Source organism: Triticum urartu, chromosome 3A (genome assembly GCF_056163025.1).
Source record: "Triticum urartu cultivar PI428250 chromosome 3A, HENAU_Tu73, whole genome shotgun sequence".
Classification (NCBI taxonomy): Eukaryota; Viridiplantae; Streptophyta; class Magnoliopsida; order Poales; family Poaceae; genus Triticum; species Triticum urartu.
Window position 1 is genome coordinate 680,921,252 of NC_141875.1, and position 72,089 is coordinate 680,993,340.

Consider the following 72,089-nt stretch of genomic DNA (forward strand, 5'->3'; position numbering starts at 1 on the left):
TACACACCATGCAGGCGATGAAGACCGGAGATATTACCGTGTGCGATATTTTCTTTGGATGCTTTCTTCCATTGGCATCCGTTGGGTTCAACACACACATGCAAGCATCCAGTGATGAATACAGCTAGCTCCAGTAGTTGACGGTACAGGGGCGGCCTCGAAGTTCTCGTAATTGACTTCGGCATGTATATCCGCGGCCGCCATAGCAGACAGGAAAATTCCAAACCATGTTTTTGCCAGCACCATGGATCATCTACTTATTATGTTTTTTACGTTCATGTCACATAGGGCAAAAATTGCAAAGAACCACGCATAAGCATAGCTACTAGTTGTGATTATCCTACAGTCAAGTAACCATGCATTCATAAAGAACTGATTGGCTGGACGATGGATGATCAAGTGGGCTTGGATAAGCGTTGATTTTACCATGAACATGCAGCTTGCTTGATCGGTCGACCGATCCCCTTGGGCCGGGTTAACAAGTTGTCGCCATTGTCTGCCCGATGGCAAGCAAGAGCTGGAATCAAAGTAAACGACGACTCCACCGATGTAATCGAATCGACTTGAGCGCTTACGTGCCGCTGCATGCAGTAGCCATCCATTGATTATAAGAAGCTTTGACAGTGTGCCATCAGCTCCGCTATTGGTTTGGAAAGAGCTATTGGTTAGCAAAGTCTGAGTGGAGGCATAAAATAATTAGCTCCTTAGTTAGTGCTTGTTGACTTGGATACATCACGTAGGTAATAAATACTGAAGAGATTAATCTGTGAGCTTTTTTTGGATGCTCTATTGGCAATCTTTAGTCCCCATCCATCCAAGGTATTCAAATGCTTGATGTGGCTAGCTTGCATTCTGTGTTATGTCTACTAGGGCTTCAAAAGCTGATAGGAAGTCTATATATCTTGATCGATGGAATAGAACCTTGACTTGTGTAGCTGAAAGATGATTACAAGATGCAACCTCTGATAAGCTCATATAAGCTCGATATATGCCATTTTTTGTTACTTTGTGCTAATCAATGATACAGTGGAATATTGATGTATCTTAATCAATCAAAATGATAAGAATGATTGGCCAAATGAAAGTATTGATATATTTATTTATTTACATATTTACAATTTGGAAGATGCTTTTGAGCCATCCGTTTAACTCTAGAACAAAATAGATTCAATCCTCGTTCGCATATGTGGTGAGCAATCTAAAGAAAAATACAATGGGCAAAAAAGGGACAAATCTTTTGCTAGAGAAGCTCAGCACGCAGTGAGTCGGATGAGACAGTTGAGTAGTTGATATTGGGGGGCGACCTCGAAGTTCTCACCATTGACCTTGACATTTATGCATGAGCACGCGGCTACTTCGCAGAAATGACAACCCATGGAAAAGGAACCAAGGAGACTTGTTAGAATCACATTTGCATGCGGATAAGCGAGACAACTAACACAAGATGAAATTCATATTAGTTGTGCCCAGCTTGCTTGCTTCAGCGTTACCCTTGGTTAAGTAAATGACGAATCACTGAGTCGATTATACTCCCAAGTGAAGTGAACGAGGACCCATAACTCTCAGATGCTTGTTAATACATTCAAACATGCATGCATCAACTGATCCATGGAATACTACTCCTTCGGACCCAAAATATAATACCATTATTGACACTATATATAGGGAGTACTTCAGAAGTTGACATTCACGGGAGTGGATGATGACGATGTTCTTGCGATTTACTTTCACAGTATGTATGCATGTCGTCAAGTTGGACGCTTATCAACATAAAGAAAATAGACATGCTTATGGATCCCAGGGATGCATGTGAGGATAGGGATAATTGGGTTAGACACACGGTTAGCAATGCAGTGCCATGACTAATTAGCATCTCCAATGGATGATGAAAAAATTGATGCCCAAAACCCGATTATAGGGTAGGAGAAAGAAGATCTTTGGGCACCGCAGCTGTTGAACATTAAAACACGATTATAAGGTAGGAGAGAAGATTTTGGACACCGCAGTTGTTGAACATTAAAACCCCGATTATAGGGAAGGAGAAAGAAGATTTTTGGGCACCTGGTGCCATAAAAATGGTCACTTGAACATGATTCATAGCACATTCTGAAATTTCTAACTCTAGTTGAACATGAAACATTTCAACATAATTATATAATATTAGGAAAGACCAGCACTACTATGGACATACTACTAGAGTAGATCATCACAGACCATGATGCCTACGGTACTCGTACAACTCGAAGTCGTCCTCGTTGTCATCGTCGTCATCGAGGTTGCTCGCCTCTGGTGGTCGTCGGAGGGGCCTGCCTCGTGCTCATTGCCAGTAGACAATTTCACGTCCTCCTTACCTCGTAGAAGCCCTCCCTCTTGAGCTCATCAAACATCTCATCGACCTCGTCGACAATTTTTTTTATCCATCTCTCCTTCTTCATGCGCTCCTTGTCCCTCTCGGCAAAGAATGCAAGCTCCGGTTTCATGAGGTCTAGATGCATGATTTTCTTTGGATGCTCTGTACATTGACATCCATTCAACACACACATGCAAGCATCCAATGATGAACACAGCTAGCTCCAGTAGCTGACGGTACAGAGACGACCTCGAAGTTCCCGTAATTGACTTCGGCATGTATATCCGCGGGTGCCATAGCAGATGGAAAAATTCCAAACCACGTTTTTGCCAGCACCATGGATCGTCTACTTGTTCATGTCAGACATGGCAAAAATCCAAGAAAGGGTGCATAAGCGTAGCTACTGGTTGTGCTTATCCTATGGTCAAGTAACCATGCATGCATGAAGAACTGATTAGTTCGATGATGGACGATCAAGTGGGCTTGGATAAGCGCTGATTTTATCATGAGCAGGCAACTTGCTCGATTGGTCGACCGATCCCCTTGGGCCGGCTTAACAAGTGGTCGCTATTGTCTGCCCGATGGCAAGCAAGAGCTGGAATCGAAGTAAACGATAACTCCGCCGATGTAATTGAATGAACTTACTTGAGCGCTTACTTGTCGCTGCATGCAGTAGGCATCCATTGATTATAATTAAGAATCTTTGACAATATGCCATCAGCTCCGCTATTGGTTTGGAAAGAGCTTCCGACCAGGAATATATTGGTGGTATGGACTTGTTAGCGAAGTCGGAGTGGGGCCATAAATTAATTAGCGCCTTAATTAGTGCTTGTGGACTTGGATACATCACGTAGGTAATGAAGAGATACATCACGTAGCCATTACTACCTGTTTCACCATTTGTTTAGGGCGGACTCAATGTATCTGAAGTTGTATGTTCTATAATATTGCATCAATACACCATATAATATATATATATATATATATATATATATATATATATATTATTTGTATATTAAGATATAGTATATCTCTCATTCTTGTTAATTAAGCTTTATATGTGCATTTTTGCTAGGTGACACATCTCCAATATAGTGGACACCATTAATTGCACCGGGGTAACCTTTATGTCGGGGGTGCAACATATGCTCTCTCGTTTTCTTGCAAGGTCGCCTTAACTAGCCTCACCTCCATCTTTCATATCATTGCCTTTATTTTCCATGCGCGTCCCAGCAAGTGACTCCTTCATCACTGGGTAACAATGAATGAAGATATTTAGTATGAGAATTCAGAAGCCCACATTCAGATTTCTTTAAATAGCAAACCTTCTCTTTTCTCCTCCACAAGAAAAGATCTCACGCTTTCCTCATCCTCCCGTCGGCGCCGCCACCGGTCGACCCGATCTCCGATGGCCTTTGGGCCATGGAGGTGCGGAGGACCTCAGCCCCTCGCCGTCGGGAGGGACCCTGTTCTCATTCTTGTTTGGTTCAACTTCTTCGTTGGGGCTGTGTAGCGGTGGCTGATAACCCACAAGTATAGGGGATCAATTGTAGCCTCTTTCGATAAGTAAGAGTGTCGAACCCAACGAGGAGCTAAAGATAGAACAAATATTCCCTCAAGTTCTATCGACCACCGATACAACTCTACGCACGCTTAGCGTTCGCCTTACCTAGAACAACTATGAAATTAGAAGTACTTTGTATGAAACGAGAAAGTTATTTGTCCCTAGACAATCGATAACTAGACCGGTAATCATTATTGCAATTTTATCTGAGGGAGAGGCATAAGCTAACATACTTTCTCTTCTTGGATGAAATGCAGTTATGATTGGAACTCTAGCAAGCATCCACAACTACTAAAGATCATTAAGGTAAAACCCAATCATAGCATTATAAGGCATCAAGTCCTCTTTACTCCCATACGCAAACAACCTACTTACTCGGGCATGTGCTTCTGTTAATCACGCCACCCACCATAAGCAAATCATGAACATATTGCAAACCCTACAGCAGGGATCCCTCACGCTTGCGCGACACGGAGAGCACCATAGGACAGCACCAAAAATAAAACATGCAACTCAAACCAATCACGATCATCAATTAACCCATAGGACAAAACGGACCTACTCAAACATCATAGGATAGCCATACATCATTGGGAAATAATATATAGCATTGAGCATCATATTCAAGTAGAGATTACAACGGGTAAAAGAGGGGTTACACCGCTGCATAGAGGGGGGAAGAGTTGGTGATGACGGCGGTGATAATGATAGTTTGAATACTGTGAATACCAAAAGATGTAAGGTTGATAATGATAGTCCCACATACTTGTGGCACTGCCACCTTGGTCACATAGGTGTCAAACGCATGAAGAAGCTCCATGCAGATGGACTTTTAGAGTCTCTTGATTACAAATCATTTGACACATACGAACCATGCCTCATGGGTAAAATGACCAAGACTCCGTTCTCGGGAACAATGGAGCGAGAAACCAACATATTGGAAATCATACATACTGATGTGTGCGGTCCAATGAGTGTTGAGGCTCGCGGTGGCTATCGTTATGTTCTCACCCTCACTGATGACTTGAGTAGATATGGGTATGTCTACTTAATGAAACACAAGTCTGAGACCTTTGAAAAGTTCAAGGAATTTCAGAGTGAGGTTGAGAATCAACGTGACAGGAAAATCAAGTTCTTGTGATCAGATCGTGGGGGAGAATACTTGAGTCACGAATTTGGCACACACTTAAGAAAATGTGGAATAGTTTCACAACTAACGCCGCCTGGAACACCTCAGCGTAATGGTGTGTCTGAACGTCGTAATCGCATTATTAGATATGGTGCGATCTATGATGTCTCTTACCGATTTACCGCTATCATTTTGGGGCTATGCTTTAGAGACTGCCGCATTCACTTTAAATAGGGCTCCGTCGAAATCTGTTGAGACGACACCGTATGAATTATGGTTTGGGAAGAAACCTAAGCTGTCGTTTCTAAAAGTTTGGGGATGCGATGCTTATGTCAAGAAACTTCAACCTGAAAAACTCGAACCCAAGTCGGAAAAATGCATCTTCATAGGATACCCTAAAGAAACTGTTGGGTATACCTTCTAACTCAGATCCGAAGGCAAGATCTTTGTTGCCAAGAATAGGTCCTTTCTAGAGAAAGAGTTTCTCTGAAGTATTACCTCTTGAACCGGCAAGTGGCGCAGCTCAAGAAAATGTTCCTGAGGTGCCTGCACCGACTAGAGAGGAAGGTGATGATGATGATCATGAAACTTCAGATCAAGTTGCTACTGAGGACACGTTCTGCACCAGAGTGGTACGGCAACCCTGTCTTGGAAATCACGTTGTTAAACAACGGTGAACCTTCGAACTATGAAGAAGTGATGGCGGGCTCGGATTCCGACAAATGGCTGGAAGCCATGAAATCCGAGATAGGATCCATGTATGAAAACGAAGTATGGACTTTGACTGACTTGCCCGTTGATCGGCGAGCCATAGAAAATAAATGGATCTTTAAGAAGAAGACAGACGTGGATGGTAATGTGACCATCTATAAAGCTCGGCTTGTTGCTAAGGGTTATCGACAAGTTCAAGGGGTTGACTACGATGAGACTTTCTCACCCGTAGCGAAGCTGAAGTCCGTCCGAATCATGTTAGCAATTGCCGCATTCTATGATTATGAGATATGGCAAATGGACGTCAAAACGGCATTCCTTAATGGTTTCCTTAAGGAAGAATTGTATATGATTCAGCCGGAAGGTTTTGTCGATCCTAAGAATGCTGACAAGGTGTGCAAGCTCCAACGCTCGATTTATGGGCTGGTGCAAGCATCTCAGAGTTGGAACATTCGCTTTGATGAGATGATCAAAGCGTTTGGGTTTATGCAGACTTATGGAGAAGCCTGCATTTACAAGAAAGTGAGTGGGAGCTCTGTAGCATTTCTCATATTGTATGTGGATGACATACTGTTGATGGGAAATGATATAGAATTCTTGGAAAGCATAAAGGCCTACTTGAACAAGTGTTTTTCAATGAAGGACCTTGGAGAAGCTGCTTATATATTAGGCATCAAGATCTATAGAGATAGATCGAGACGCCTCATTGGTCTTTCACAGAGTACGTACCTTGACAAGATATTGAAGAAGTTCAAAATGGATCAGTCAAAGAAGGGGTTCTTGCCTGTATTGCAAGGTACGAGATTGAGCACGGCTCAATGCCCGACCACGGCAGAAGATAGAGAAAAGATGAGTGTCGTCCCCTATGCCTCGGCCATAGGGTCTATCATGTATGCTATGCTGTGTACCAGACCTGATGTAAACCTTGCCATAAGTTTGGTAGGAAGGTACCAAAGTAATCCCGGCATGGAACACTAGACAGCGGTCAAGAATATCCTGAAGTACCTGAAAAGGACTAAGGAAATGTTTCTCGTTTATGGAGGTGACGAAGAGCTCGTCGTAAAGGGTTACGTCGATGCTAGCTTTGACACAGATCTGGATGACTCTAAGTCACAAACCGGATACCTGTATATTTTGAATGGTGGGGCAGTAAGCTGTGCAGTTGCAAGCAAAGCATTGTGGCGGGATCTACATGTGAAGCGGAGTACATGGCAGCCTCGGAGGCAGCACAAGAAGCAGTCTGGGTGAAGGAGTTCATTACCGACCTAGGAGTCATACCCAATGCGTCGGGCCCGATGACTCTCTTCTGTGACAACACTGGAGCTATTGCCCTTGCCAAGGAGCCCAGGTTTCACAGGAAGACCAGGCATATCAAGCGTCGCTTCAACTCCATTCGTGAAAGTGTTCAAAATGGAGACATAGAGATTTGCAAAGTACATACGGACCTGAATGTAGCAGATCCGTTGACTAAACCTCTCCCTAGAGCAAAACATGATCAACACCAGAACTGCGTGGGTGTTCGATTCATCACAATGAACTAGAATATTGACTCTAGTGCAAGTGGGAGACTGTTGGAAATATGCCCTAGAGGCAATAATAAAATGGTTATTGTTATATTTCTTTGTTCATGATAATTGTCTATTGTTCATGCTATAATTGTGTTATCCGGAAATCGTAATACATGTGTGAATACATAGACCACAACAAGTCCCTAGTGAGCCTCTAGTTGACTAGCTCGTTGATCAAAGGATAGTCATGGTTTCCTGACTATGGACATTAGATGTCATTGATAACGGGATCACATCATTAGGAGAATGATGTGATGGACAAGACCCAATCCTAAGCTTAGCTCAAAGATCGTGTAGTTCGTTTGCTGTAGCTTTTCTGAATGTCAAGTATCATTTCCTTAGACCATGAGATTGTGCAACTCCCGGATACCGTAGGAGTGCCTTGGGTGTGCCAAACGTCACAACGTAACTGGGTGACTATAAAGGTACATTACAGGTATCTCCAAAAGTGTCTGTTGGGTTGGCACGAATCGAGACTAGGATTTGTCACTCCGTATGACGGAGAGGTATCTCTGGCCCACTCGGTAATGCATCATCATAATGAGCTCAAAGTGATCAAGTGATTGATCACGGGATCATGCATTACGGTACGAGTAAAGTGACTTGCCGGTAACGAGACTGAACAAGGTACTGGGATACCGACGATCGAGTCTCGGGCAAGTAACGTACCGATTAACAAAGGGAATTGTATACGGATTGATTGAATCCTCGACATCGTGGTTCATCCGATGAGATCACCGTGGAGCTTGTGGGAGCCAACATGGGTATCCATATCCCGCTGTTGGTTATTGACCGGAGAGGCTTCTCGGTCATGTCTGCATGTCTCCCGAACCCGTAGCGTCTACACACTTAAGGTTCGATGACGCTAGGGTTGTAGAGATATTAGCACACGGTAACCCGAAAGTTGTTCGGAGTCCCGGATGAGATCCCGGACGTCACGAGGAGTTCCGGAATGGTTTGAAGGTAAAGATTTATATATAGGAAGTCTAGTTTCGGCCATCGGGAAGGTTTCGGGGTCACCGGCATTGTACCGGGACCACCGGAAGGGTCCTGGGGGTCCACCGGGTGGGGCCACTTATCCCGGAGGGCCCCATGGGCTGAAGTGGGAGGGGAATCAGCCCCTAGTGGGCTGGTGCGCCCCCCTTGGGCCTCCCCTGCGCCTAGGGTTAGAAACCCTAGGGGTGGGGGCGCCACCCTTGCCTTGGGGGGCAAGGCACCCCCTTGGCCGCCGCCCCCTAGGAGATTGGATCTCCTAGGGCCGGCGCCCCCCCTAGGCACCCTATATATAGTGGGGGGGAGGGAGGGCTGCACACCCAAGCCCCTGGCCTCTCCCTCTCCCTCCCGTGACACTCCTCCGTCTCCCAGCGCTTGGCGAAGCCCTGCCGAGATCACCGTTGCTTCCACCACCACGCCGTCGTGCTGCTAGATCTTCATCAACCTCTCCTTCCCCCTTGCTGGATCAAGAAGGAGGAGACGTCTCCCAATCGTACGTGTGTTGAACGCGGAGGTGCCGTCCGTTCGGCAGTAGGTCATCGGTGATTTGAATCACGTCGAGTACGACTCCATCAACCCCGTTCTCTTGAACGCTTCCGCTCGTGATCTACAAGGGTATGTAGATGCACTCCTCTCTCCCTCGCTGCTAGATGACTCCATAGATTGATCTTGGTGATGCGTAGAAAATTTTAAAATTCTACTACGTTCCCCAACAGTGACATCATGAGCTAGGTCTATGCGTAGTTACTATGCATGAGAAGAACACAAAGTAGTTGTGGGCGTCGATATTGTCAATTTGCTTGCCGTTACTAGTCTTATCTTGATTCGGCGGCATCGTGGGATGAAGTGGCCCGGACCAACCTTACATGTACGCTTACGTGAGACCGGTTCCACCGACTGACATGCACTAGTTGCATAAGGTGGCTGGCGGGTGTCTCTCTCTCCCACTTTAGTCGGATTGGATTCGATGAACAGGGTCCTTATGAAGAGTAAATAGAAATTGGCAATTCACGTTGTGGTTTTGGTGTAGGTAAGAAACGTTCTTGCTAGAAACCTATAGCAGCCACGTAAAAACTTGCAACAACAATTAGAGGACGTCTAACTTGTTTTTGCAGCAAGTTTTTTGTGATGTGATATGGCCAAAGGTCGTGATGAATGATGAATGATATATGTGATGTATGAGATTGATCATGTTCTTGTAATAGGAATCACGACTTGCATGTCGATGAGTATGACAACCGGCAGGAGCCATAGGAGTTGTCTTTATTTATTTATGACCTGTGTGTCAACATAAACGTCATGTAGTTACTTTACTTTATTGCTAAAGCGTTAGCCATAGTAGTAGAAGTAATAGATGACGAGACAACTTCAAGAAGACACGATGATGGAGATCATGATGATGGAGATCATGGTGTCATGCCGGTGACAACGATGATCATGGAGCCCCGAAGATGGAGATGAAAGGAGCAAATGATATTGGCCATATCATGTCACTATTTGATTGCATGTGATGTTTATCATGTTTTACATCTTATTTTCTTGGAACGACGGTAGCTTAAATAAGATGATCCCTCGTAATAATTTCAGGAAAGTGTTCCCCCTAACTGTGCACCGTTGCGAAGGTTCGTTGTTTCGAAGAACCACGTGATGATCGGGTGTGATAGATTCTAACGTTCGAATACAATGGGTGTAAGACAGATTTACACACGCAATACACTTAGGTTGACTTGACGAGCCTAGCATGTACAGACATGGCCTCGGAACACAGAAGACCGAAAGGTCGAGCATGAGTCGTATAGAAGATACGATCAACATGAAGATGTTCACCGATGTTGACTAGTCCGTCTCACGTGATGATCGGACACGGCCTAGTTAACTCGGATCATGTTATACTTAGATGACTGGAGGGATGTCTATCTGAGTGGGAGTTCATTTAATAATTTGATTAGATGAATTTAATTATCATGAACTTAGTCTAAAATCTTTACAATATGTCTTGTAGATCAAATGGCCCACATTGTCCTCAACTTCAACGCGTTCCTAGAGAAAACCAAGCTGAAAGACGATGGCAGCAACTATACGGACTGGGTCGGGAACGTGAGGATCATCCTCATAGCTGCCAAGAAAAGATTATGTCCTAGAAGCACCGCTAGGTAACGCACCCGTCCCACAGAACCAAGACGTTATGAACGCTTGGCAGACACGTGCTGATGATTACTCCCTCGTTCAGTGCGGCATGCTTTACAGCTTAGAACCGGGGCTCCAAAAGCGTTTCGAGAGACACGGAGAATATGAGATGTTCAAAGAGCTGAAAATGGTTTTTCAAGCTCATGCCCGGGTCGAGAGATATGAAGTCTCCGACAAGTTCTTCAGCTGTAAGATGGAGGAAAATAGTTCTGTCAGCGAGCACATACTCAAAATGTCTGGGTTGCATAACCGCTTGACTCAGATGGGAGTTAATCTCCCGGATGACGCGGTCATTGACAGAATCCTTCAGTCGCTTCCACCGAGCTACAAGAGCTTTGTGATGAACTTCAATATGCAGGGGATGGAAAAGACCATTCCTCAAGTATTTGCAATGCTGAAATCAGTAGAGGTAGAAGTCAAAAAGGAACATCAAGTGTTGATGGTGAATAAAACCACTAAGTTCAAGAAAGGCAAGGGTAAGAAGAACTTCAAGAAGGACGGCGAGGGAGTTGCCGCGCCCGGTAAGCAAGCTGCCGGGAAGAAGCCAAAGAATGGACCGAAGCCCGAGACTGAGTATTTTTATTGCAAGGGAAGTGGTCACTGGAAGCGGAACTGCCCCAAATACTTAGCGGACAAAAAGGCCGGCATCACGAAAGGTATATGTGATATACATGTAATTGATGTGTACCTTACCAGTACTCGTAGTAGCTCCTGGGTATTTGATACCGGTGCGGTTGCTCACATTTGTAACTCAAAGCAGGAGCTGCAGAATAAGCGGAGACTGGCGAAGGACGAGGTGACGACGCGCGTTGGGAATGGTTCCAAGGTCGATGTGATCGCCGTCGGCACGCTACCTCTACATTTACCTACGGGATTAGTTTTAAACCTCAATAATTGTTATTTAGTGCCAGCTTTGAGCATGAACATTGTATCAGGATCTCATTTAATTCGAGATGGCTACTCATTTAAATCCGAGAATAATGGTTGTTCTATTTATATGAGAGATATGTTTTATGGTCATGCTCCGATGGTGAATGGTTTATTCTTAATGAATCTCGAGCGTAATGCTACACATATTCATAGTGTGAATACCAAAAGATGTAAGGTTGATAATGATAGTCCCACATACTTGTGGCACTGCCGCCTTGGTCACATAGGTGTCAAACGCATGAAGAAGCTCCATGCAGATAGACTTTTAGAGTCTCTTGATTACAAATCATTTGACACATACGAACCATGCCTCATGGGTAAAATGTCCAAGACTCCGTTCTCGGGAACAATGGAGCGAGAAACCAACTTAGTGGAAATCATACATACTGATGTGTGCGGTCCAATGAGTGTTGAGGCTCGCGGTGGCTATCGTTATGTTCTCACCCTCACTGATGACTTGAGTAGATATGGGTATATCTACTTAATGAAACACAAGTCTGAGACCTTTGAAAAGTTCAAGGAATTTCAGAGTGAGGTTGAGAATCAACGTGATAGGAAAATCAAGTTCTTGCGATCAGATCGTGGGGGAGAATACTTGAGTCACGAATCTGGCACACACTTAAGAAAATGTGGAATAGTTTCACAACTAACGCTGCCTGGAACACCTCAGCGTAATGGTGTGTCTGAACGTCGTAATCGCACTATTAGATATGGTGCGATCTATGATGTCTCTTACCGATTTACCGCTATCATTTTGGGGCTATGCTTTAGAGACTGCCGCATTCACTTTAAATAGGGCTTCGTCGAAATCCGTTGAGACGACACCGTATGAATTATGGTTTGGGAAGAAACCTAAGCTGTCGTTTCTAAAAGTTTGGGGATGCGATGCTTATGTCAAGAAACTTCAACCTGAAAAGCTCGAACCCAAGTCGGAAAAATGCGTCTTCATAGGATACCCTAAAGAAACTGTTGGGTATACCTTCTACCTCAGATCCGAAGGCAAGATCTTTGTTGCCAAGAATAGGTCCTTTCTAGAGAAAGAGTTTCTCTCGAATGAAATAACTGGGAGGAAGGTAGAACTTGATGAAGTATTACCTCTTGAACCGGCAAGTGGCGCAGCTCAAAAAAATGTTCCTGAGGTGCCTGCACCGACTAGAGAGGAAGGTGATGATGATGATCATCAAACTTCAGATCAAGTTGCTACTGAACTTTGTAGGTCCACAAGGACATGTTCCGCACCAGAGTGGTACGGCAACCCTGTCTTGGAAATCACGTTGTTAAACAACGGTGAACCTTCGAACTATGAAGAAGCGATGGCGGGCTCGGATTCCGACAAATGGCTGAAAGCCATGAAATCCGAGATAGGATCCATGTATGAAAACGAAGTATGGACTTTGACTGACTTGCCCGTTGATCAGCGAGCCATAGAAAATAAATGGATCTTTAAGAAGAAGACAGACGTGGATGGTAATGTGACCATCTATAAAGCTCGGCTTGTTGCTAAGGGTTATCGACAAGTTCAAGGGGTTGACTACGATGAGACTTTCTCACCCGTAGCGAAGCTGAAGTCCGTCCGAATCATGTTAGCAATTGCCGCATTCTATGATTATGAGATATGGCAAATGGACGTCAAAACGGCATTCCTTAATGGTTTCCTTAAGGAAGAATTGTATATGATGCAGCCGGAAGGTTTTGTCGATCCTAAGAATGCTGACAAGGTGTGCAAGCTCCAACGCTCGATTTATGGGCTGGTGCAAGCATCTCAGAGTTGGAACATTCGCTTTGATGAGATGATCAAAGCGTTTGGGTTTATGCAGACTTATGGAGAAGCCTGCATTTACAAGAAAGTGAGTGGGATCTCTGTAGCATTTCTCATATTGTATGTGGATGACATACTGTTGATGGGAAATGATATAGAATTCTTGGAAAGCATAAAGGCCTACTTGAACAAGTGTTTTTCAATGAAGGACCTTGGAGAAGCTGCTTATATATTAGGCATCAAGATCTATAGAGATAGATCGAGACGCCTCATTGGTCTTTCACAGAGTACGTACCTTGACAAGATATTGAAGAAGTTCAAAATGGATCAGTCAAAGAAGGGGTTCTTGCCTGTATTGCAAGGTACGAGATTGAGCACGGCTCAATGCCCGACCACGGCAGAAGATAGAGAAAAGATGAGTGTCGTCCCCTATGCCTCGGCCATAGGGTCTATCATGTATGCTATGCTGTGTACCAGACCTGATGTAAACCTTGCCATAAGTTTGGTAGGAAGGTACCAAAGTAATCCTGGCATGGAACACTAGACAGCGGTCAAGAATATCCTGAAGTACCTGAAAAGGACTAAGGAAATGTTTCTCGTTTATGGAGGTGACGAAGAGCTCGTCGTAAAGGGTTACGTCGATGCTAGCTTTGACACAGATCTGGATGACTCTAAGTCACAAACCGGATACCTGTATATTTTGAATGGTGGGGCAGTAAGCTGTGCAGTTGCAAGCAAAGCGTTGTGGCGGGATCTACATGTGAAGCGGAGTACATGGCAGCCTCGGAGGCAGCACAAGAAGCAGTCTGGGTGAAGGAGTTCATTACCGACCTAGGAGTCATACCCAATGCGTCGGGCCCGATGACTCTCTTCTGTGACAACACTGGAGCTATTGCCCTTGCCAAGGAGCCCAGGTTTCATAGGAAGACCAGGCATATCAAGCGTCGCTTTAACTCCATTCGTGAAAGTGTTCAAAATGGAGACATAGAGATTTGCAAAGTACATACGGACCTGAATGTAGCAGATCCGTTGACTAAACCTCTCCCTAGAGCAAAACATGATCAACACCAGAACTGCGTGGGTGTTCGATTCATCACAATGAACTAGAATATTGACTCTAGTGCAAGTGGGAGACTGTTGGAAATATGCCCTAGAGGCAATAATAAAATGGTTATTGTTATATTTCTTTGTTCATGATAATTGTCTATTGTTCATGCTATAATTGTGTTATCCGGAAATCGTAATACATGTGTGAATACATAGACCACAACAAGTCCCTAGTGAGCCTCTAGTTGACTAGCTCGTTGATCAAAGGATAGTCATGGTTTCCTGACTATGGACATTAGATGTCATTGATAACGGGATCACATCATTAGGAGAATGATGTGATGGACAAGACCCAATCCTAAGCTTAGCTCAAAGATCGTGTAGTTCGTTTGCTGTAGCTTTTCTGAATGTCAAGTATCATTTCCTTAGACCATGAGATTGTGCAACTCCCGGATACCGTAGGAGTGCCTTGGGTGTGCCAAACGTCACAACGTAACTGGGTGACTATAAAGGTACATTACAGGTATCTCCAAAAGTGTTTGTTGGGTTGGCACGAATCGAGACTGGGATTTGTCACTCCGTATGACGGAGAGGTATCTCTGGCCCACTCGGTAATGCATCATCATAATGAGCTCAAAGTGATCAAGTGATTGATCACGGGATCATGCATTACGGTACGAGTAAAGTGACTTGCCGGTAACGAGACTAAACAAGATATTGGGATACCGACGATCGAGTCTCGGGCAAGTAACGTACCGATTCACAAAGGGAATTGTATACAGATTGATTGAATCCTCGACATCGTGGTTCATCTGATGAGATCATCGTGGAGCTTGTGGGAGCCAACATGGGTATCCATATCCCGCTGTTGGTTATTGACCGGAGAGGCTTCTCGGTCATGTCTGCATGTCTCCCGAACCCGTAGCGTCTACACACTTAAGGTTCGATGACGCTAGGGTTGTAGAGATATTAGCACATGGTAACCCGAAAGTTGTTCGGAGTCCCGGATGAGATCCCGGACGTCACGAGGAGCTCCAGAATGGTTTGAAGGTAAAGATTTATATATAGGAAGTCCAGTTTCGGCCATCGGGAAGGTTTCGGGGTCACCGGTATTGTATCGGGACCACCAGAAGGGTCCTGGGGGTCCACCGGGTGGGGCCACCTATCCCGGAGGGCCCCATGGGCTGAAGTGGGAGGGGAATCAGCCCCTAGTGGGCTGGTACGCCCCCCTTGGGCCTCCCCTGCGCCTAGGGTTAGAAACCCTAGGGGTGGGGGCGCCACCCTTGCCTTGGGGGGCAAGGCACCCCCTTGGCCGCCGCCCCCCTAGGAGATTGGATCTCCTAGGGCCGGCGCCCCCCCTAGGCACCCTATATATAGTGGGTGGGAGGGAGGGCTGCACACCCAAGCCCCTGGCCTCTCCCTCTCCCTCCCGTGACACTCCTCCGTCTCCCAGCGCTTGGCGAAGCCCTGCCGAGATCACCGTTGCTTCCACCACAACGCCGTCGTGCTGCTAGATCTTCATCAACCTCTCCTTCCCCCTTGTTGGATCAAGAAGGAGGAGACGTCTCCCAACCGTACGTGTGTTGAACGCGGAGGTGCCGTCCGTTCGGCAGTAGGTCATCGGTGATTTGAATCACGTCGAGTACGACTCCATCAACCCCGTTCTCTTGAACGCTTCCGCTCGTGATCTACAAGGGTATGTAGATGCACTCCCCTCTCCCTCGTTGCTAGATGACTCCATAGATTGATCTTGGTGATGCGTAGAAAATTTTAAAATTCTGCTACGTTCCCCAACAGGGCGCGCCAAGGGGGGAGTCCTACTTGGACTCCCGGTCCAAGTAGGATTTGGCCCCCTCCTTTCCTTTCCGAAGAAGGGGGGAAAGGGAAAGAGATGGAGGAGAAGAAGGAAAGCCCCCCCCCCAACCCTAGTCCAATTCGGTTTGGGCTTGGGGGGGGGGGGCTCCACCTGGCCGCTGCCTCCTCTCTCCACTAGGGCCCATGAAGGCCCATTAACCCCCCGGGGGTTCCGGTAACCTCCCGGTACTCCGGAAAATGTCCGAACTTTTCCGAAACCATTCCGGTGTCCAAACATAACCTTTCAATATATCAATCTTTACGTCTCGACCATTTCGAGACTCCTCGTTGTTGGAAATATGCCCTAGAGGCAATAATAAAGTGGTTATTATTATATTTCCTTGTTCGTGATAATTGTCTATTGTTCATGCTATAATTGTATTAACCGGAAATCATAATACATGTGTGAATACATAGACCACAACATGTCCCTAGTGAGCCTCTAGTTGACTAGCTCCTTGATCAATAGATGGTTGTGGTTTCCTAACCATGGACATTGGATGTCGTTGATAATGGGATCACATCATTAGGAGAATGATGTGATGGACAAGACCCAATCCTAAGCATAGCACAAGATCGTGTAGTTCATTTGCTAGAGCTTTTCTAATGTCAAGTATCGTTTCCTTAGACCACGAGATTGTGCAACTCCTGGATACCGTAGGAGTGCTTTGGGTGTATCAAACGTCACAACGTAACTGGGTGACTATAAAGGTGCACTACAGGTATCTCCGAAAGTGTCTGTTGGGTTGGCACGAATCAAGACTTGGATTTGTCACTCCGCATGACGAAGAGGTATCTCTGGGCCCACTCGGTAATGCATCATCATAACGAGCTCAATGTGACTAAGGAGTTGGCCATGGGATCATGCGTTACGGAACGAGTAAAGAGACTTGCTGGTAACAAGATTGAACGAGGTATGAGGATACCGACAATTGAATCTTGGGTAAGTAACATACCGCTCACATACCGATGTGACCGGTAGTTGGCTTGACGAGACTCCTAGCTTCTTGGTGTCCATCCTTCTTGGTGTGCAGAACCATGTGCTACTTTAGTGTTTGTGCCTAAGATCTAGTGTTCACGAACCCCAACCTCCGATTTGCCGAACCCTGATCTCTGATTTGCCGAACCCGACCTTCGATTCGCCGAGCCCCAATCTCTGATTTGAGATCTGCCGAACCTGACCTTTGATTCGCCAAACCCCGATCTCTGATTTGCCAAACGCGACCTTTGATTTGCCGAACCCCAATCTCTGGTTTGCCGAACCCATTCTCTGATTCGTGAATCAGAGATGTACAACGCCTATTGAACCCGATACGGGCTGAGGTAGCGAATCGTGAAGCCGAATAGCAAATCGCAAATGAGGTAACAATACGCTAATGCATTTGGCTTAATTTTAAAGCATACCATTTCCTTCTGTCGTCTGGATGATTAAAAGTTGCCCCCCGCCCCCCTTTTTTTTAGAACAAAGCACTGTTCTGTTGGCAAGGCGCGCAGATGCGCAGCCAGTCCAACCACATTCGAGTCTCGGCTCGCACGCATGGTGCTTAAGGTTGCCTCTTCTATTAAAAAATGCTTCCAAGGACTAGTCCTGGCTGGTCCCTTTTTCTTTAAAGCTGCCCCTTTTCATAACAAACTCGGCTTTGCATTCTTGACCAGATTGACCTTGCATCACAGTTTGCATATTTCATACGGAAATAATTTGTGGCATTAATTGTGCTAAAACTTGCTGCCAATACAATTGGAAGAAATGTACTAAGATATGTTAACAGACCCTTGCCAAATAAAACAAAAAAACCTTATCTTGTTCAGTGCTTCCAAATTTTGAGCTATAAAACTGGTCAAGCTTTTATTCTAAAGCAAAGCAATCCATATTCATGTGCTTATGCAGGAGAGCTAGAGGAAACCATGGCGGAGCTTGAGGAAAGTCGACGGAAGTTGGTTATTCTCCAGTTGCAGAGGCATGGAAGTTCGCTAATGAACATGTCTGGTCCAAACGCTGTGAATGGTGTTGTTTCGGCTGATAAATCTTCAGATGAAAACATAGGCTGGGGAGATCTTAAAGATGCTGTTGAAGAAGCTAAGGTATTTTTAACCAGACCGAATTCCATTGCATATATGCTTTTTATATGCCTTATCTGCTCAGCATTCATCTTATAGTATAATTTGTCCAATGGAGGGCAGACCCTTGCAGGAAACCGCCTGCTTGAACTCCATGAGACTCAAGAGGATAATCTACTACTGTCTAACCAGTTAGAAGATCTGCAGGTTGGCACCTTCTTTGTAATGGATGGCTGACATATTTGTTGTACTTTCAAGTTGTATCCTGGGTCTTCTTATTCCTATAATTTGCATTCTGGTGCTATGTGTGCAGGCTCAATTAAAAGATGATAACTACATTTTCACATCAAAACCATATATGATTCTTAGCGATCAGTTACATCATCTGAATGCTGAGATAGAACGATACAAGGGTTTGGTTGAAGTATTACAGGTAATATGATTTTCCTCTGTTGTGCTGTTGTTTTGCAAGGTATTTTGTCTTGACCAGCTTTTCCTTTCTTCGACTTTAGAATGATAAGAACCAGTTCTTGCAAAGGGAGAAAGAAATGTGTGCAAAAGGAGAATCTGGCGACAATATTAAACAATCCATTACCGCTTATGAGGCCAAAATCGAAGAACTGGAACATCAGATTCTGAAATCCATTGCTGAGAAGAATGATCTTGAGATCAAAGTTGAGGAATCATTGCAAGATTCAGGTATTGAGGCCTGACTTAGTGGCTTGCTAAATCGAGATCTGGGTTTACCGTTTACCTCCTTCTGCAGTGTAATATATACTTTGTTCTCAATTCCACCACTGTCTAGGTAAAAAAGACTTCAAGGATGAGATTCATGTCATGGCTGCAGCACTCTCTAAAGAGATGGAAATGATGGAGAATCAATTGAATAGATCAAAGGATGCGGCTTCTGAAGCACTTGCATTACGTGAAGAAGCTGAATCGTTGAGAACCTTGTTAGCTAAGAAGGTATGTCATTGATCTGGATCTATTGATGTTTCCAAACTGGATCTCAGTTTGCATCTGTTGCCATGTCTGTGAATGTCACTGAAACTTAACATGTTTGTACTTGGAAGTGAGATTGCCACACAGTGTGTAATGAAAAATAGATCATTTATGTTTCCTCATCGTGATTCCTGTACACATTTACTCACTTTGCATTGATTTTATCTGATAGGATATTTTCTGCATTCATATATCTGACATACAGATTAAGTACAAAGAGCAAGCACCACATACCTGAACTAGTCCATTCTTACCGTGTCATGAACTGAGTTGAACAAGGGGTTGGGAATAAGATGGATTAAGGTAGAATGACATTAGATTGAAGGGGTTACCAGTTGGGGTAGTAACACTAGAATAGCTGGTCAAGGGAAGTTTGTTTACTGATCGCCTTCTACAAAGAAGCAAAGTCATCACTTAAATAGTCGACTGCTAGCACATAACCAACTCAATTTAAACCAACCAAATCTAAAATATAGGATGTTCTAACAGATGAACATATGTGACTTTTTTGAGAAGTTTTCCAGATGCACAAGTATCTAAAACCTAGCTCAAGCCCACCTCTGTATGTACGTTACTTTTCCCAATATAGTATGCAGAAGTGTTTATGTTTGTCATTCAAAATATATTTGTCATAAAATTTATTCTATGCCATTTTTCTGAATGTTTTATCTCTAAAGTATACGAAAAGTCATAGTTAATTAGGTGTATCAGAGACCGTGTCTGATCTCCAAAATGAGAAGTGAAGAGAAAGGTTATATTATCTTCAGGCTATCTCTGCTTTATTAAAGCTGGGTGATTATCTACAAAAAACAGGATCAACTCAATACTAGGGTATACTCATGTGTACTTTGATGTTGTTATATGCTTGCATTGTTACATGTTTTTAGGATCATTGTTAGATCTTCAAACAATATTATTCACAAACTATTTCCGTAGAGTTTTATCTTCAGAACTATACCTGAAAATTGTGAATAGACCTCTAGCATAATCGAAACATCTGACGGAAGTATCTCCAATTTTCAGATCAGTGAGCAGAAGGAAATATCTGATAGATACAACGCACAAGTCTCTGAGATCAAGTCCCTCAAAGAATTGGTAAATTGGTATGGTATCATGAAAAGATCTCGTCTTCTAATTGTGCTGACAGCCTGAGATATATTTGCGTTATCTGAAAATGGTTGCTTTTCCCTCCACCATGGTTCTCTCAGCTCGGAGAAATTTTCGAGTTATTACACAAGCAATTATATCTGATTTGTTATTACTTATTAGCGTAGACTCACCCCATAGATGGCCAAAGGAGCAACTTGGAGAGCAAGTAGCTTGGGCCTTAAGCCAATTATATATAAAGAAATATAAAATTAGTTACGTTAGGGTGAGATATGATCAAATAAGGTTAGATCTGTCAAGATTAGTCTATATGCCCGTTAGGCTACATGCTACTTGTGAAGATTTAGTCCTTGCTCTATAACAAAGCCATTCTTTAAAAAGAGACAGCATGCACCATTAGGTTATCTCTACTTGTCATTAAATAAGGTCAGATCTGTCAAGATTAGACCTTGCTGGATACTCCCTCCGTTCCAAATTACTCGTCGTGGTTTTAGTTCAAATTTGAACTAAAATCACGACGAGTAATTTGGAACGGAGGGAGTACCTGGTTTCTGAAAATATATTATGAATTAAGAGTTAGTTCTTAGTCTTTCAAGCATTGGTGTATATTCAGCTTTTGCAACTAGGTACCTGAAATTGTTGTTATTTTCCAACTGTGGGCAAATAAACATCTGGTAGTGAATATGCAACTAACAGTATGTGCCCTTAAATTTTAAACATTTGTGGGCAAACAAACATCTGGTAGTGAATATGCAACTAAGAGAGGTTACATATACGAGCATAAATACAAAAATCTTCCATTTTCTTAAGAAAAATAAGGAAGTATTGCCCTTCAATGGTCCGAAGCCAAGCTATTGGAATTTTGCACTGTGTCTCGATTGCCATTCATGTTTTCTGAATGAAATTTCAACAGATTGAGACGTTGGAAAAGGAAAATCAGGAGTTGGAATTAATTGTGGATATGTATGGGAAAGAATGTTCTGAGTCGAGGTATGACTTGATTGTTATCGTTATCACTTATCAGTTGTGTTGATTTTTTGTGACTGACTTATGCTGTTCTCTTAGATGATCACGTAGTCGACCAGATTCTTGAAAGTCTCTGTTAGAAAATGTTTCTACTTACTTGGCATTTGCAGTTTACCACACCTTGGGAACAAGAGATAAAGTTGACACATCCCTTTATGATTCTTAAAGTTCTACTATCATTCAATGCATTTTTTTCTTCTGAATAAACATGTTCTACTGTATGCCTAAAAGAAGTCCATCTTTACTCTAATCCTCAATTTCAGCTATATACTTTACATATGAAAATTTGCGTTCAGGTTAAATCTATCAAGTTGTTAAAACATGTGATTGTTAAGCTTCATACACTAGCCAACGCAACCAGAAGTCTAAACTGATGGAAAGGGCTAAGCAATCCACATATACACTTCAACAGTGATGAGAGTGTTAATTTTTTTTTTTGAGAAAACGCAAAGTGATTTTTGTGTTTCATTGCATTTAAAAGGTGAGAGAGTACATGTCTCCTAGGAGGTTATATTTACAGAGTCCTAGCGCCTCCGATCAGTGGACATCCCAGGAGGCGGGCAAGACTACTCGCAGCCCCTGTGCCCCAGCTTGTGCCCAACATTTGGCCTCGTCTTTAATCCTATCAACTAGCGCATCTATCGATGGTCTTGCATTGTCGAAGATGCATTCGTCCCTCTGTTTCCAGATCATCCAGGCGACGAGCAGTGTGATCGATTGCAGAGCTTTGCGTAGTGTAGGAGGGGTTTGCGCCTTCGCCTGCAGCCACCAGTCCATCAAGGTGGTTTCATTGGCAGGCGTTTGGGCCGGGATGTACGCCCAGTCCTAAAAGAAGTCCATTTCCTAACAGAGACTTTGGATGCAATCTGCTAACACTAGCTGACATAGGTGTTATGTGACATTTGTAAATGCCGAAAGAAAAATATACTAGTTTAGATCGCTGAAAATAAAATATCAAAACGGCAAGGAATAAAGATCATAGTTCATATAGGCTAAGAACTCAAAAAAAAGTTGGTTACCTCTACGCTTTCCTCCATTACCAAATGCCCATTGATTTCCCCTGTGAAAACAATCCATAGAATGATTGTCAATTCACAGCTTTCATCAATTTTGCATACTAATATATTTTTGCTTCATTTGTTAGATTCTTATTTTACTCTGTGAATCTAGGACAATTACAGAGATCAAGGAATCAGAAAATCGAGCTCGCAAGCAGGCTGAATATTTGAGAACTAGTCTAGAGGAGCACAGTCTTGAGCTTCGTGTAAAAGCTGCAAATGAAACCGAAACTGCATGCCAGCGAAGGCTTTGCATTGCTGAAGCAGAACTGGAAGAGTTAAGGACCAATGTAGATGCATCTGAAAGGTCAGTTATCTTCTCCTAATGCCAATTCGATATGTGTTCTCCAGTTTACTGGCACTGAAATAGTTCTCCAGTTTACTTGGATTGCTATTTCAAACGAGTTTTCCATTGAGGGGATCAGGATCTTAATTATTGCAGTTGTTTCATCCTGGTTGCTGCTATTAATGACGTGAAAAATGTTGAGTGTGTTAAATACATACTTTCTCCGTCCGGAATTAGTTGATGTTGTTCAAATGGATGTATCTAGCATGGAAATACGTCTAGATACACCCGTTTGAGCGTCAATTAATAACATATGGAGTAGTATTTAATAACGGTTAACATAGTCCTTTATAGGTTTCAAAACCGCCCATTTTGCCGCTCAATGGCCAATAAACTCCCCCAACCCCCCCCCCCCCCCCCCCCCCTTCTTGATCACAACTTCCATTGGAAATCCGAGCATATACACCTTGTTCCTAAATTCTTAATAAACTCATAGGCTCAAAATGCACAAACAAACTGGACTTTTTTTTTTTGCAGCCGTTAACCAGCCCAGGTGAAATCAGAACTGGCTAGGTTCCAGTTTAACTCCTCCAACTGGTTCCTGCACCAGCTAGTAATACATATATTTTGTGCCTTACTGTCCTGTTTGGCCAACTAGGTTAAAACCTAATTCGAACTCAATAATCCTAAAAAGATCTATATTTAGGAACAGAGGGAGTATTATCCAACTAATTCTAGTGATCAGTAGTTTAAACGAGCTTTTATATTTTCCTACAGCTGGGACTATATGTTATGTTTGTGAACCAGTAGATATTTTATTGTTCAATGAGGACTTGGTATTCTGTATCATCTCCGCAGCTTCATCCCTTGTGTGATCTGTTGTGCAGAGGTGTTCTGGAACTCAAGGAGGCAATAAGAATTAAAGAAGCGGAAGGAGATGCTTATATCTCTGAAATTGAGGTTAGCTCATTTTTAGTTTTCTTATCAGCAGTGTTGTTTTTGTTTGTGTGTGAGAGTGTGTTTGAAAGCAAATGATGCTGTCACTGCAGACAATTGGTCAAGCATATGAAGACATGCAGACACAAAACCAGCATCTTCTTCAACAGGTTGCCGACAGAGATGATTTTAACATAAAGGTGCGTATCTGATACCATGGTAGCTCTTTGCTGCCAGCTTGCTGTACTTTCTGTGATGGAATCCATGCTTTTGCCTCGCCGGTGTTTCCCCTATGCCGGCGGCATAGCACACTCCCCTCAGTATAGCAACACACCACTAGGATCCTGTTACATGCTCCATGTGTACAAGCATGGTGGCAACTGCGGCTGTTGGGCTAGGTGGCCTGGTGTATTTCTCTTTTCCATTTTCCATCTCTATCTGTTGCTGCTACTTGTTGATTCATATAGTGTGGCCTTGCAGCATGTCTCTGGCTAGCACCTAGATGCTGGGGCAGTAGTCCAGTGCATTACCTTGCCTTACCATGCACTTCAACCTCACATCATTTATACTCTCTTGCATTGCCAGAAGATATGTTGTTTGCTTTTCTTACTTGCTTCTCATCTAACAGCTAGTATCAGATAGCGTGAAGACAAAGCAAGCCTCTGCTTCCCTTCTCTCTGAAAAGCATTTGTTACAGAAGCAACTCCATCAGGTTAACAATTCACTGGAGTCATCTAAACAAAAACTCGCCCGTGGTGAAGAGCAGGTAATCTCTGACTCATGCCCTATGTGTTCTTCAATAGTTCAATTTGCTTCTGCCAACAGTATTTGAAGATCACGTCAAAGCGAATATTGTATTAAAATAATATATTTTGTGTGTGTCTGTGTTTACCACTGAGCTGGTTTTGAAGTGTCTTTATTTGAATAAACCTTACAGATGAAAGCCTATGTCGCACAAGCTATAAAAACTTCTTCAGAGAACAGGCATCATGCAATTACCATTGAAAAGACTCTGCTGGAGGTATCTGAAGCAGAGAAGGAGCTCAAGTGGCTTCGGTCCGCCGTTGGATCTTCTGCGAAAGAATATGAGCAAATCCAGAAAAAAATAGCTGAGCTCAGAACGGAGTTGGAGCGTGAGAGGTTAGGCTTGCTGGTGTGGTGTTAATTTTTGATTCCAAGTTGGTCTTGCTGTTCTGCTACCAGGGCTTGTTACATTCTTTTGCTATCTTATAGAGGCGAGAAGAGAAAGCTCGAGGAAGAATACGAGTTGGTGAAGAATGAAGTCATGGAGCTGACCTCCGAGAACGAAGAGGCTACTATCCAGAAGCTCCAGGACGAGATAAAAGACTGCAAGGCTATTCTCAAGTTTGGCGTGTGCTTTGACCGGCCCAAAGAGGTAACTACTGTCGATTGAATCACACAGCTTATGTTTGACTGGTCCGGATTTGTGCCCGACTTGAGACTTTAGCAGCTGAGATCCACATTCATTTGTGTTCACATGTCACCGAAGTTTCAGTTTCTCCGTGGTAAGATCTTAAAAGTTGTGAGCGCCTGCTGCTGATGTTCCTTTGTTGGTTGTTGGCAGGTTGTGATCACCAAATGCTTCCATCTGTTCTGCTCGACATGTATCCAGAGGAACCTCGAGCTACGGCACCGGAAGTGCCCGGGCTGCGGCACCCCTTTCGGGCAAAATGATGTGCGAGAGGTGAAGATCTGAAGTCTCAGCGAGGCTGGCTTGGATGACCTGGTAGTAGTTGGTACCCTTGGACAGCAGATAGCACCAACCTGCTCTGCGTGCTTGTCTCTTGTAGATATGTAATAGTTTCCGGTTTTCTCATGGGGGCGCTTAGATCCAGCAAAGAAGTAAAAATATAACCCTTTTAGATAGCGCGCGAACATGCTCCAGCGGATTGGATGTGCGCAATGGCCGCCCAACCGTTGATCCACCGCGAAAAACCAGCTGCCTGCTATGGAGATGTTGTCTCTGCTGATATCACTGCAACTTGGTGATGTGCGCCCGTGTCGTATCGATGTTGAAAAATACTGAAGTCTAGAAGAAGTTTATTGTAACTTTATTGCTTGTGTGATTTTTGTTTGTCCGATGATCTCTTCCCAGCGAGTCCGAGTGGGTTAGATTCGCCACTCTTGACCTGCCTCTAGTCAAGGCCATTGCAATGATGGTTCGAAGTGAGTTAGGAGTAAATAAGAAATGAATAGAAGGTGAAGATTATTTCTGCCTTCAAAAAGGTTCGCCCGCTAGGATATGATGAACAGGGGATAAGCAACACTTGTTTCTGCAAAGCTGCTCTTGCTGAAGTTGAGAGGCTCATGTCCTGCTGCAGAACAAATATACATGAAGATGACCCAGCTTGACCGGCAATTCCTTCATAATTATTTGGCCAGCTAATACAGTCAAATCAGGCATAATCAAACTATGTATTACCCTGAGTAGTGATCAGAGTACAAAACTGGGCACGTAGTTCCCTTCGGTAGGCTTTCTTTGCAATTTGTATTAAGCTTTGGAAAACTATAAGCAGGAGGCAACCAACCACCTCTATCCAGATGTTGCTTCTTGTTGTTGGCTCCTTCCAGTATTTGTGTTTTACTTTCATGTCTTTTCTTTTCAGTTTATATCTGGAATATCCATTTCTGAGCCCGGGCTCATCTGCACCCAGTGAACAGTAAATCCAAAAAAAAAAACTGATTCTTTTTTGCGTGGAAGATGTTTCAGTGCGTGAAGTCCATGCCAATTTTCAATTCGTTCAGACATCTAGGTAGCTCTAAAAAAACAGTCCGAAAAGTATATGAACAGTAAATTGTTTGACGGACCCCAAATTTGTCTTATTTGCTGAGAGTTACTAAGATATCCAAACGTGCTGAAAATTGGCACGAATCTCATGCACTGAAACATCTTCCATGAAAATTCAGTTTTCTGTACCATGCATTGTCTCCATCCGTGAGTTTTTTCCCTGTTTGATAAATGTAGATACTGGCAAATTTTGTCTGTTTCTGCGTGGTTACAGTTTACATTGTCTGTGGAATATACAAGTTTAACACCCAGATTATTATATTACCATATTTCTATGTTCTGGAACGGGCAAAAAGTATCTTGATCCCAAACTGTGTTATCTGCTCTCTGTTGCTATGTTTCAGTTTTTCTACTTGAGATGACTGACTGATTGCACACGGCCAATTTATGAGTAACCATGAAGAAAACTAGCATGTCCATGTAAGGACATCAGCCAGCTTTTGATCTGACCGTGAGCAACTTGCTCAATCGTTCATCTTGAGTTAATTAACAACAGGATCATCAGCGCTGGAGTTAACTAATACTCCAGTTTGCATGCCCAGTAACCTGTACAGAGTGGAGTAGCTGGCTGGCTCCTAATGGTCTCATCGAGACCATCGCCTGCATCTTGTAAATTGTCATTTTCTTTCTTCTATAAACATTAAGTACGCCTGCCATTCTGTGAGCTGGTAGTTTTGTACCTGGCATTCTGCGAGTTTAAGATGAGATGAGCTCCTGGTAAGTGCTTACAGGTATTTATAGTGCCAGAGGCCATGCACTCTTCTTATCTTGATAGCATGTAGGTAGAGTTGCCAAGTGAATACTGAAAAATAAAGACAGATTTGTGCACGCTTCACTAATTATGTCCCTTTATGTTACAGGAATAGGAAATATACAAATTTCATTCTATTGTGGGCATATACAAATTTCTTTTTTTCAAGGATGCAAGTGAAATAGTGAAAAAGCAATGTTATAAATTCAATCAATTTAGAATGGAGGGGAAGTAGTAACAAAAATTAATGGTCAGAATTGGCCATCTGTTTGATAAGAGTAAACGGTGACCCTGATTAATCATTGGGTCCACATTCAGTCAACAGGTGAGCACACACGCAAATATCCACTGATGAGCACATCTAGCTCCAGCAGATGACATTAGAGAGGTGATCTCAAAGTTTTCATAGTTGACTTTGAGATATATATCCTCGTGTGATGTATCAGATGGTAAAATCCAAACCAGGTTCGTGCCAGCACCACCGATATGATCATCTTGTCGAAGCAAAGCTCAGCGTAATCCTATACCACCATTGATGCCTGTACTAATGGAGTAAATCAACCTGTTGTACCCTTGATTTGCATGATCTACTACTTTATCATCATGTGCAGGTGCATGCTTACTCGAGTGGATGATCGATCAAGAGGTGCATTCTTCCACGAGTGAAGTAAACGACATCCTAGTTAAATTAACTCCCGAGTGAAGTAAACGAAGGCCTAGCTAAACTAACTCTTACCATGATGAAGGTATGATTACTGAAGAAATGATATGCTGGAATGAGAGTACGTATTCATTAGTTAGGTACTCAAATGTGTCCTGACTACACAGAGAATAATGCTAGTGTACTTCTTTTTGTGTATCTTTCTTGTTATGTCATTTTTGTAAGCATTAAGTTTACGTCTTAATATTAAAACGCCATATATACATTCGATGCATTGCTCTAGACATTTAAACAAATGGTGGTAGTGCGTGCATATCTAGGAGTATGCAGTACTCTAGACATTTAAACAAGTATCCACTGATCGATTGAGAGAACGTCCCTTTAGAAGTTGACATTTGCAGGAGCGGACGACCTCGAAGTTCTCGTGATTGATTTTCATGTTTATGCATGGCATGTTGGATGTGCTTATCCATGTAGACGTGCTTAAGAATCCCAGGGATGCATGTGAGAATCAGGATAATACGGTTGGACGCGGTGACCGGCGAGCAATGCAACAATGTGACTAATTAATTAAAGCATCTGGTTTATGATAGTAGGAATACACTAGACTTTGATTACTAGTAACATTTCAGGGCAAAGAAGCCATGTGTTTGTAGCACTGCAGGCACTTGCTTTACCGGCATACTAAATTTATTTTGCTAATTTACAGCAACGTCTCGGTACCGACGTAGGAGAGCAACACATACTTTGGAATAATTAGATAACCACAATTAAAAGACGTTTCTACTTAAAAAATTGAAGTCCAAAGTTCTAAAACTAACTCTCCAGTCTAACAAGTGGATATCATGCAAAAATGACAATGTAATAAAAATAAAATTTGTTTGCACAAATTTTTAAAAAATCCTCTGATTATTATATTACAGTACTTCTAAGATCTGAAACTGGCGAAAAGTATCTTGATCTCAAACTGTATTATCTGTTTTTTGTTGCAGGGTGTCTTCGACCTGAGATGAATGACTGATTGCACACGGCCAATGACATGTGCATGTAAGAAGGATACCAGCCAGCTTTTAATTTGACCCTGAACATCAATCAATCGCCTTAAGTTAATGGTAACTACAAGTTTTCACAGTAAAATGTACATGCATGCTTCAGTTTAATTTATTTATCTATGATATGACAGAATAAAAATAGATAGGATGTGCATGTGTCAATTATGTCGCTTTTCCGAGAGAGAGGGGGGGGGGGGGGGGGAGGGGGGGGGGGGGGGTATACGGAAAACTATGTCAAGAGTGCAAGTCAAAAGGTGAGCAGCTAAATGATTTTGGGGCATACCCTTTGCATACTCATGGTAGTATAACATACCTCTTGAATGAATTTATTATACCTCTTTTTTTATTCTCAATACATTTCACTAATTAATTATTCTAAGATGCCCCAATATGAGTATAATGTAAAACATCACGTCTCTCCTAGTTTTTTCTAATGTACTCTTTGTACATGCAAAAATAGTACTTCCTCCGTAAAATTCACTTTGGATATCATGTAAGAATCCCTAATGAAGTACATTAAAAATGATAACTAAGATATATAACCGATTCATCGAGGTGAGAAGTGGAAATACATGTTAGGGTGAGTATAGGATCATTTTCAATAATGGATGCCCTGCAAAAAAAATCTTTCACTATTGGCTATTCGGATAGGACACAAGAAATAATAAATTAGAAAATACTCAATAGCTAGTAATAAGTATTAATGATCGGATTGGCCATCCGTTCGGTAAGAGTAAATGATGACCCTGGTTAATCACATATATGTTTGGTCAACAGTTCAACACACATGCAAGCATCCACTGATGAAAGCAGCTCAAGCAATTGACAACACAGAGGCGACCTGTTATGACCGGGGTAACTTATATCCGGAGGAGGCCCACTGGGCGCGTTTAGTTAGGGGCTTAACCCAAAAGTTATCTTATTTTTATTAGCATCGTGATTATATAAACAGATGTAAAGACTCTTTTGGAAAATCAAGCAATAAGATCACAATTCTATTGCCCGGCTCCCTGAGGAGCCCGAACCCCAAACCCTAGCCGCCTCCTACCAACGCCACCGCCTCCTCCCTCACGCACGATGGCGCCCAGCCGCCGGCGGCCGCGTGTTCGTCCATGTCCAGCTCCCTCCTTCCCCTACAACCTCAGGCCTAGACCCGGTAGAACCCTAGTTCCTACCACTTTGGTATTAGCTAGCTCGGTTGCGACCATGTCTTCGCCGCCGCCCACCCCATCCCTCCCGCTGCCCACCCCATCCCTCTCGCTGCCCACCGCCACCACCGCCCCGCTGTCCATAACGGCCAGCGCGCCTCCCCCGCCGGTGCCCGTCACCACCGCTGCGCCGGTCACCGCCATCTTCTCTCCGGAAGAGGTCACCGCAGCAATCCACGATCTCGCCACCACGGTTTAGGGCATCCGCCTATACCTGGCGTGCCACCGCTGGCTGCGCCAACCGACACCGCCACCGGGCCCCTTCTCCTGCCCTAGCAGCCGTCGCTCCCGGGTGCCTCAGCGACGCTGGTCGGGCCGCTGCAGCCACCCCCGCCACCATCCCGCTATGGCCGGTGTGGCCGTCCCCAGCCACCGCGGTTTCCGCCATATCCGGCTCCCCCACGTAGCCGCAGCTGCAGCTGCAGGCGCCACCGCCGCCCAGCACCGGGCCGGCTACGATTGCGCCGGCGGGCGTTCCGATCCAGCAGGTTCGGTTCCCGCCCTCGCCGTCCCAGCTTCCGGCCTGTTTGGTCGAGTCATCACCGCCGCCGGTCTATACTATGGCCGGGGAACTGCCGGCGCTTACCCTGCCGTACGCCTACCCTGCCATACGCCGGGCCACCGTTTCACGAGGGACCCCATGTGCACAATGGGCCGGCGCCATCTTCTTCGCTGCACCGTACCGCCGAGCTGTACGGTCACGGCGGTCATGCTGAGACACCGCCACGCTTCGCCAAGCTCGACTTCGCCACCTACGATGGCACCGAGGACCCCCTCAACTAGCTCAACTAGTGTGAGCAATTCTTCTAGGGGCAACGCGCGCTCGCGTCGGACCGCACCTGGATCGCATCTTACCACCTCCGGGGCGCCGCACAGATGTGGTACTCCGCCCTCGAGCAGGACGATGGTGGCATGCCCCCATGAGAGTGCTTTCGCGAGCTATGCCTCCTTCGCTTTGGTTCGCCGATACGCGGGAGCTGGCTGGCGGAACTCGGCCGCCTCCCCTTCACCTCCACGGTGCAGGACTTCGCTGACCGTTTCCAGGCCTTGGTGTGCCACACACCGGGCGTGAGGGCGCAGCAGCACGCCGAGCTCTTAGTCGAGAGTCTGCCGGATCACATCCGCGTGGACGTGGAGATTCGGGGACCCCAGGACCTCCAGACGGCCATGTACTACGCCCGCGCCTTCGAGCGTCGTACGCAGGCGTTGCAGCAGGCGGCAACGGCTCGAGGTGGCCGACAGGCCGCCAGGCTGCCCCCAACACCACCTGTGCTGGGCCGGCCGCCCCCGACACCACCTGTGTCGGGCCGGCCCCCCCGGCCGCTCCAGGGACTACCACACCGGCCACGAGGCGGCCCTTCCGCCAGCTCTCTCCGGCCTAGTAGCTCGCGCGACGTCGCTAGGGGCTTTGCTATAACTGCGATGAGCCCTACGTGCCGGGCCACATCTGTCCACGCCTCTTCTACTTGAAGGCGGCTGACTATGTCGAGGTGGACACACTCGCCGACGGGCTCAGCGAGTTGCCGCCACCAGCTGTTGCGGAGGCCGCCCCCGCGCCCGCTCCGGCGACGGCGCTCCTGGTCTCGCTCCATGCGCTTGCCGGCATCCGCGATGAGCAGACTATGCTCTTGCCGGTGATGATTCACGGCGAGCCCTGGTGGCCCTCCTGGATACGGGCTCCATGCATAACTCCCTGCCCGAGGCTACCATGCGGCGCTTAGCGCTTCAGCCGACGGGCAGGGAGCAACTTCGGGTCACGGTGGCTAACGACGACCGCCTCCGGTGCCACGGGCTGGTGCGGAACGTGCCCATCATCATCGGCGACGAGTACTTCACTATCATGTGCACCGGCATCGACTTGGGCTGCTTTGACTTCATCCTCTACGTCGACTTCTTGCGGACCCTCGGTCCCATCCTCTTGGACTTCGACGCCCTGACGATGATCTTCTGGCGCCTGGGCGCCGCATCCGGTGGGAGGGCGTGGTTGGCGCCTCACCAGTGACGCCGCAGCTGCAGCTGGCCGCGATCGTCGCCGAACCCGAGCACCCACTGTTGGATCACCTCCTACAGCAGCACCACGACCTCTTCGACGAGCTCAGGGCCTTCCGCCAGCTTGGGTGTATGATCACCGCATTCATCTCCTGCCGGGCACGGCGCCGGTTGCAATGTGCCCCTACCGCTATCCTCAGTTGCAGAAGGACAAGCTAGAGCAGCAGTGTGTGATCATGCTCGCCTTGGGCATCATCCGGATATCCACATCGCCGTTTCTGGCGCCGTTCCTCCTTGTCTGCAAGTCGGATGGCACGTGGCGCTTCTGCATCGACTACCGCGCCCTTAATGCCCTGACACTCAAGGACAAGTTTCCTATCCCGGTGGTCGACGAGCTACATGGGGCGCGCTTCTTCACCAAGCTCGACCTCCGATCAGGCTACCACCAGATGCAGATGCACCTGGACGATGTTGCCAAGACGGCGTTTTAGACTCATCACGGCCACTTCGAGTTCTTGGTGATGCCTCTTGGCCTCTCCAACGCCCCGGCGGCCTTCCAGGCTTTGATGAACGACGTCCTCCGCCCCTACTTGCATCGGTTTGTGCTCGTTTTCTTTGCTGACATTCTTATCTATAGCGCCTCGTGGGCGGAACACCTTCAGCACGTCGCCATCGTCTTCAACGAGCTTCGAGCACACCATCTTCATCTTAAGCGCTTGAAGTGCTCGTTCGGGACACCTCCAGCTCACCACGTCATCTCGGTCGAGGGGGTTGCTATGGACGCCGACAAGGTGGCGGGCGTCGCGGCCTGGCTGACACCGCACTCACTGCGAGCTCTTCGCGGCTTGCTGGGCCTCGCGGGGTATTACCGGAAATTTATTTGGGAGTTCGACCTCATCGCATCCTCGCTCACGTGCTTGCTGCGTCGTGGCGCCTTTGCCTGGGATGCGGAGGCGACATCGGAATTCAAGGCTCTCAAGGAGGCCCTCATGACGGGCCCAGTTCTTCAGATGCCTGACTTTGACCGCTCGTTCCTCGTGGACTGCGACGCCTTCGGTGTGGGCTTTGGTGCCGTCCTTCATTAGGGCAATGGACCGCACGCATTCTTCAGCAGACCCTTCGCCGCGCGCCATCTTAAGCTCATGGCCTATGAGAGGGAGCTCATTGGCTTGGTGCAGGTCGTGCGCCATTGGCGGCCCTATCTTTGGGGCCAGTCGTTCCGGATTCGCACGGATCACTACAGCCTCAAGTTCTTATTGGACCAGAGGCTGTCTACCGTGCCGGAGCACCAGTGGATCAACAAGCTCTTTGGCTTCGACTTCACCATCGAGTATCGTCCGGACCGCCTTAACACTGTGGCCGACGCCTTGTCCCGCCGCCACACCTACCACGACGCAGCCGTCGACGACTCCGATGGGGCGGCGCTCTGCATCCGCTCCGGGCCCTCCTTTGCCCTCTTTGTTGACATCCGCAGGGCCACCGCGGTCGCGCCGGATGCTCAGCTCCTTCGTCAACGCCTGGATGACGGAGACCTGGAGGAGCCATGGCGCCTAATGGATGGCTTGCTCCTGCATGGGCGCCGTCTGTTCGTCCCGGACCACGGTGACCTCCGTCACTAGGTTCTGCTGCTGGCACACTCGGCCGACCACGAGGATGTGTAGAAGACCCTCCACTGTCTCCGCGCCGACTTCTACATCCCCGGTGATCGGGCCCTGGTCCGGGACTGGGTGCGGTCTTGTGTGACGTGCCAGCGCAACAAGACGGAGACAATGCGGCCGGCTGGTCTGCTACAGCCCTTGGAGGTGCCCTCTCAGGTCTGGGCTAATATCTCCATGGACTGCATCGAGGGCCTCCCCAAGGTGGGCGGCAATTTCGTCATCTTCATGGTGGTCGACCACTTCTCCAAGTGCGCGCACTTCATCGTGCTCGGGCATCCCTACACTGCCACATCCGTGGCCCGTGCCTTCTTCGACAGCATTGTCCGCCTCCACGGGTTTCCCTCTTTGATTGTCAGCAACCGGGACCCTGTGTTCACGGGGCATGTCTGGCGCGGTCTCTTCCGGATGGCGGGTGTGAAGCTTCACCTGAGCACGGCCTTCCATCCTCAGACGGACGGCCAATCCGAGGTGGTCAACAAGGTGATTGCCATGTATTTGCGTTGTGTCACAGGTGACCGTCCTCGCGCTTGGGTGGACTAGCTTGCATGGGCGGAGTACTGCTACAACACCTCTTATCACTCTGCCCTGAGTGCCACACCATTCGAGGTGGTCTACGGCCGATCGCCCCCGCCCATCCTGCCGGTTGACCCGGAGACGGCTCGAGCGGAGGCGGTGGGCAACCTTCTTCGCAGCCGCGATGAGATGCTTGCAGAGGTGCGGCAATGCCTCATTCAGGCCCAGCAGCTGGCCAAGCACTACTACGACGGCCACTACCGCGAGGCGGAGTTCGCGGTGGGCGACTGGGTGTGGCTGTGCCTTCTTCACTGTTCTACGCAGTCCCTTGACCCGCGCGCGAAGCGCAAGCTGGTCCCCCGCTACGTCGGGCCATTTTTCGTGCCGGAGCGCATTGCGAAGGTGGCCTACCGCCTTTAGCTTCCGGCCGATGCTCACATCCATGACATCATCCATGTGGGACTGCTGAAGCCCTTCCGTGGGGAGCCACCGGCAGCCACGCCCGCGCTACCTCCTACCCCCGACGGGCGCCTCCTTCCCGGACCAGCGAAGGTGTTGCAGGCCCCGCTACGTCGCGGGGTGTAGCACTTGTTGATCCAGTGGGACGGCCTTCCGGAGGAGGAGGCCACTTGGGAGCAATGCGACGAGTTCCGCCAACACTACCCAGACTTCCAGCTCGGGGACGAGCTGTTTGCGCAGGCGGGGAGAGATGTTATGACCGGGATAACTTATACCCGGAGGAGGCCCATTGGGCGCGTTTAGTTAGGGGCTTAGCCCAAAATTTATCTTATTTTTATTAGCATCGTGATTATATAAACAGCTGTAAAGACTCTTTTGGAAAATCAAGCAATAAGACAATTCTATTGCCCGGCTCCTTGAGGAGCCGGAACCCTAAACCCTAGCCGCTTCCTGCCAACGCCGCCGCCTCCTCACTCGCGCATGACGGCGCCCAGCCGCCGGCAGCCGCGTGTTCATCCACGTCCAGCTCCCTCCTTCCCCTACAACCTCAGGCCTAGACCCGATAGAACCCTAGTTCCTACCACGACCTCTGAAGTTTTTGTAATTAATATTGACTTATATATACCCATGGATGTATCTTAACTTATTTTATCTAACAAAGGGAACATCAATTTAACATGTGTTTGTGAGAGAAATAAAAGTAAAATTGCATCAATTTAATATATCCAGAGTAAGATACATTATATGTCTCTTTTAATGCCAATTAAGCTTCACATTTCAAATTGCCAACGAAACAACCTTCACTAAAAATTACGATGAGCTTTCAGATATTTTCAAAAGATTGGAGGTTGGCGAACCCACTTCATCTTTAAATAAAAATGAATTTGAAAAAGTCTAAGCATACCCACAACTATCAAAGGTCTAATAAACTTTCAAAAAAATAAAATCCCACAAGTAATGGCTTTTACCCCACAAAAGGAACTTCCAGAAATCTGAGCCCATTAATGACAATAAAAAATCTGTCAAACTGCCATAAAAAATCTAAAAAAAACTTTGTAGTAGCAATTTCTACCATAATGATACATGAAAATGAACCTTCAAAGTTCTAAAGCAAACTTTCTAATCTAACAACTGGAGCCTACAACAAATGGAAAAGCAATAAAACGAATAACTATGATAATAACATCGTGGACCTCCCTGCCATTCATGGCTAGTGGTTGCGAAGGACACCCTCGACAGTTTCCATGAATTAATGGAATTTCAGGGCACCAAGTCATGATGGTGGCAGCCTCTTAGCGCTTGCAAGGACCAAGGCCCCACTGAGGGAATGTATGAGAGTGTCTGCGAGCGTGGATGTGATGGATATGGTGGTGTGGTTTTGAGATAGTGCTTCAGAGCCTTGAAACTCCTTAAAGGTAGACAACATATGAGGCTATGATTTTTTTTCTCTTTTCATTAATTGAGAGGAGGAACTTCAGGTGAGAGAAAGAAGAGGTATGCAAAACAGAAGTGGTCGATGTGGTTATGTGCTGGGTGAACCTCCCCCATCTTGTGACATGGCATGGATAACTAAATTGATGTTTGTTAGTAGTTAACCATAAAAGAGCACCTTATGTTACTAACCCATATGGCACACACAGTTCTCATTTCAAGTCAGTTGGCACAAACGCTGATTACTTGATACATATGTACATAGTGATACATTGACATGTTACATTCTCGGTATATATCACAAACACTACACCATTGTTTACCATAACAATGAAACCCTTATTTGATAATATGCAAGACCATAACAAATAAATGGAAAAGTTTGAAGACATCTATTTGACACACCAGATTGGGCTCCATACTTTTAGATTCCTCACGTAACGCAAACTACGGGTAGGCATCGCCATACCCAGATCCAGCACCTCCGCCTCCACCACTTCCACCATTTGTTCCACCGCCATTGCCAACACCGTTTCCACCAGCATATGCATTTGTACTACCTTGTCCATACCAATTGTTATTAGCAGTAGCTGAGCCAGAACCAGTGCCACTACCAGCCCCATATGCACTAGATCCATGGTAACCACTAGCTTGCCCTCCACCGCCGCCGCCACCGGTACCACCGGCACTAGTATATCCACCATAGCTACCACCATAAGGATAGGAAGATCCTTGACTATATTGACTAGAACCCGAGCCCGAGCCACTGCCGCTACCAGATCCAGCTCCACCATATTGGCTACCACCGCCACCTCCGCCTCCTCCTCCACCGCTTGCATGTGCACCACTACTAGAGCTCACGCCTGACCCAGTTCCACTCCCAGAACCGAAGCCAGCACCACCCTGAGACCCCTCACCCTCTCCTCCTCCCGTTCCTACTCCAGAGGCACTGGAGTACCTAGCCACCCTTGCAGCATTGGCCAATCCAATGCTCAACAGGACAACAAAACCAAGAGCTAATAATTTTGTGCCTACCATTGTGTGTGTGCCTTCTATCGCAGTGTACTCCTGCAAGATGATGGGTTCTAAGTGACAGATTGTATGCGTATTTATAGTGCTTGCGACCATATTGGTGGGGTGGGACTTGTTGACAATGTCAAGTGGATGCTTAAATATTTAGCGCATTAATTGGTGCTGCAAGACTTGGATACACACCATGCAGGCAATGAAGACCGGAGATATTACCGTGTGCGATATTTTCTTTGGATGCTTTCTTCCATTGGCATCCGTTGGGTTCAACACACACATGCAAGCATCCAGTGATGAATACAGCTAGCTCCAGTAGTTGACGGTACAGGGGCGGCCTCGAAGTTCTCGTAATTGACTTCGGCATGTATATCCGCGGCCGCCATAGCAGACAGGAAAATTCCAAACCATGTTTTTGCCAGCACCATGGATCATCTACTTATTATGTTTTTTACGTTCATGTCACATAGGGCAAAAATTGCAAAGAACCACGCATAAGCATAGCTACTAGTTGTGATTATCCTACAGTCAAGTAACCATGCATTCATAAAGAACTGATTGGCTGGACGATGGATGATCAAGTGGGCTTGGATAAGCGTTGATTTTACCATGAACATGCAACTTGCTTGATCGGTCGACCGATCCCCTTGGGCCGGGTTAACAAGTTGTCGCCATTGTCTGCCCGATGGCAAGCAAGAGCTGGAATCAAAGTAAACGACGACTCCACCGATGTAATCGAATCGACTTGAGCGCTTACGTGCCGCTGCATGCAGTAGCCATCCATTGATTATAAGAAGCTTTGACAGTGTGCCATCAGCTCCGCTATTGGTTTGGAAAGAGCTATTGGTTAGCAAAGTCTGAGTGGAGGCATAAAATAATTAGCTCCTTAGTTAGTGCTTGTTGACTTGGATACATCACGTAGGTAATAAATACTGAAGAGATTAATCTGTGAGCTTTTTTTGGATGCTCTATTGGCAATCTTTAGTCCCCATCCATCCAAGGTTTTCAAATGCTTGATGTGGCTAGCTTGCATTCTGTGTTATGTCTACTAGGGCTTCAAAAGCTGATAGGAAGTCTATATATCTTGATCGATGGAATAGAACCTTGACTTGTGTAGCTGAAAGATGATTACAAGATGCAACCTCTGATAAGCTCATATAAGCTCGATATATGCCATTTTTTGTTACTTTGTGCTAATCAATGATACAGTGGAATATTGATGTATCTTAATCAATCAAAATGATAAGAATGATTGGCCAAATGAAAGTATTGATATATTTATTTATTTACATATTTACAATTTGGAAGATGCTTTTGAGCCATCCGTTTAACTCTAGAACGAAATAGATTCAATCCTCGTTCGCATATGTGGTGAGCAATCTAAAGAAAAATACAATGGGCAAAAAAGGGACAAATCTTTTGCTAGAGAAGCTCAGCACGCAGTGAGTCGGATGAGACAGTTGAGTAGTTGATATTGGGGGGTGACCTCGAAGTTCTCACCATTGACCTTGACATTTATGCATGAGCACGCGGCTACTTCGCAGAAATGACAACCCATGGAAAAGGAACCAAGGAGACTTGTTAGAATCACATTTGCATGCGGATAAGCGAGACAACTAACACAAGATGAAATTCATATTAGTTGTGCCCAGCTTGCTTGCTTCAGCGTTACCCTTGGTTAAGTAAATGACGAATCACTGAGTCGATTATACTCCCAAGTGAAGTGAACGAGGACCCATAACTCTCAGATGCTTGTTAATACATTCAAACATGCATGCATCAACTGATCCATGGAATACTACTCCTTCGGACCCAAAATATAATACCATTATTGACACTATATATAGGGAGTACTTCAGAAGTTGACATTCACGGGAGTGGATGATGACGATGTTCTTGCGATTTACTTTCACAGTATGTATGCATGTCGTCAAGTTGGACGCTTATCAACGTAAAGAAAATAGACATGCTTATGGATCCCAGGGATGCATGTGAGGATAGGGATAATTGGGTTAGACACACGGTTAGCAATGCAGTGCCATGACTAATTAGCATCTCCAATGGATGATGAAAAAATTGATGCCCAAAACCCGATTATAGGGTAGGAGAAAGAAGATCTTTGGGCACCGCAGCTGTTGAACATTAAAACACGATTATAAGGTAGGAGAGAAGATTTTGGACACCGCAGTTGTTGAACATTAAAACCCCGATTATAGGGAAGGAGAAAGAAGATTTTTGGGCACCTGGTGCCATAAAAATGGTCACTTGAACATGATTCATAGCACATTCTGAAATTTCTAACTCTAGTTGAACATGAAACATTTCAACATAATTATATAATATTAGGAAAGACCAGCACTACTATGGACATACTACTAGAGTAGATCATCACAGACCATGATGCCTACGGTACTCGTACAACTCGAAGTCGTCCTCGTTGTCATCGTCGTCATCGAGGTTGCTCGCCTCTGGTGGTCGTCGGAGGGGCCTGCCTCGTGCTCATTGCCAGTAGACAATTTCACGTCCTCCTTACCTCGTAGAAGCCCTCCCTCTTGAGCTCATCAAACATCTCATCGACCTCGTCGACAATTTTTTTTATCCATCTCTCCTTCTTCATGCGCTCCTTGTCCCTCTCGGCAAAGAATGCAAGCTCCGGTTTCATGAGGTCTAGATGCATGATTTTCTTTGGATACTCTGTACATTGACATCCATTCAACACACACATGCAAGCATCCAATGATGAACACAGCTAGCTCCAGTAGCTGACGGTACAGAGACGACCTCGAAGTTCCCGTAATTGACTTCGGCATGTATATCCGCGGGTGCCATAGCAGATGGAAAAATTCCAAACCACGTTTTTGCCAGCACCATGGATCGTCTACTTGTTCATGTCAGACATGGCAAAAATCCAAGAAAGGGTGCATAAGCGTAGCTACTGGTTGTGCTTATCCTATGGTCAAGTAACCATGCATGCATGAAGAACTGATTAGTTCGATGATGGACGATCAAGTGGGCTTGGATAAGCGCTGATTTTATCATGAGCAGGCAACTTGCTCGATTGGTCGACCGATCCCCTTGGGCCGGCTTAACAAGTGGTCGCTATTGTCTGCCCGATGGCAAGCAAGAGCTGGAATCGAAGTAAACGATAACTCCGCCGATGTAATTGAATGAACTTACTTGAGCGCTTACTTGTCGCTGCATGCAGTAGGCATCCATTGATTATAATTAAGAATCTTTGACAATATGCCATCAGCTCCTCTATTGGTTTGGAAAGAGCTTCCGACCAAGAATATATTGGTGGTATGGACTTGTTAGCGAAGTCGGAGTGGGGCCATAAATTAATTAGCGCCTTAATTAGTGCTTGTGGACTTGGATACATCACGTAGGTAATGAAGAGATACATCACGTAGCCATTACTACCTGTTTCACCATTTGTTTAGGGCGGACTCAATGTATCTGAAGTTGTATGTTCTATAATATTGCATCAATACACCATATAATATATATATATATATATATATATTATTTGTATATTAAGATATAGTATATCTCTCATTCTTGTTAATTAAGCTTTATATGTGCATTTTTGCTAGGTGACACATCTCCAATATAGTGGACACCATTAATTGCACCGGGGTAACCTTTATGTCGGGGGTGCAACATATGCTCTCTCGTTTTCTTGCAAGGTCGCCTTAACTAGCCTCACCTCCATCTTTCATATCATTGCCTTTATTTTCCATGCGCGTCCCAGCAAGTGACTCCTTCATCACTGGGTAACAATGAATGAAGATATTTAGTATGAGAATTCAGAAGCCCACATCCAGATTTCTTTAAATAGCAAACCTTCTCTTTTCTCCTCCACAAGAAAAGATCTCACGCTTTCCTCATCCTCCCGTCGGCGCCGCCACCGGTCGACCCGATCTCCGATGGCCTTTGGGCCATGGAGGTGCGGAGGACCTCAGCCCCTCGCCGTCGGGAGGGACCCTGTTCTCATTCTTGTTTGGTTCAACTTCTTCGTTGGGGCTGTGTAGCCGTGGCTGATAACCCACAAGTATAGGGGATCAATTGTAGCCTCTTTCGATAAGTAAGAGTGTCGAACCCAACGAGGAGCTAAAGATAGAACAAATATTCCCTCAAGTTCTATCGACCACCGATACAACTCTACGCACGCTTAGCGTTCGCCTTACCTAGAACAACTATGAAATTACAAGTACTTTGTATGAAACGAGAAAGTTATTTGTCCCTAGACAATCGATAACTAGACCGGTAATCATTATTGCAATTTTATTTGAGGGAGAGGCATAAGCTAACATACTTTCTCTTCTTGGATCAAATGCAGTTATGATTGGAACTCTAGCAAGCATCCACAACTACTAAAGATCATTAAGGTAAAACCCAATCATAGCATTATAAGGCATCAAGTCCTCTTTACTCCCATACACAAACAACCTACTTACTCGGGCATGTGCTTCTGTTAATCACGCCACCCACCATAAGCAAATCATGAACATATTGCAAACCCTACATCAGGGATCCCTCACGCTTGCGCGACACGGAGAGCACCATAGGACAGCACCAAAAATAAAACATGCAACTCAAACCAATCACGATCATCAATTAACCCATAGGACAAAACGGACCTACTCAAACATCATAGGATAGCCATACATCATTGGGAAATAATATATAGCATTGAGCATCATGTTCAAGTAGAGATTACAACGGGTAAAAGAGGGGTTACACCGCTGCATAGAGGGGGGAAGATTTGGTGATGACGGCGGTGATAATGATAGTTTGAATACTGTGAATACCAAAAGATGTAAGGTTGATAATGATACTCCCACATACTTGTGGCACTGCCGCCTTGGTCACATAGGTGTCAAACGCATGAAGAAGCTCCATGCAGATGGACTTTTAGAGTCTCTTGATTACAAATCATTTGACACATACGAACCATGCCTCATGGGTAAAATGACCAAGACTCCGTTCTCGGGAACAATGGAGCGAGAAACCAACTTATTGGAAATCATACATACTGATGTGTGCGGTCCAATGAGTGTTGAGGCTCGCGGTGGCTATCGTTATGTTCTCACCCTCACTGATGACTTGAGTAGATATGGGTATGTCTACTTAATGAAACACAAGTCTGAGACCTTTGAAAAGTTCAAGGAATTTCAGAGTGAGGTTGAGAATCAACGTGACAGGAAAATCAAGTTCTTGCGATCAGATCGTGGGGGAGAATACTTGAGTCACGAATTTGGCACACACTTAAGAAAATGTGGAATAGTTTCACAACTAATGCCGCCTGGAACACCTCAGCGTAATGGTGTGTCTGAACGTCGTAATCGCACTATTAGATATGGTGCGATCTATGATGTCTCTTACCGATTTACCGCTATCATTTTGGGGCTATGCTTTAGAGACTGCCGCATTCACTTTAAATAGGGCTCCATCGAAATCCGTTGAGACGACCCCATATGAATTATGGTTTGGGAAGAAACCTAAGCTGTCGTTTCTAAAAGTTTGGGGAAGCGATGCTTATGTCAAGAAACTTCAACCTGAAAAGCTCGAACCCAAGTCGGAAAAATGCATCTTCATAGGATACCCTAAAGAAAATGTTGGGTATACCTTCTACCTCAGATCCGAAGGCAAGATCTTTGTTGCCAAGAATAGGTCCTTTCTAGAGAAAGAGTTTCTCTCGAAATAAATAATTGGGAGGAAGGTAGAACTTGATGAAGTATTACCTCTTGAACCGGCAAGTGGCGCAGCTCAAGAAAATGTTCCTGAGGTGCCTGCACCGACTAGAGAGGAAGGTGATGATGATGATCATGAAACTTCAGATCAAGTTGCTACTGAACTTTGTAGGTCCACAAGGACACGTTCTTGGAAATCATGTTGTTAAACAACGGTGAACCTTCGAACTATGAAGAAGCGATGGCGGGCTCGGATTCCGACAAATGGCTGGAAGCCATGAAATCCGAGATAGGATCCATGTATGAAAATGAAGTATGGACTTTGACTGACTTGCCCGTTGATCGGCGAGCCATAGAAAATAAATGGATCTTTAAGAAGAAGACAGACGTGGATGGTAATGTGACCATCTATAAAGCTCGGCTTGTTGCTAAGGGTTATCGACAAGTTCAAGGGGTTGACTACGATGAGACTTTCTCACCCGTAGCGAAGCTGAAGTCCGTCCGAATCATGTTAGCAATTGCCGCATTCTATGATTATGAGATATGGCAAATGGACGTCAAAACGGCATTCCTTAATGGTTTCCTTAAGGAAGAATTGTATATGATGCAGCTGGAATGTTTTGTCGATCCTAAGAATGCTGACAAGGTGTGCAAGCTCCAACGCTCGATTTATGGGCTGGTGCAAACATCTCGGAGTTGGAACATTCGCTTTGATGAGATGATCAAAGCGTTTGGGTTTATGCAGACTTATGGAGAAGCCTGCATTTACAAGAAAGTGAGTGGGAGCTCTGTAGCATTTCTCATATTGTATGTGGATGACATACTGTTGATGGGAAATGATATAGAATTCTTGGAAAGCATAAAGGCCTACTTGAACAAGTGTTTTTCAATGAAGGACCTTGGAGAAGCTTCTTATATATTAGGCATCAAGATCTATAGAGATAGATCGAGACGCCTCATTGGTCTTTCACAGAGTACGTACCTTGACAAGATATTGAAGAAGTTCAAAATGGATCAGTCAAAGAAGGGGTTCTTGCCTGTATTGCAAGGTACGAGATTGAGCACGGCTCAATGCCCGACCACGGCAGAAGATAGAGAAAAGATGAGTGTCGTCCCCTATGCCTCGGCCATAGGGTCTATCATGTATGCTATGCTGTGTACCAGACCTGATGTAAACCTTGCCATAAGTTTGGTAGGAAGGTACCAAAGTAATCCCGGCATGGAACACTAGACAGCGGTCAAGAATATCCTGAAGTACCTGAAAAGGACTAAGGAAATGTTTCTCGTTTATGGAGGTGACGAAGAGCTCGTCGTAAAGGGTTACGTCGATGCTAGCTTTGACACAGATCTGGATGACTCTAAGTCACAAACCGGATACCTGTATATTTTGAATGGTGGGGCAGTAAGCTGTGCAGTTGCAAGCAAAGCGTTGTGGCGGGATCTACATGTGAAGCGGAGTACATGGCAGCCTCGGAGGCAGCACAAGAAGCAGTCTGGGTGAAGGAGTTCATTACCGACCTAGGAGTCATACCCAATGCGTCGGGCCCGATGACTCTCTTCTGTGACAACACTGGAGCTATTGCCCTTGCCAAGGAGCCCAGGTTTCACAGGAAGACCAGGCATATCAAGCGTCGCTTCAACTCCATTCGTGAAAGTGTTCAAAATGGAGACATAGAGATTTGCAAAGTACATACGGACCTGAATGTAGCAGATCCGTTGACTAAACCTCTCCCTAGAGCAAAACATGATCAACACCAGAACTGCGTGGGTGTTCGATTCATCACAATGAACTAGAATATTGACTCTAGTGCAAGTGGGAGACTGTTGGAAATATGCCCTAGAGGCAATAATAAAATGGTTATTGTTATATTTCTTTGTTCATGATAATTGTCTATTGTTCATGCTATAATTGTGTTATCCAGAAATCGTAATACATGTGTGAATACATAGACCACAACAAGTCCCTAGTGAGCCTCTAGTTGACTAGCTCGTTGATCAAAGGATAGTCATGGTTTCCTGACTATGGACATTAGATGTCATTGATAACGGGATCACATCATTAGGAGAATGATGTGATGGACAAGACCAAATCCTAAGCTTAGCTCAAAGATCGTGTAGTTCGTTTGCTGTAGCTTTTCTGAATGTCAAGTATCATTTCCTTAGACCATGAGATTGTGCAACTCCCTGATACCGTAGGAGTGCCTTGGGTGTGCCAAACGTCACAACGTAACTGGGTGACTATAAAGGTACATTACAGGTATCTCCAAAAGTGTCTGTTGGGATGGCACGAATCGAGACTGGGATTTGTCACTCCGTATGACGGAGAGGTATCTCTGGCCCACTCGGTAATGCATCATCATAATGAGCTCAAAGTGATCAAGTGATTGATCACGGGATCATGCATTACGGTACGAGTAAAGTGACTTGCCGGTAACGAGACTAAACAAGGTATTGGGATACCGACGATCGAGTCTCGGGCAAGTAACGTACCGATTGACAAAGGGAATTGTATACGGATTGATTGAATCCTCGACATCGTGGTTCATCCGATGAGATCATCGTGGAGCTTGTGGGAGCCAACTTGGGTATCCATATCCCGCTGTTGGTTATTGACCGGAGAGGCTTCTCGGTCATGTCTGCATGTCTCCCGAACCCGTAGCGTCTACACACTTAAGGTTCGATGACGCTAGGGTTGTAGAGATATTAGCACACGGTAACCCGAAAGTTGTTCGGAGTCCCGGATGAGATCCCGGACGTCACGAGAAGTTCCGGAATGGTCTGAAGGTAAAGATTTATATATAGGAAGTCCAATTTCGGCCATCGGGAAGGTTTCGGGGTCACCGGTATTGTATCGGGACCACCAGAAGGGTCCTGGGGGTCCACCGGGTGGGGCCACCTATCCCGGAGGGCCCCATGGGCTGAAGTGGGAGGGGAATCAGCCCCTAGTGGGCTGGTGCGCCCCCCTTGGGCCTCCCCTGCGCCTAGGGTTAGAAACCCTAGGGGTGGGGGCGCCACCCTTGCCTTGGGGGGCAAGGCACCCCCTTGGCCGCCGCCCCCCTAGGAGATTGGATCTCCTAGGGCCGGCGCCCCCCCTAGGCACCCTTTATATAGTGGGGGGGAGGGAGGGCTGCACACCCAAGCCCCTGGCCTCTCCCTTTCCCTCCCATGACACTCCTCCGTCTCCCAGCGCTTGGCGAAGCCCTGCCGAGATCATCGTTGCTTCCACCACCACGCCGTCGTGCTGCTAGATCTTCATCAACCTCTCCTTCCCCCTTGCTGGATCAAGAAGGAGGAGACGTCTCCCAACCGTACGTGTGTTGAACGCGGAGGTGCCGTCCGTTCGGCAGTAGGTCATCGGTGATTTGAATCACGTCGAGTACGACTCCATCAACCCCGTTCTCTTGAACGCTTCCGCTCGTGATCTACAAGGGTATATAGATGCACTCCCCTCTCCCTCGTTGCTAGATGACTCCATAGATTGATCTTGGTGATGCGTAGAAAATTTTAAAATTCTGCTATGTTCCCCAACAGGGCGCGCCAAGGGGGGAGTCCTACTTGGACTCCCGGTCCAAGTAGGATTTGGCCCCCTCCTTTCCTTTCCGAAGAAGGGGGGAAAGGGAAAGAGATGGAGGAGAAGAAGGAAAGCCCCCCCCCCCAACCCTAGTCCAATTCGGTTTGGGCTTGGGGGGGGGGGCTCCACCTGGCCGCTGCCTCCTCTCTCCACTAGGGCCCATGAAGGCCCATTAACCCCCCGGCGGTTCCGGTAACCTCCCGGTACTCCGGAAAATGTCCGAACTTTTCCGAAACCATTCCGGTGTCCAAACATAACCTTTCAATATATCAATCTTTACGTCTCGACCATTTCGAGACTCCTCGTTGTTGGAAATATGCCCTAGAGGCAATAATAAAGTGGTTATTATTATATTTCCTTGTTCGTGATAATTGTCTATTGTTCATGCTATAATTGTATTAACCGGAAATCATAATACATGTGTGAATACATAGACCACAACATGTCCCTAGTGAGCCTCTGGTTGACTAGCTCCTTGATCAATAGATGGTTGTGGTTTCCTAACCATGGACATTGGATGTCGTTGATAATGGGATCACATCATTAGGAGAATGATGTGATGGACAAGACCCAATCCTAAGCATAGCACAAGATCGTGTAGTTCATTTGCTAGAGCTTTTCTAATGTCAAGTATCGTTTCCTTAGACCACGATATTGTGCAACTCCTGGATACCGTAGGAGTGCTTTGGGTGTATCAAACGTCACAACGTAACTGGGTGACTATAAAGGTGCACTACAGTATCTCCGAAAGTGTCTGTTGGGTTGGCACGAATCAAGACTTGGATTTGTCACTCCGCATGACGAAGAGGTATCTCTGGGCCCACTCGGTAATGCATCATCATAACGAGCTCAATGTGACTAAGGAGTTGGCCATGGGATCATGTGTTACGGAACGAGTAAAGAGACTTGCTGGTAACAAGATTGAACGAGGTATGAGGATACCGACAATTGAATCTTGGGTAAGTAACATACCGCTCACATACCGATGTGACCGGTAGTTGGCTTGACGAGACTCCTAGCTTCTTGGTGTGCAGAACCATGTGCTACTTTAGTGTTTGTGCCTAAGATCTAGTGTTCATGAACCCCAACCTCCGATTTGCCGAACCCTGATCTCTGATTTGCCGAACCCGACCTTCGATTCGCCGAGCCCCAATCTCTGATTTGAGACCTGCCGAACCTGACCTTTGATTCGCCAAACCCCGATCTCTGATTTGCCAAACGCGACCTTTGATTTGCCGAACCCCAATCTCTGGTTTGCCGAACCCATTCTCTGATTCGTGAATCAGAGATGTACAACGCCTATTGAACCCGATACGGGCTGAGGTAGCGAATCGTGAAGCCGAATAGCAAATCGCAAATGAGGTAACAATACGCTAATGCATTTGGCTTAATTTTAAAGCATACCATTTCCTTCTGTCGTCTGGATGATTAAAAGTTGCCCCCCGCCCCCCTTTTTTTTAGAACAAAGCACTATTCTGTTGGCAAGGCGCGCAGATGCGCAGCCAGTCCAACCACATTCGAGTCTCGGCTCGCACGCATGGTGCTTAAGGTTGCCTCTTCTATTAAAAAATGCTGCCAAGGACTAGTCCTGGCTGGTCCCTTTTTCTTTAAAGCTGCCCCTTTTCATAACAAACTCGGCTTTGCATTCTTGACCAGATTGACCTTGCATCACAGTTTGCATATTTCATACGGAAATAATTTGTGGCATTAATTGTGCTAAAACTTGCTGCCAATACAATTGGAACAAATGTACTAAGATATGTTAACAGACCCTTGCCAAATAAAACAAGAAAACCTTATCTTGTTCAGTGCTTCCAAATTTTGAGCTATAAAACTGGTCAAGCTTTTATTCTAAAGCAAAGCAATCCATATTCATGTGCTTATGCAGGAGAGCTAGAGGAAACCATGGCGGAGCTTGAGGAAAGTCGACGGAAGTTGGTTATTCTCCAGTTGCAGAGGCATGGAAGTTCACTAATGAACATGTCTGGTCCAAACGCTGTGAATGGTGTTGTTTCGGCTGATAAATCTTCAGATGAAAACATAGGCTGGGGAGATCTTAAAGATGCTGTTGAAGAAGCTAAGGTATTTTTAACCAGACCGAATTCCATTGCATATATGCTTTTTATATGCCTTATCTGCTCAGAATTCATCTTATAGTATAATTTGTCCAATGGAGGGCAGACCCTTGCAGGAAACCGCCTGCTTGAACTCCATGAGACTCAAGAGGATAATCTACTACTGTCTAGCCAGTTAGAAGATCTTTAGGTTGGCACCTTCTTTGTAATGGATGGCTGACATATTTTTGTACTTTCAAGTTGTATCCTGGGTCTTCTTATTCCTATAATTTGCATTCTGGTGCTATGTGTGCAGGCTCAATTAAAAGATGATAACTACATTTTCACATCAAAACCATATATGATTCTTAGCGATCAGTTACATCATCTGAATGCTGAGATAGAACGATACAAGGGTTTGGTTGAAGTATTACAGGTAATATGATTTTCCTCTGTTGTGCTGTTGTTTTGCAAGGTATTTTGTCTTGACCAGCTTTTCCTTTCTTCGACTTTAGAATGATAAGAACCAGTTCTTGCAAAGGGAGAAAGAAATGTGTGCAAAAGGAGAATCTGTCGACAATATTAAACAATCCATTACCGCTTATGAGGCCAAAATCGAAGAACTGGAACATCAGATTCTGAAACCCATTGCTGAGAAGAATGATCTTGAGATCAAAGTTGAGGAATCATTGCAAGATTCAGGTATTGAGGCCTGACTTAGTGGCTTGCTAAATCGAGATCTGGGTTTACCGTTTACCTCCTTCTGCAGTGTAATATATACTTTGTTCTCAATTCCACCACTGTCTAGGTAAAAAAGACTTCAAGGATGAGATTCATGTCATGGCTGCAGCACTCTCTAAAGAGATGGAAATGATGGAGAATCAATTGAATAGATCAAAGGATGCGGCTTCTGAAGCACTTGCATTACGTGAAGAAGCTGAATCGTTGAGAACCTTGTTAGCTAAGAAGGTATGTCATTGATCTGGATCTATTGATGTTTCCAAACTGGATCTCAGTTTGCATCTGTTGCCATGTCTGTGAATGTCACTGAAACTTAACATGTTTGTACTTGGAAGTGAGATTGCCACACAGTGTGTAATGAAAAATAGATCATTTATGTTTCCTCATCGTGATTCCTGTACACATTTACTCACTTTGCATTGATTTTATCTGATAGGATATTTTCTGCATTCATATATCTGACATACAGATTAAGTACAAAGAGCAAGCACCACATACCTGAACTAGTCCATTCTTACCGTGTCATGAACTGAGTTGAACAAGGGGTTGGGAATAAGATGGATTAAGGTAGAATGACATTAGATTGAAGGGGTTACCAGTTGGGGTAGTAACACTAGAATAGCTGGTCAAGGGAAGTTTGTTTACTGATCGCCTTCTACAAAGAAGCAAAGTCATCACTTAAATAGTCGACTGCTAGCACATAACCAACTCAATTTAAACCAACCAAATCTAAAATATAGGATGTTCTAACAGATGAACATATGTGACTTTTTTGAGAAGTTTTCCAGATGCACAAGTATCTAAAACCTAGCTCAAGCCCACCTCTGTATGTACGTTACTTTTCCCAATATAGTATGCAGAAGTGTTTATGTTTGTCATTCAAAATATATTTGTCATAAAATTTATTCTATGCCATTTTTCTGAATGTTTTATCTCTAAAGTATACGAAAAGTCATAGTTAATTAGGTGTATCAGAGACCGTGTCTGATCTCCAAAATGAGAAGTGAAGAGAAAGGTTATATTATCTTCAGGCTATCTCTGCTTTATTAAAGCTGGGTGATTATCTACAAAAAACAGGATCAACTCAATACTAGGGTATACTCATGTGTACTTTGATGCTGTTATATGCTTGCATTGTTACATGTTTTTAGGATCATTGTTAGATCTTCAAACAATATTATTCACAAACTATTTCCGTAGAGTTTTATCTTCAGAACTATACCTGAGAAATTGTGAATAGACCTCTAGCATAATCGAAACATCTGACGGAAGTATCTCCAATTTTCAGATCAGTGAGCAGAAGGAAATATCTGATAGATACAACGCACAAGTCTCTGAGATCAAGTCCCTCAAAGAATTGGTAAATTGGTATGGTATCATGAAAAGCTCTCGTCTTCTAATTGTGCTGACAGCCTGAGATATATTTGCGTTATCTGAAAATGGTTGCTTTTCCCTCCACCATGGTTCTCTCAGCTCGGAGAAATTTTCGAGTTATTACACAAGCAATTATATCTGATTTGTTATTACTTATTAGCGTAGACTCACCCCATAGATGGCCAAAGGAGCAACTTGGAGAGCAAGTAGCTTGGGCCTTAAGCCAATTATATATAAAGAAATATAAAATTAGTTACGTTAGGGTGAGATATGATCAAATAAGGTTAGATCTGTCAAGATTAGTCTATATGTCCGTTAGGCTACATGCTACTTGTGAAGATTTAGTCCTTGCTCTATAACAAAGCCATTCTTTAAAAAGAGACAGCATGCACCATTAGGTTATCTCTACTTGTCATTAAATAAGGTCAGATCTGTCAAGATTAGACCTTGCTGGATACTCCCTCCGTTCCAAATTACTCGTCGTGGTTTTAGTTCAAATTTGAACTAAAATCACGACGAGTAATTTGGAACGGAGGGAGTACCTGGTTTCTGAAAATATATTATGAATTAACAGTTAGTTCTTAGTCTTTCAAGCATTGGTGTATATTCAGCTTTTGCAACTAGGTACCTGAAATTGTTGTTATTTTCCAACTGTGGGCAAATAAACATCTGGTAGTGAATATGCAACTAACAGTATGTGCCCTTAAATTTTAAACATTTGTGGGCAAACAAACATCTGGTAGTGAATATGCAACTAAGAGAAGTTACATATATGAGCATAAATATAAAAATCTTCCATTTTCTTAAGAAAAATAAGGAAGTATTGCCCTTCAATGGTCCGAAGCCAAGCTATTGGAATTTTGCACTGTGTCTCGATTGCCATTCATGTTTTCTGAATGAAATTTCAACAGATTGAGACGTTGGAAAAGGAAAATCAGGAGTTGGAATTAATTGTGGATATGTATGGGAAAGAATGTTCTGAGTCGAGGTATGACTTGATTGTTATCGTTATCACTTATCAGTTGTGTTGATTTTTTGTGACTGACTTATGCTGTTCTCTTAGATGATCACGTAGTCCACCAGATTCTTGAAAGTCTCTGTTTACTTGGCATTTGCAGTTTACCACACCTTGGGAACAAGAGATAAAGTTGACACATCCCTTTATGATTCTTAAAGTTCTACTATCATTCAATGAATTTTTTTCTTCTGAATAAACATGTTCTACTGTATGCCTAAAAGAAGTCCATCTTTACACTAATCCTCAATTTCAGCTATATACTTTACATATGAAAATTTGCGTTCAGGTTAAATCTATCAAGTTGTTAAAACATGTGATTGTTAAGCTTCATACACTAGCCAACGCAACCAGAAGTCTAAACTGATGGAAAGGGCTAAGCAATCCACATATACACTTCAACAGTGATGAGAGTGTTAATTTTTTTTTGAGAAAACGCAAAGTGATTTTTGTGTTTCATTGCATTTAAAAGGTGAGAGAGTACATGTCTCCTAGGAGGTTATATTTACAGAGTCCTAGCGCCTCCGATCAGTGGACATCCCAGGAGGCGGGCAAGACTACTCGCAGCCCCTGTGCCCCAGCTTGTGCCCAACATTTGGCCTCGTCTTTAATCCTATCAACTAGCGCATCTATCGATGGTCTTGCATTGTCGAAGACGCATTCGTCCCTCTGTTTCCAGATCATCCAGGCGACGAGCAGTGTGATCGATTGCAGAGCTTTGCGTAGTGTAGGAGGGGTTTGCGCCTTCGCCTGCAGCCACCAGTCCATCAAGGTGGTTTCATTGGCAGGCGTTTGGGCCGGGATGTACGCCCAGTCCTAAAAGAAGTCCATTTCCTAACAGAGACTTTGGATGCAATCTGCTAACACTAGCTGACATAGGTGTTATGTGACATTTGTAAATGCCGAAAGAAAAATATACTAGTTTAGATCGCTGAAAATAAAATATCAAAACGGCAAGGAATAAAGATCATAGTTCATATAGGCTAAGAACTCAAAAAAAAAGTTGGTTACCTCTACGCTTTCCTCCATTACCAAATGCCCATTGATTTCCCCTGTGAAAACAATCCATAGAATGATTGTCAATTCACAGCTTTCATCAATTTTGCATACTAATATATTTTTTCTTCATTTGTTAGATTCTTATTTTACTCTGTGAATCTTGTACAATTACAGAGATCAAGGAATCAGAAAATCGAGCTCGCAAGCAGGCTGAATATTTGAGAACTAGTCTAGAGGAGCACAGTCTTGAGCTTCGTGTAAAAGCTGCAAATGAAGCCGAAACTGCATGCCAGCGAAGGCTTTGCATTGCTGAAGCAGAACTGGAAGAGTTAAGGACCAATGTAGATGCATCTGAAAGGTCAGTTATCTTCTCCTAATGCCAATTCGATATGTGTTCTCCAGTTTACTGGCACTGAAATAGTTCTCCAGTTTACTTGGATTGCTATTTCAAACGAGTTTTCCATTGAGGGGATCAGGATCTTAATTATTGCAGTTGTTTCATCCTGGTTGCTGCTATTAATGACGTGAAAAATGTTGAGTGTGTTAAATACATACTTTCTCCGTCCGGAATTAGTTGATGTTGTTCAAATGGATGTATCTAGCATGGAAATACGTCTAGATACACCCGTTTGAGCGTCAATTAATAACATATGGAGTAGTATTTAATAACGGTTAACATAGTCCTTTATAGGTTTCAAAACCGCCCATTTTTCCGCTCAATGGCCAATAAACTCCCCCAACCCCCCCCCCCCCCCCCCCCTTCTTGATCACAACTTCTATTGGAAATCCGAGCATATACACCTTGTTCCTAAATTCTTAATAAACTCATAGGCTCAAAATGCACAAACAAACTGGACTTTTTTTTTTTTGCAGCCGTTAACCAGCCCAGGTGAAATCAGAACTGGCTAGGTTCCAGTTTAACTCCTCCAACTGGTTCCTGCACCAGCTAGTAATACATATATTTTGTGCCTTACTGTCCTGTTTGGCCAACTAGGTTAAAACCTAATTCGAACTCAATAATCCTAAAAAGATCTATATTTAGGAACAGAGGGAGTATTATCCAACTAATTCTAGTGATCAGTAGTTTAAACGAGCTTTTATATTTTCCTACAGCTGGGACTATATGTTATGTTTGTGAACCAGTAGATATATTATTGTTCAATGAGGACTTGGTATTCTGTATCATCTCCGCAGCTTCATCCCTTGTGTGATCTGTTGTGCAGAGGTGTTCTGGAACTCAAGGAGGCAATAAGAATTAAAGAAGCGGAAGGAGATGCTTATATCTCTGAAATTGAGGTTAGCTCATTTTTAGTTTTCTTATCAGCAGTGTTGTTCTTGTTTGTGTGTGAGAGTGTGTTTGAAAGAAAATGATGCTGTCACTGCAGACAATTGGTCAAGCATATGAAGACATGCAGACACAAAACCAGCATCTTCTTCAACAGGTTGCCGACAGAGATGATTTTAACATAAAGGTGCGTATCTGATACCATGGTAGCTCTTTGCTGCCAGCTTGCTGTACTTTCTGTGATGGAATCCATGCTTTTGCCTCGCCGGTGTTTCCCCTATGCCGGCGGCATAGCACACTCCCCTCAGTATAGCAACACACCACTAGGATCCTGTTACATGCTCCATGTGTACATGCATGGTGGCAACTGCGGCTGTTGGGCTAGGTGGCCTGGTGTATTTCTCTTTTCCATTTTCCATCTCTATCTGTTGCTGCTACTTGTTGATTCATATAGTGTGGCCTTGCAGCATGTCTCTGGCTAGCACCTAGATGCTGGGGCAGTAGTCCAGTGCATTACCTTGCCTTACCATGCACTTCAACCTCACATCATTTATACTCTCTTGCATTGCCAGAAGATATGTTGTTTGCTTTTCTTACTTGCTTCTCATCTAACAGCTAGTATCAGATAGCGTGAAGACAAAGCAAGCCTCTGCTTCCCTTCTCTCTGAAAAGCATTTGTTACAGAAGCAACTCCATCAGGTTAACAATTCACTGGAGTCATCTAAACAAAAACTCGCCCGTGGTGAAGAGCAGGTAATCTCTGACTCATGCCCTATGTGTTCTTCAATAGTTCAATTTGCTTCTGCCAACAGTATTTGAAGATCAAGTCAAAGCGAATATTGTATTAAAATAATATATTTTGTGTGTGTCTGTGTTTACCACTGAGCTGGTTTTGAAGTGTCTTTATTTGAATAAACCTTACAGATGAAAGCCTATGTCGCACAAGCTATAAAAACTTCTTCAGAGAACAGGCATCATGCAATTACCATTGAAAAGACTCTGCTGGAGGTATCTGAAGCAGAGAAGGAGCTCAAGTGGCTTCGGTCCGCCGTTGGATCTTCTGCGAAAGAATATGAGCAAATCCAGAAAAAAAATAGCTGAGCTCAGAACGGAGTTGGAGCGTGAGAGGTTAGGCTTGCTGGTGTGGTGTTAATTTTTGATTCCAAGTTGGTCTTGCTGTTCTGCTACCAGGGCTTGTTACATTCTTTTGCTATCTTATAGAGGCGAGAAGAGAAAGCTCGAGGAAGAATACGAGTTGGTGAAGAATGAAGTCATGGAGCTGACCTCCGAGAACGAAGAGGCTACTATCCAGAAGCTCCAGGACGAGATAAAAGACTGCAAGGCTATTCTCAAGTTTGGCGTGTGCTTTGACCGGCCCAAAGAGGTAACTACTGTCGATTGAATCACACAGCTTATGTTTGACTGGTCCGGATTTGTGCCCGACTTGAGACTTTAGCAGCTGAGATCCACATTCATTTGTGTTCACATGTCACCGAAGTTTCAGTTTCTCCGTGGTAAGATCTTAAAAGTTGTGAGCGCCTGCTGCTGATGTTCCTTTGTTGGTTGTTGGCAGGTTGTGATCACCAAATGCTTCCATCTGTTCTGCTCGACATGTATCCAGAGGAACCTCGAGCTACGGCACCGGAAGTGCCCGGGCTGCGGCACCCCTTTCGGGCAAAATGATGTGCGAGAGGTGAAGATATGAAGTCTCAGCGAGGCTGGCTTGGATGACCTGGTAGTAGTTGGTACCCTTGGACAGCAGATAGCACCAACCTGCTCTGCGTGCTTGTCTCTTGTAGATATGTAATAGTTTCCGGTTTTCTCATGGGGGCGCTTAGATCCAGCAAAGAAGTAAAAATATAACCCTTTTAGATAGCGCGCGAACATGCTCCAGCGGATTGGATGTGCGCAATGGCCGCCCAACCGTTGATCCACCGCGAAAAACCAGCTGCCTGCTATGGAGATGTTGTCTCTGCTGATATCACTGCAACTTGGTGATGTGCGCCCGTGTCGTATCGATGTTGAAAAATACTGAAGTCTAGAAGAAGTTTATTGTAACTTTATTGCTTGTGTGATTTTTGTTTGTCCGATGATCTCTTCCCAGCGAGTCCGAGTGGGTTAGATTCGCCACTCTTGACCTGCCTCTAGTCAAGGCCATTGCAATGATGGTTCGAAGTGAGTTAGGAGTAAATAAGAAATGAATAGAAGGTGAAGATTATTTCTGCCTTCAAAAAGGTTCGCCCGCTAGGATATGATGAACAGGGGATAAGCAACACTTGTTTCTGCAAAGCTGCTCTTGCTGAAGTTGAGAGGCTCATGTCCTGCTGCAGAACAAATATACATGAAGATGACCCAGCTTGACCGGCAATTCCTTCATAATTATTTGGCCAGCTAATACAGTCAAATCAGGCATAATCAAACTATGTATTACCCTGAGTAGTGATCAGAGTACAAAACTGGGCACGTAGTTCCCTTCGGTAGGCTTTCTTTGCAATTTGTATTAAGCTTTGGAAAACTATAAGCAGGAGGCAACCAACCACCTCTATCCAGATGTTGCTTCTTGTTGTTGGCTCCTTCCAGTATTTGTGTTTTACTTTCATGTCTTTTCTTTTCAGTTTATATCTGGAATATCCATTTCTGAGCCCGGGCTCATCTGCACCCAGTGAACAGTAAATCCAAAAAAAAAAACTGATTCTTTTTTGCGTGGAAGATGTTTCAGTGCGTGAAGTCCATGCCAATTTTCAATTCGTTCAGACATCTAGGTAGCTCTAAAAAAACAGTCCGAAAAGTATATGAACAGTAAATTGTTTGACGGACCCCAAATTTGTCTTATTTGCTGAGAGTTACTAAGATATCCAAACGTGCTGAAAATTGGCACGAATCTCATGCACTGAAACATCTTCCATGAAAATTCAGTTTTCTGTACCATGCATTGTCTCCATCCGTGAGTTTTTTCCCTGTTTGATAAATGTAGATACTGGCAAATTTTGTCTGTTTCTGCGTGGTTACAGTTTACATTGTCTGTGGAATATACAAGTTTAACACCCAGATTATTATATTACCATATTTCTATGTTCTGGAACGGGCAAAAAGTATCTTGATCCCAAACTGTGTTATCTGCTCTCTGTTGCTATGTTTCAGTTTTTCTACTTGAGATGACTGACTGATTGCACACGGCCAATTTATGAGTAACCATGAAGAAAACTAGCATGTCCATGTAAGGACATCAGCCAGCTTTTGATCTGACCGTGAGCAACTTGCTCAATCGTTCATCTTGAGTTAATTAACAACAGGATCATCAGCGCTGGAGTTAACTAATACTCCAGTTTGCATGCCCAGTAACCTGTACAGAGTGGAGTAGCTGGCTGGCTCCTAATGGTCTCATCGAGACCATCGCCTGCATCTTGTAAATTGTCATTTTCTTTCTTCTATAAACATTAAGTACGCCTGCCATTCTGTGAGCTGGTAGTTTTGTACCTGGCATTCTGCGAGTTTAAGATGAGATGAGCTCCTGGTAAGTGCTTACAGGTATTTATAGTGCCAGAGGCCATGCACTCTTCTTATCTTGATAGCATGTAGGTAGAGTTGCCAAGTGAATACTGAAAAATAAAGACAGATTTGTGCACGCTTCACTAATTATGTCCCTTTATGTTACAGGAATAGGAAATATACAAATTTCATTCTATTGTGGGCATATACAAATTTCTTTTTTTCAAGGATGCAAGTGAAATAGTGAAAAAGCAATGTTATAAATTCAATCAATTTAGAATGGAGGGGAAGTAGTAACAAAAATTAATGGTCAGAATTGGCCATCTGTTTGATAAGAGTAAACGGTGACCCTGATTAATCATTGGGTCCACATTCAGTCAACAGGTGAGCACACACGCAAATATCCACTGATGAGCACATCTAGCTCCAGCAGATGACATTAGAGAGGTGATCTCAAAGTTTTCATAGTTGACTTTGAGATATATATCCTCGTGTGATGTATCAGATGGTAAAATCCAAACCAGGTTCGTGCCAGCACCACCGATATGATCATCTTGTCGAAGCAAAGCTCAGCGTAATCCTATACCACCATTGATGCCTGTACTAATGGAGTAAATCAACCTGTTGTACCCTTGATTTGCATGATCTACTACTTTATCATCATGTGCAGGTGCATGCTTACTCGAGTGGATGATCGATCAAGAGGTGCATCCTTCCACGAGTGAAGTAAACGACATCCTAGTTAAATTAACTCCCGAGTGAAGTAAACGAAGGCCTAGCTAAACTAACTCTTACCATGATGAAGGTATGATTACTGAAGAAATGATATGCTGGAATGAGAGTACGTATTCATTAGTTAGGTACTCAAATGTGTCCTGACTACACAGAGAATAATGCTAGTGTACTTCTTTTTGTGTATCTTTCTTGTTATGTCATTTTTGTAAGCATTAAGTTTTGGTCTTAATATTAAAACGCCATATATACATTCGATGCATTGCTCTAGACATTTAAACAAATGGTGGTAGTGCGTGCATATCTAGGAGTATGCAGTACTCTAGACATTTAAACAAGTATCCACTGATCGATTGAGAGAACGTCCCTTTAGAAGTTGACATTTGCAGGAGCGGACGACCTCGAAGTTCTCGTGATTGATTTTCATGTTTATGCATGGCATGTTGGATGTGCTTATCCATGTAGACGTGCTTAAGAATCCCAGGGATGCATGTGAGAATCAGGATAATACGGTTGGACGCGGTGACCGGCGAGCAATGCAACAATGTGACTAATTAATTAAAGCATCTGGTTTATGATAGTAGTAATACACTAGACTTTGATTACTAGTAACATTTCTGGGCAAAGAAGCCATGTGTTTGTAGCACTGCAGGCACTTGCTTTACCGGCATACTTAATTTTTTTTTGCTAATTTACAGTTAATTGCAGCAACGTCTCGGTACCGACGTAGGAGAGCAACACATACTTTGGAATAATTAGATAACCACAATTAAAAGACGTTTCTACTTAAAAAATTGAAGTCCAAAGTTCTAAAACTAACTCTCCAGTCTAACAAGTGGATATCATGCAAAAATGACAATGTAATAAAAATAAAATTTGTTTGCACAAATTTTTAAAAAATCCTCTGATTATTATATTACAGTACTTCTAAGATCTGAAACTGGCGAAAAGTATCTTGATCTGTATTATCTGTTTTTTGTTGCAGGGTGTCTTCTACCTGAGATGAATGACTGATTGCACACGGCCAATGACATGTGCATGTAAGAAGGATACCAGCCAGCTTTTAATTTGACCCTGAACATCAATCAATCGCCTTAAGTTAATGGTAACTACAAGTTTTCACAGTAAAATGTTCATGCATGCTTCAGTTTAATTTATTTATCTATGATATGACAGAATAAAAATAAATAGGATGTGCATGTGTCAATTATGTCGCTTTTCCGAGAGAGAGGGAGGGGCGGGGGGGGGGGGGGGGGGAGGGGGGGGGTGGTATACGGAAAACTATGTCAAGAGTGCAAGTCAAAAGGTGAGCAGCTAAATGATTTTGGGGCATACCCTTTGCATACTCATGGTAGTATAACATACCTCTTGAATGAATTTATTATACCTCTTTTTTTATTCTCAATACATTTCACTAATTAATTATTCTAAGATGCCCCAATATGAGTATAATGTAAAACATCACGTCTCTCCTAGTTTTTTCTAATGTACTCTTTGTACATGCAAAAATAGTACTTCCTCCGTGTAATTCACTTTGGATATCTTGTAAGAATCCCTAATGAAGTACATTAAAAATGATAACTAAGATATATAACCGATTCATCGAGGTGAGAAGTGGAAATACATGTTAGGGTGAGTATAGGATCATTTTCAATAATGGATGCCCTGCAAAAAAAATCTTTCACTATTGGCTATTCGGATAGGACACAAGAAATAATAAATTAGAAAATACTCAATAGCTAGTAATAAGTATTAATGATCGGATTGGCCATCCGTTCGGTAAGAGTAAATGATGACCCTGGTTAATCACATATATGTTTGGTCAACAGTTCAACACACATGCAAGCATCCACTGATGAAAGCAGCTCAAGCAATTGACAACACAGAGGCGACCTGTTATGACCGGGGTAACTTATATCCGGAGGAGGCCCACTGGGGGCGTTTAGTTAGGGGCTTAACCCAAAAGTTATCTTATTTTTATTAGCATCGTGATTATATAAACAGATGTAAAGACTCTTTTGGAAAATCAAGCAATCAGATCACAATTCTATTGCCCGGCTCCCTGAGGAGCCCGAACCCCAAACCCTAGCCGCCTCCTGCCAACGCCGCCGCCTCCTCCCTCACGCACGATGGTGCCCAGCCGCCGGCGGCCGCGTGTTCGTCCACGTCCAGCTCCCTCCTTCCCCTACAACCTCAGGCCTAGACCCGGTAGAACCCTAGTTCCTACCACTTTGGTATTAGCTAGCTCGGTTGCGACCATGTCTTCGCCGCCGCCCACCCCATCCCTCCCGCTGCCCACCCCATCCCTCTCGCTGCCCACCGCCACCACCGCCCCGCTGTCCATAACGGCCAGCGCGCCTCCCCCGCCGGTGCCCGTCACCACCGCTGCGCCGGTCACCGCCATCTTCTCTCCGGAAGAGGTCACCGAAGCAATCCACGATCTCGCCACCACGGTTTAGGGCATCCGCCTATACCTGGCGTGCCACCGCTGGCTGCGCCAACCGCCGCCGCCACCGGGCCCCTTCTCCTGCCCTAGCAGCCGTCGCTCCCGGGTGCCTCAGCGACGCTGGTCGGGCCGCTGCAGCCACCCCCGCCACCATCCCGCTATGGCCGGTGTGGCCGTCCCCAGCCACCGCGGTTTCCGCCACATCCGGCTCCCCCACGTAGCCGCAGCTGCAGCTGCAGGCGCCACCGCCGCCCAGCACCGGGCCGGCTACAATTGCGCCGGCGGGCGTTCCGATCCAGCAGGTTCGGTTCCCGCCCTCGCCGTCCCAGTTTCCGGCCTGTTTGGTCGAGTCATCACCGCCGCCGGTCTATACTATGGCCGGGAAACTGCCGGCGCTTACCCTGCCGTACGCCTACCCTGCCATACGCTGGGCCACCGTTTCACGAGGGACCCCATGTGCACAATGGGTCGGCGCCATCTTCTTCGCTGCACCGTACCGCCGAGCTGTACGCTCACGGCGGTCATGCTGAGACACCGCCACGCTTCGCCAAGCTCGACTTCGCCACCTACGATGGCACCGAGGACCCCCTCAACTAGCTCAACTAGTGTGAGCAATTCTTCTAGTGGCAACGCGCGCTCGCGTCGGACCGCACCTGGATCGCGTCTTACCACCTCCGGGGCGCCGCACAGATGTGGTACTCCGCCCTCGAGCAGGACGATGGCGGCATGCCCCCATGAGAGTGCTTTCGCGAGCTATGCCTCCTTCGCTTTGGTTCGCCGATACGCGGGAGCCGGCTGGCGGAACTCGGCCGCCTCCCCTTCACCTCCACGGTGCAGGACTTCGCCGATCGTTTCCAGGCCTTGGTGTTCCACACACCGGGCGTGAGGGCGCAGCAGCGCGCCGAGCTCTTAGTCGAGAGTCTGCCGGATCACATCCGCGTGGACGTGGAGATTCGGGGACCCCAGGACCTCCAGACGGCCATGTACTACGCCCGCGCCTTCGAGCGTCGCACGCAGGCGTTGCAGCAGGCGGCAACGGCTCGAGGTGGCCGACAGGCCGCCAGGCTGCCCCCAACACCACCTGTGCTGGGCCGGCCGCCCCCGACACCACCTGTGTCGGGCCGGCCACCCCCGGCCGCTCCAGGGACTACCACTCCGGCCACGACGCGGCCCTTCCGCCGGCTCTCTCCGGCCTAGTAGCTCGCGCGACGTCGCTAGGGGCTTTGCTATAACTGCGATGAGCCCTACGTGCCGGGCCACATCTGTCCGCGCCTCTTCTACTTGAAGGTGGCTGACTACGTCGAGGTGGACACACCCGCCGACGGGCTCAGCGAGTTGCCGCCACTAGCTGTTGCGGAGGCTGCCCCCGCGCCCGCTCCGGCGACAGCGCTCCTAGTCTCGCTCCATGCGCTTGCCGGCATCCGCGATGAGCAGACTATGCTCTTGCCGGTGATGATTCACGGCGAGCCCTGCTGGCCCTCCTGGATACGGGCTCCATGCATAACTCCCTGCCCGAGGCTACCATGCGGCACTTAGCGCTTCAGCCGACGGGCAGCGAGCAACTTCGGGTCACGGTGGCTAACGGCGACCGCCTCCGGTGCCACGGGCTGGTGCGGAACGTGCCCATCATCATCGGCGACGAGTACTTCACTATCATGTGCACCGGCATCGACTTGGGCTGCTTTGACTTCATCCTCTACGTCGACTTCTTGCGGACCCTCGGTCCCATCCTCTTGGACTTCGACGCCCTGACGATGATCTTCTGGCGCCTGGGCGCCGCATCCGGTGGGAGGGCGTGGTTGGCGCCTCACCAGTGACGCCGCAGCTGCAGCTGGCCGCAATCGTCGCCGAACCCGAGCACCCACTGTTGGATCACCTCCTACAGCAGCACCACGACCTCTTCGACGAGCTCAGGGCCATCCGCCAGCTTGGGTGTATGATCACCGCATTCATCTCCTGCCGGGCACGGCGCCGGTTGCAGTGTGCCCCTACCGCTATCCCAGTTGCAGAAGGACAAGCTAGAGCAGCAGTGTGTGATCATGCTCGCCTTGGGCATCATCCGGATCTCCACATCGCCGTTTCCGGCGCCGTTCCTCCTCGTCTGCAAGTCGGATGGCACGTGGCGCTTCTGCATCGACTACCGCGCCCTTAATGCCCTGACACTCAAGGACAAGTTTCCTATCCCGGTGGTCGACGAGCTACATGGGGCGCGCTTCTTCACCAAGCTCGACCTCCGATCAGGCTACCACCAGATGCAGATGCACCCGGACGATGTTGCCAAGACGGCGTTTTAGACTCATCACGGCCACTTCGAGTTCTTGGTGATGCCTCTTGGCCTCTCCAACGCCCCGGCGGCCTTCCAGGCTTTGATGAACGACGTCCTCCGCCCCTACTTGCATCGGTTTGTGCTCGTTTTCTTTGATGACATTCTTATCTATAGCGCCTCGTGGGCGGAGCACCTTCAGCACGTCGCCATCGTCTTCAACGAGCTTCGAGCACACCATCTTCATCTTAAGCGCTTGAAGTGCTCGTTCGGGACACCTTCAGCTCGGCCACGTCATCTCGGTCGAGGGGGTTGCTATGGACGCCGACAAGGTGGCGGCCGTCGCGGCCTGGCTGACACCGCACTCACTGCGAGCTCTTCGCGGCTTGCTGGGCCTCGCGGGGTATTACCGGAAATTTATTCAGGAGTTCGACCTCATCGCGTCCTCGCTCACGTGCTTGCTGCGTCGCGGCGCCTTTGCCTGGGATGCGGAGGCGACATCGGAATTCAAGGCTCTCAAGGAGGCCCTCACGACGGGCCCAGTTCTTCAGATGCCTAACTTTGACCGCTCGTTCCTCGTGGACTGCGACGCCTTCGGTGTGGGCTTTGGTGCCGTCCTTCATTAGGGCAATGGACCGCACACATTCTTCAGCAGACCCTTCGCCGCGCGCCATCTTAAGCTCATGGCCTATGAGAGGGAGCTCATTGGCTTGGTGCAGGTCGTGCGCCATTGGCGGCCCTATCTTTGGGGCCAGTCGTTCCGGATTCGCACGGATCACTACAGCCTCAAGTTCTTATTGGACCAGATGCTGTCTACCGTGCCGGAGCACCAGTGGATCAACAAGCTCTTTGGCTTCGACTTCACCATCGAGTATCGTCCGGGCCGCCTTAACACTGTGGCCGACGCCTTGTCCCGCCGCCACACCTACCACGACGCAGCCGTCGGCGACTCCGATGGGGAGGCGCTCTGCATCCGCTCCGGGCCCTCCTTTGCCCTCTTTGTTGACATCCGCAGGGCCACCGCGGTCGCGTCGGATGCTCAGCTCCTTCGGCAACGCCTGGATGACGGAGACCTGGAGGAGCCGTGGCGCCTAATGGATGGCTTGCTCCTGCATGGGCGCCGTCTGTTCGTGCCGGACCACGGTGACCTCCGTCACTAGGTTCTGCTGCTGGCACACTCGGCCGACCACGAGGATGTGTAGAAGACCCTCCACTGTCTCCGCGCCGACTTCTACATCCCCGGTGATCGGGCCCTGGTCCGGGACTGGGTGCGGTCTTGTGTGACGTGCCAGCGCAACAAGACGGAGACAATGCGGCCGGCTGGTCTTCTACAGCCCATGGAGGTGCCCTCTCAGGTCTGGGCTAATATCTCCATGGACTGCATCGAGGGCCTCCCCATGGTGGGCGGCAATTTCGTCATCTTCATGGTGGTCAACCGCTTCTCCAAGTGCGCGCACTTCAACGCGCTCCGGCATCCCTACACTGCCGCATCCGTGGCCCGTGCCTTCTTCGATAGCATTGTCCGCCTCCACGGGTTTCCCTCTTCGATTGTCAGCAACCGGGACCCTGTGTTCACGGGGCATGTCTGGCGCAGTCTCTTCCGGATGGCGTGTGTGAAGCTTAGCCTGAGCACGGCCTTCCATCCACAGACAGACGGCCAATCCGAGGTGGTCAACAAGGTGATTGCCATGTATTTGCGTTGTGTCACAGGTGACCGTCCTCGCGCTTGGGTGGACTAGCTTGCATGGGCGGAGTACTGCTACAACACCTCTTGTCACTCCGCCCTGAGTGCCACGCCGTTCGAGGTGGTCTACGGCCGACCGCCCCCGCCCATCCTGCCGGTTGACCCGGAGACGGCTCGAGCGTGTTGGGGAACGTAGCAGAAATTCAAAATTTTCCTACGTATCACCAAGATCTATCTATGGAGAAACCAGCAACGAGTGGAAGAAGAGGATCTACACACCCTTGTAGATCGCGCGCAGAAGCGTTCAAGAGAACGGGGTTGATGGAGTCGTACTCGTCGTGATCCAAATCACCGATGATCCTAGTGCCGAACGGACGGCACCTCCGCGTTCAACACACGTACGGAATAGCGACGTCTCCTCCTTCTTGATCTAGCAAGGGGGAGGAGAGGTTGATGGAGATCCAGCAGCACGACGGCGTGGTGGTGGAAGTAGCGGGATTCCAACAGGGCTTCGCCAAGCGCTGCGGGAGGAGGGAAATGTGTCACGGGAGGGAGAGGGAGGCGCCAGGGCTCAGATTGGGCTGCCCTCCCTTCCCCCCACTATATATAGGGCCAAGGGAGAGGGGGGGGGCGCAGCCTTGGCCCTTCCTCCAAGGAAGGGTGCGGCTAGGGAGGAGTCCCTCCTCCCCAAGGCACCTAGGAGGTGCATTCCCCCTTTAGGACTCTTCCTTTTCCCTCTTCTCTTGGTGCATGGGCCTCTTGGGGCTGGTGCCCTTGGCCCATATAGGCCAAGGCGCACCCCCTACAGCCCATGTGGCCCCCCGGCGCAGGTGGCCCCACCCGGTGGACCCCCGGGACCCTTCCGATGGTCCCGATACAATACCGGTGACCCCGAAACTTGTCCCGATGGCCGAAATAGCACTTCCTATATATAATTCTTTACCTCCGGACCATTCCGGAACTCCTCGTGACGTCCGGGATCTCATCCGGGACTCCGAACAACTTTCGGGTTACCGCATACTAATATCTCTATAACCCTAGCGTCACTGAACCTTAAGTGTGTAGACCCTACGGGTTCGGGAACCATGCAGACATGACCGAGACGTTCTCCGGTCAATAACCAACAACGGGATCTGGATACCCATGTTGGCTCCCACATGCTCCACGAGGATCTCATCGGATGAACCACGATGTCAAGGACTTAATCAATCCCGTATACAATTCCCTTTGTCTATCGGTACGATACTTGCCCGAGATTCGATCGTCGGTATCCCGATACCCTTGTTCAATCTCGTTACTGGCAAGTCTCTTTTACTCGTTCCATAACACATCATCCCGTGATCAACTCCTTGATCACATTGTGCACATTATGATGATGTCCTACCGAGTGGGCCCAGAGATACCTCTCCGTCACACGGAGTGACAAATCCCAGTCTCGATTCGTGCCAACCCAACAGACACTTTCGGAGATACCTGTAGTGTACCTTTATAGCCACCCAGTTATGTTGTGACGTTTGGCACACCCAAAGTATTCCTACGGTATCCGGGAGTTGCACAATCTCATGGTCTAAGGAAATGATACTTGACATTAGAAAAGCTTTAGCATACGAATTACACGATCTTGTGCTATGCTTAGGATCGGGTCTTGTCCATCACACCATTCTCCTAATGATGTGATCCCGTTATCAACGACATCCAATGTCCATGGTCAGGAAACAGTAACCATCTATTGATCAACGAGCTAGTCAACTAGAGGCTTACTAGGGACATGGTGTTGTCTATGTATCCACACATGTATCTGAGTTTCCTATCAATACAATTATAGCATGGATAATAAACGATTTTCATGAAGAAGGAAATATAATAATAACTTATTTATTATTTCCTCTAGGGCATATTTCCAACAGTCTCCCACTTCCACTAGAGTCAGTAATCTAGTTCACATCGCCATGTGATTAACACTCACAGGTCACATCGCCATGTGACCAACATCCAAAGAGTTTACTAGAGTTCACAATCTAGTTCACATCACTATGTGATTAACACTCAATGAGTTCTGGGTTTGATCATGTTGCTTGTGAGAGAGGTTTTAGTCAACGGGTCTGAACCTTTCAGATCCGTGTGTGCTTTACAAATCTCTATGTTATCTCCTAGATGTAGCTACCACGTTCTATTTGGAGCTATTCCAAATAACTGTTCTACTTGGAGCTATTCCAAATTGTTGCTCCATTATACGTATCCGGTATCTCTACTCAGAGCTATCCGGATAGGTGTTAAGCTTGCATCGACGTAACCCTTTACGACGAACTCTTTTACCACCTCCATAATCGAGAAAATTCCTTAGTCCACGACTGCTGTCCTGTGATCCATTCTTGGATCACTCTTGTACCCCTTGACTGACTCATGGCAAGGCACACTTCAGGTGCGGTACACGGCATAGCATACTGTAGAGCCTATGTCTTAAGCATAGGGGACGACCTTCGTCCTTTCTCTCTATTCTGCCGTGGTCGAGCTTTAAGTCTTAACTTCATACCTTACAACTCAGGCAAGAACTCCTTCTTTAACTGATCCAACTTGAACACCTTCAAGATCATGTCAAGGTATGTGCTCATTTGAAAGTACCATTAAGCGTTTTGATCTATCCTTATAGATCTTGATGCTCAATGTTCAAGTAGCTTAATCCAGGCTTTCCATTGAAAAACACTTTCCAAATAACCCTACATGCTTTCCAGAAATTCTACGTCATTCTGATCAACAATATGTCAGCAACATATACTCATCAGAAAATCTATAGTTCTCCCACTCACTTCTTTGGAAATACAAGTTTCTCATAAACTTTGTATACACCCAAATCTTTGATCATCTCATCAAAGCATCCATTCCAACTCCAAGATGCTTACTCTAGTCCTTAGAAGGATTGCTGGAGCTTTGCATACTTGTTAGCATATTTCAGGATTGACAAAACCTTCCAGTTGTATCACATACAACCTTTCCTCAAAAATCGTCGAGGAAATAATGTTTTGACATCCTATCTGCAAGATTTCATAAATGATGCAGTAATTGCTAATATAATTCCAACAGACTCTTAGCATCGCTACGAGTGAGAAAGTCTCATTGTAGTCAACTCCTTGAACTTGTCGGGAAACTTCTTAACGACAAGTCGAGCTTTCTTAATGGTGACATTTACCATCATTGTCCGTCTTCCTTTTAAAAATCCATCTGTACTCAACAGCCTTACGACCATCGAGTAGTTCTTCCAAAGTCTACACTTTGTTTTCATATATGGATCCTCTCTCGGATTATATGGCCTTGAGCCATTTTGGAATCCAGGCCCACCATCGCTTCTCCATAGCCCGTAGGTTCATTGTTGTCTAGCAACATGACTTCCAAGACAGGATTACGTACCACTCTGAAGTAGTACGCATCCTTGTCATCCCACGAGGTTTGGTAGTGACTTGATCTGAAGTTTCATGATCACTATCATAAGATTCCACTTCAATTGGTGTAGGTGCCACAGGAACAACTTTCCTGTGCCTTGCCCCACACTAGTTGAAGAGACGGTTGAATAACCTTATCAAGTCTCCACCATCCTCCCACTCAATTCTTTCGAAAGAAACTTTTCCTCGAGAAAGGACCCGACTCTAGAAACAATCCCTTATTGCTTTCGGATCTGAGACAGGAGGTATACCCAACTGTTTTGGGTGTCCTATGATGATGCATTTATCCGCTTTGGGTTCGAGCTTATCAGCCTGAAACTTTTTCACATAAGCGTCGCAGCCCCAAACTTTTAAGAAATGACAGCTTAGGTTTCTCTAAACCATAGTTCATACGGTGTCATCTCATCGGAATTACGTGGTGCCCTATTTAAAGTGAATGTGGTTGTCTCTAATGCCTAACCCATAAACTATTTTGGTAATTTGATAAGAGACATCATGGTATGCATCATATCCAGTAGGGTGCAGTTATGATGTTCGGACACACCATCACACTATGGTGTTCCAGGCTGTATTAGTTGTGAAACAATTTCCACAATGTCTTAATTCTGTGCCAAACTCGTAATTCAGATATTCATCTCTATGATCATATCATAGATATTTTATCCTCTTGTCACGACGATCTTTCAACTTCACCCTGAAATTACTTGAACCTTTCAATAATCCAGACTCGTGATTCATCAAGTAAATATACTCAACATCTACTCAAATCATCTATGAAGTAAGAACATAATGATATCCACTACACGCCTCAGCACTCATTGGACTGCGCACATCAAAATGTATTACTTCCAACAAGTTGCTTTCTGGTTCCATTTTACTAAAACCGAGGCTTTCAGTCATCTTGCCCATGTGGTATGATTTGCATGTCTCAAGTGATTCAAAATCAAGTGAGTCCAAACGGTCCATTTGCATGGAGTTTCTTCATGCATATACACCAATAGACATGGTTCGCATGTCTCAAACTTTTCAAAACGAGTGAGCCCAAAGATCCATCAACATGGAGCTTCTTCATGCGTTTTATACCGATATGACTTACGTGGCAGTGCCACAAGTAGGTGGTACTATCATTACTATCTTATATCTTTTGGCATGAACATGTGTATCACTACGATCGAGATTCAATAAACCATTCATCTTAGGTGTAAGACCATTGAAGGTATTATTCAAATAAACAGAGTAACCATTATTCTTCTTAAATGAATAACCGTATTGTGATAGTCATAATCCAATCATGTCTATGCTCAACGCAAACACCAAATAACAATTATTTAGGTTTAACACCAATCCCGATGGTAGAGGGAGCGTGCGATGCTTGATCACATCAAGCTTGGTAAAACTTCCAACACATATTGCCAGCTCACCTTTAGCTAGTCTCCGTTTACTCCGCAGCCTTTTATTTCGAGTTTACTAACATTTAGCAACCGAACCGGTATCTAATACCATGGTGCTACTAGGAGTACTAGTAAAGTACACATTAACACAATGTATATCCAATATACTTCTATCGACCTTGCCAGCCTTCTCATCTACCAAGTATCTAGGGTAATTCTGCTCCAGTGGCTGTTCCCCTTATTACAGAAGCACTTAGTCTCGGGTTTGGGTTCAACCTTGGGTTTCTTCACTAGAGCAGCAGCTGATTTGCCGTTTCATGAAGTATCCCTTCTTGCCCTTGCCCTTGCCCTTGCCCTTCTTGAAACTAGTGGTTTCACCAACCATCAACAATTGATGCTCCTTCTTGATTTCAACTTTTGTGGTGTCAAACATCGCGAATATCTCAAGGATCATCATATATGTCCCTGATATATTATAGTTCATCACGAAGCTCTAGCAGCTTGGTGGTAATGACTTCGGAGAAACATCACTATCTTATCTGGAAGATCAACTCCCACTTGATTCAAATGATTGTTGTACTCAGACAATCTGAGCACAAGCTCAACAATTGAGCTTTTCTCCCTTAGTTTGCAGGCTAAGAAAATCGTCGGAGGTCTTATACCTCTTGACGTGGGCACGAGCCTGAAATCCCAATTTCAGCCCTCAAAACATCTCATATGTTTCGCGACATTTCAAAACGTCTTCGGTGCCTCAATTCTAAACCGTTTAACTGAACTATCACGTAGTTATCAAAATGTGTATGTCAGATGTTCGCAACATCCACAGACGACGTTCGAGGTTCAGCACACTGAGCGGTGCATTAAGGACATAAGCCTTCTATGAAGCAATGAGGACAATCCTCAGTTTACGGACCTAGTCCGCATAATTGCTACTATCAACTTTCAACTAAATTTTCTCTAGGAACATATCTAAACAATAGAACTGAAGCGCAAGCCACGACATAATTTGTGAAGACCTTTTGACTAAGTTCAGGATAATTAAGTTCATCTTATGAACTCCCACTCAGATAGACATCCCTCTAGTCATCTAAGTGATTACATGATCCGAGTCAACTAGGTCGTGTCCGATTATCACGTGAGACGGACTAGTCAACATCGGTGAACATCTTCATGTTGATCGTATCTACCATACGACTCATGCTCGACCTTTCGGTCTCCTGTGTTCCGAGGCCATGTCTGTACATGCTAGGCTCGTCAAGTCAACCTAAGTGTTTCGCGTGTGTAAATCTGTCTTACACCCGTTGTATGTGAACGTTAGAATCTATCACACCCGATCATCACGTGGTGCTTCGAAACAACGAACTGTCGCAATGGTGCACAGTTAGGGGGAACACTTTCTTGAAATTTTAATGTGGGATCATCTTATTTACTACCGTCGTTCTAAGCAAATAAGATGTATAAACATGATAAACATCACATGCAATCAAATAGTGACATGATATGGCCAATATCATTTTGCTCCTTTTGATCTCCATCTTCGGGGCTCCATGATCATCATCGTCACCGGGATGACACCATGATCTCCATCATCATGATCTCCATCATCGTGTCTTCATGAAGTTGTCTCGCCAACTATTACTTCTACTACTATGGCTAACGGTTAGCAATAAAGTAAAGTAATTACATGACGTTTATGTTGACACGCAGGTCATAAATAAATAAAGACAACTCCTATGGCTCCTGCCGGTTGTCATACTCATCGACATGCAAGTCGTGATTCCTATTACAAGAACATGATCATCTCATACATCACATATATCATTCATCACATCCTTTGGCCATATCACATCACATAGCATACCCTGCAAAAACAAGTTAGACGTCCTCTAATTGTTGTTTGCATGTTTTACGTGGCTGCTATGGGTTTCTAGCAAGAATGTTTCTTACCTACGCAAAGACCACAACGTGATATGCCAATTGCTATTTACCCTTCATAAGGACCCTTTTCATCTAATCTGATCCGACTAAAGTGGGAGAGACAGACACCCGCCAGCCACCTTATGCAACTAGTGCATGTTAGTCGGTGGAACCGGTCTCACGTAAGCGTACGTGTCAGGTTGGTCCGGGCCGCTTCATCCCACAATGCCGTCGAAACAAGATTGGACTAGTAACGGTAAGCATATTGAACAATATCAACGCCCACAACTACTTTGTGTTCTACTCATGCATAGTAACTACGCATAGACCTAGCTCTGATACCACTGTTGGGAAACGTAGCAGAAATTCAAAATTTTCCTATGTATCACCAAGATCTATCTATGGAGAAACCAGCAACTAGTGGAAGAAGAGGATCTACATACCCTTGTAGATCGCGCGCGGAAGCGTTCAAGAGAATGGGGTTGATGGAGTCGTACTCGTCGTGATCCAAATCACCGATGATCCTAGTGCCGAACGGACGGCACCTCCGCGTTCAACACACGTACGGAATAGCGACGTCTCCTCCTTCTTGATCCAGCAAGGGGGGAGGAGAGGTTGATGGAGATCCAGGAGCACGACGGCGTGGTGGTGGAAGTAGCGGGATTCCAACAGGGCTTCGCCAAGCGCTGTGGGAGGAGGGAGATGTGTCACGGGAGGGAGAGGGAGGCGCCAGGGCTCAGATTGGGTTGCCCTCCCTTCCCCCCACTATATATAGGGCCAAGAGAGAGGGGGGGCGCAGCCTTGGCCCTTCCTCCAAGGAAGGGTGCGGCTAGGGAGGAGTCACTCCTCCCCAAGGCACCTAGGAGGTGCATTCCC

General features: G+C 45.7%; 2 protein-coding genes and 2 pseudogenes across 3 annotated transcripts; 3 read left to right on the top strand and 1 right to left on the bottom strand.

The window, feature by feature from the left end:
- The first annotated feature begins 17,949 nt into the window (after window positions 1-17,949).
- On the top strand, window positions 17,950-25,579 carry LOC125549191 (E3 ubiquitin-protein ligase BRE1-like 2). Its single transcript, XM_087517141.1, has 14 exons — window positions 17,950-18,174; window positions 18,274-18,357; window positions 18,464-18,583; window positions 18,663-18,849; window positions 18,956-19,116; window positions 20,176-20,247; window positions 21,173-21,249; window positions 22,456-22,650; window positions 23,517-23,589; window positions 23,679-23,765; window positions 24,194-24,331; window positions 24,503-24,705; window positions 24,799-24,961; window positions 25,151-25,579. Exons 1-14 carry the CDS (start codon window positions 17,998-18,000, stop codon window positions 25,280-25,282), a joined length of 1,869 nt encoding a protein of 622 aa, XP_087373267.1. The 5' UTR covers window positions 17,950-17,997; the 3' UTR covers window positions 25,283-25,579.
- Window positions 25,580-29,915: 4,336 nt separating this feature from the next.
- On the top strand, window positions 29,916-31,118 carry LOC147981526 (uncharacterized; annotated as a pseudogene).
- Window positions 31,119-36,322: 5,204 nt separating this feature from the next.
- LOC147981527 (uncharacterized) lies at window positions 36,323-37,170 on the bottom strand. Its single transcript, XM_087513997.1, has one exon. The coding sequence runs from the start codon at window positions 37,132-37,134 to the stop codon at window positions 36,544-36,546; it is 591 nt and encodes a 196-aa protein (XP_087370123.1). The 5' UTR covers window positions 37,135-37,170; the 3' UTR covers window positions 36,323-36,543.
- Window positions 37,171-47,743: 10,573 nt separating this feature from the next.
- On the top strand, window positions 47,744-55,917 carry LOC147981528 (E3 ubiquitin-protein ligase BRE1-like 2; annotated as a pseudogene). The gene is made up of 14 exons (XR_015599380.1): window positions 47,744-47,748; window positions 48,156-48,468; window positions 48,757-48,876; window positions 48,956-49,142; window positions 49,249-49,409; window positions 50,470-50,541; window positions 51,467-51,562; window positions 52,707-52,927; window positions 53,793-53,865; window positions 53,955-54,041; window positions 54,470-54,607; window positions 54,779-54,982; window positions 55,076-55,238; window positions 55,428-55,917. The product of XR_015599380.1 is annotated as an E3 ubiquitin-protein ligase BRE1-like 2 (transcript).
- The last annotated feature ends 16,172 nt before the right edge of the window (window positions 55,918-72,089 follow it).

Excerpts from the sequence above, each read along its gene's own strand:
- LOC147981527 (XM_087513997.1), bottom strand. The coding sequence starts at position 37,134 with ATGGTAGGCACAAAATTATTAGCTCTTGGTTTTGTTGTCCTGTTGAGC.
- LOC125549191 (XM_087517141.1), top strand. The coding sequence starts at position 17,998 with ATGGCGGAGCTTGAGGAAAGTCGACGGAAGTTGGTTATTCTCCAGTTG. Across the intron at positions 18,358-18,463 it reads ACCAGTTAGAAGATCTGCAG|GCTCAATTAAAAGATGATAA; the intron begins GTTGGCACCTTC and ends CTATGTGTGCAG. Across the intron at positions 18,850-18,955 it reads GGAATCATTGCAAGATTCAG|GTAAAAAAGACTTCAAGGAT; the intron begins GTATTGAGGCCT and ends ACCACTGTCTAG.